General features: G+C 47.2%; 1 protein-coding gene across 1 annotated transcript; it reads left to right on the top strand.

Annotated features, from left to right (window-relative positions):
• The first annotated feature begins 447 nt into the window (after positions 1-447).
• Scpep1 (serine carboxypeptidase 1) lies at positions 448-32,885 on the top strand. The gene is made up of 13 exons (XM_028878209.2): positions 448-579; positions 2,960-3,114; positions 8,514-8,603; positions 11,078-11,233; positions 11,591-11,665; positions 14,157-14,229; positions 16,965-17,002; positions 18,232-18,360; positions 20,163-20,256; positions 21,147-21,260; positions 23,982-24,119; positions 25,527-25,690; positions 32,260-32,885. Exons 1-13 carry the CDS (start codon positions 504-506, stop codon positions 32,320-32,322), a joined length of 1,365 nt encoding a protein of 454 aa, XP_028734042.1. The 5' UTR covers positions 448-503; the 3' UTR covers positions 32,323-32,885.
• The last annotated feature ends 28,063 nt before the right edge of the window (positions 32,886-60,948 follow it).

Raw genomic sequence — 60,948 nt, 5'->3', positions numbered from 1 at the left:
CCAACTCCAGGGAATCCCACTCCTTCTTTTGCATAAGCCCACACGTGTGGTATAAGCACTTACACACACACACACATACACACACACACACACACACACACACACACACACACACACACACACTAATAAGAACAAGTCTTACAAAATAAAATACTAGGCCTTTTTTTTGGAGAGGACAAACACGGGCAGGTCAGGGAGAATGGAGGTCATCCCTCTGTTGTTTCTCAACCCTCCCCTACTTTGTAACCAAATGATACATTAGCTGCCTCCTCCCAACTCCTCCCTAAACGCAGAGACCGAACTCGGCAGAACCATTAGAGAGCCCTGCCCGGAGGTCCTGGGTGGGTCCGACCGGCAGAGGGAGCGCCGAACACTGGGAGCCTCAGGGCCCACTTAGGCCCCGCCCCGACTCCGCTCGGGCCCCGCCCACGGCCCACCCACCGCCGTCACGCGCTGCCCGGCTGGGTCCAGCCTGTTGCTGATGCTGCGGCGCTGTGTGCACCATGGAGCTGGCGTGGCGGATCTGTCCGGCCCGACTGTGGCTGCTGCTGCTGTCGCTTCTACTGGGCCTGAGCGCAGGTAGGTTCCCAAGGAAGGCGTACCAGTGGTGGGTGCCTCCTTCTCGAATTTGCTAGTGGATTCGTGGTTTTTTGTTTTTGTTTTTGTTTAAACACATTCACCCCACCCCCGTCCTTCCCTTGCATAATTTATATCGCTATTGAACCTCTTAATTTTTATTTATGTTTTAGTTCAAAGTTCCTTTTCTGCTCTTTTCTGATTTCCTCTACGCGGAGGTAGAGGTGGTTGTACAAAAACATTCGGTTTCAGGAAACTGCTGATGAGTGAGACTTGCGGTTTAAAAGCCACCTCCCCTTTCTGCTCGGTTAGCTGCCTAGTGACGTTATAGGGTCATTTGGTTAAGCAGAGATCAGAGGCCAAACAGACCCCTGCAAATCCTACCACCCCTGGGGTGTAGCTTTGAAACAACACTTGCCGCCTCTGCTGGGTTAGAACAGACAGATATCAGCTGACTCCACTGGCCTGTTTTGGGGCAAAAGCAAATTTATTTTGTGGAATGATTTGGAAATTGACTCTCATTTTATTACATACCCTCCCCACCTCACCCCCTACCCCCGGACAGGGTTTCTCTGTGTAGCCCTGGCTGTCCTAGAACCAACTCTGTAGACCAGGCTGGCTTTGAAAACACAGAGCTCTACTTGCTTCTGCCTCTCAAGTGCTGGGGTTAAAGGCGAGCACCACCACCGCCCACAAAAACACTTTTAATTTTGTTTTGCCTGTATATATGTTTGTGTACTATGTATATGCCTGGTGCCATCCGGGGTTAGGAGAAAGCTTTTGATGCCCTGGAACTGTAGTTACAGAAGGTTGTGAGCTGCCATGTGGATGCTGGGAATCAAACCCAGGGCCCCTGGAAAAGCAGTCATTGCTCTTACCAGTTGAACCATCTTTCCAGCCTTTTAAATTTTATTTCATTTTTGTTTTCTGAGTGTAGGAAGGGTATGCATGTGCCACCGTGTGTGTGTGTGTGTGTGTGTGTGTGTGTGTGTGACTTATGGAGGTCAGAAGACAATCGCAGGTGTTGTTCCTCAGGGACTATCCACCTTTTTTTGAAGATTAGGACTCTCACGGGTCCAAAACTCTCCAAGTAGGCTAGGCTGGCTGGCCAGCAAGCCGCAGAATTTGCCTGTCTCTAGCCCCGGCCCTGGAATTGTATACAAGCACAAGCCACATTTAGCTGGAGATTGAACTTTAGTCTTTGTGCTTGCTAGGTGAACACTTTACTAACTGACCAAATTTCCTCAGCTCCACTTTTTGGTTTTCTTAATCTTCTTCCTCCTTCTCTATTTCATTGTATTTTATTTTATTCTTTGCTTTTTTTTTTTTTTTTTTTTTTTTTTTTTTTTAAGTTAGGGTTTCTTGTTTCCCCAATTGGCCTCAAACCCAGCATGTGCTTAGGTTGAACACAGACTCCTGATCCTCCTGTCTTCCGTCTCCCCAGTGATAACATTATGGACCTGGGCACAAGACAACATTATCTTTTCATCCACATCCGTCTCTTCCCTGCTGGGCCCAGTCTTTCCTCTTACTTGCTGAAGAGGCTTGAAAGCAGGAAGAAGGCAGCAAAAAGCAGAAGCCACCCAGGGCTTCTTCCCTCCTCCTCTCCCACCCCCACCACCCCCACCCTCCTTGGCTGGGACTTGAACCCAGGGCCTGGCACAGGTCACGCCTGTGTTCCACAACTGATCTTTACTCTCAGCCTTTTTTCTTTACAAATGGTCCCACTGTGTTGCCCAAGAGAGACGTGTTTGATTTCTCTTTTCCAAAGCTGAAGTAGGTGGGCCTTTGTTTATTGGTTTGTGTGTTTTTGAGATAGGGTCTTACTTTGTAGCCCCTGGCTGGCCTGGAACTCACTTCATAGATGGAACTGGCCTTAAATGCACAGAGATCCACCTGTCTCTGCCTCTCAAGTGCTGGATAAAGGGGAACACAAACGAGCCCAACTGACCTTCTTTCTTTCTTTCTTTCTTTCTTTCTTTCTTTCTTTCTTTCTTTCTTTCTTTCTTTCTTTCTATATTTTTTAAGATTTATTTATTTATTATGTATACAGAAGAGGGTGCCAGATCTCATTACAGATGGTTATGAGCCACCATGTGGTTGCTGGGAATTGAACTCAGGACCTCTGGAGGAGCAGTCAGTGCTCTTAACCTCTGAGCCATATCGCCAGCCCTCTTTCTTTCTTTCTTTCTTTCTTTCTTTCTTTCTTTCTTTCTTTCTTTCTTTCTTTTTTTGTCTTTGTTCTTCCTTATGGGCACATATACTGAGGTAGGTGAATTACCAATAGCATACAGCATCATCTCTAGCCCGAATGACCATCTCTCCCAGGCTTGGCACTAACCTGGGTGTTAGATGTTCCTCAGGAAATGACGCTGAGCTTTAGTTTCAGGAGCTGCCATCGACTGGCCCGCACAAGAAGGCAAGGAAGCATGGGATTACGTGACTGTCCGAAAAGATGCCCGCATGTTCTGGTGGCTCTATTATGCGACCAACCCTTGCAAGAACTTTTCAGAACTGCCCCTGGTCATGTGGCTTCAGGTAAAGTAACTTCTTTGCCTTCAGGTCAGGCCTCCTTACACCTCTCCGCTTGTTTCTTAGGAGCATCCAGCTTAGCAAAGATGGACTCTGGTTTGGTCCAGCCAATCCTGGGAGGGGCCTCACATGCTTCTGAGACAACCTCAAGCAAGGGTGTATCAAACGAAGCCCTATTTACTAGTCTTTCATTCATTTATCCTTTTTGGAGACAGGATCTTGCTATGTAGCCTAGTATGGCCTTGAACTTTTTTTTCTTTTTTTTTTTGACTTTGAGATAGGGTTTCTCTGTGTCCTGGAACTCACTCTGTAGCCCAGGCTGGCCTCGAACTCACAGAGATCCACCTGGCTCTGCCTCCCAAGTGCTGGGATTAAAGGTGTGCGGCACCAATGCCCAGCTGGCCTTGAACTCTTGGCAATCCTCCTGCCTCTGCCTGGAAAATGCTGAAGTTATAGGTGTGTACCCCCATGCTTTACTTTCCAAGGTCTTTTTATGTTGAGTCCAGACAGTTTCAAGGGCCTTTACTCAAAGCTGCCAATGATACAGTTGGCTTTTGACAGAAAGTATTTGAAAAGTTCTGAACCAAGGGTTGAGGTACCCCAGTCTTTCTTCCTCTCCACACAGTCCTGGGCCCCAACTTCTTATACCCAGAGAAAGCATCTTCTTTTTTTTTTTTACTTTAAAATTTTGAGATTATAATATAATTACAACATTTCTCCCTTCCCTTTCCTCCCTCATATACCCCTCCTTGGTCTCTTTCAATGCATGGCTTCTCTTTTCATTAATTGTTACTTAATTAATTTCATTAAATGCATATGTATATACATATATATTCCTAAATATAGCATACCAGTCTTTTGTACCTTAGCATGAATGCAAGGTCAAACCCTTTTCCCTAGTGGTTTTTGTTTTTTTTTTTTAACCCTGAGTTCTGCCTCTAGGCTTGAAGGCAAAAACCTTGTGAACTGTTTAGGGATAGGCAGAGATCCTGCTGCATTCTTCTGATAGCCCTGTGGTGGCCTCGCCTACCCGGAAGACTAATCTCAAGGGAGGGACTTGATGTTCTGGGTGTCCCGCCAGGAATTAGGGCACCCTGGTACTCACCTCTGTGAGATATGGGTGAGGCTTCCTTCTCAAAACGCCTGCCAGAGCTGAGGCCTTGCCCCAAGGCCTGTCACTGAAGACTCCATGTTGTAATGAAGTAAAGATAAACAGTTGTGAGGGGAAGTCTGCTGTAGGTGCCTCACAGCTGCCTCTGTGAGGGCTGGATGGCTCAGCCCGGTGGGATAGCTGGAAAACCTTCAGGAGTGGAATCCGTGTGGTCATCCCAGGTCTGGCAGCTGGTGGTGAATGTGTGGCATGGTTTCCCCGGAAGTGGGGACGCCAGGGTTTTCAACACCTACCTTCCACTTTTAGCCATAGTGAGACACTTCCCTTCTCTTGACTTTAGTTTTCTTAGTGGGAGGGATTCTTTGTGAATCAGCAGAACTTCTTGGCTCAGATGAAGTTGGTGGGGGGTGGGGTGGGCGTGGCCCGGTAAGCAGAAGTGCTGAGGCCAAGGGTGGGGCAGCTCTGCTGAGTCCTAGGCACGTGGCTGCCTCTTTGTCCCCAGCTACCCCCAGGGCACTCTCTGTTTTTCTGGGAGCAGTTTGAAAAACCACTGGATTTCTTAGGTGGATTTCGCTCAGTGGTTGAGGGGTTGCTGACCCTGAAGAAGGCCCGGGGTTCTGTCCCCAGCACTACAAAACACAAAACGAAACAGAAACCCAAGTCGCAGGCCGGCCCTTTGTTCGACAGAGTTTTCCTTGTTCTGTCTGCCTGGCTCTGGAGGTGTGGTGTGTGGCTCTGGCTAGGTCAACGCTCCAGCTGAGGTGCTGTGGGAAGGTTAACAGCCGAAGGCACCAAGCTGCTCTTCTCTGTTTTCCCAGAGGCCTAAGGAAGAAGAATACAGTATGATTGAGGTGGAAGTAGTGAATTTAGATGGAAAGATCTAGTTAGCAGCCTTCCGAGGACTCGTGTAGTAACTTCTTTTGAGGGGTGGTGTTCTTCGAGAATTGAGGTCATATCATGAGTGGAATAGTAAGCTATTTTCAGGGATAGGGCTATTTTTCAAGTCTTTCAAGCATTTCAGTTCATTCACTGACACATTTATCATATTTCAGAGGAACCATGTAACCCTGAGTCTCTGCTGAATATACCAGCTGTTTCCAGAGTTTCTGGATAAGATTTGGTGATTATTTATTATTATTATCATCATCATCATTATTACTATTATTATTCAATTAAATAGCAGAGGCTTTGGATATGGCTCAGTCTGTAAAGTGTTTGCTATGCATTCATGAAGACTTGAATTTAGATATCATCACTCATATAAAAACTGGGTCAGTGGAACTAGTTTGTAGCCCCAGAGCTGTGGAGGTGGAAACCAGAGAATCCCTGACTCACTGGCCACCAGGCTAGCAGAACTCAGGAAATCCAGGTTCAGCGACAGACCCTGCCTTAAAATATAAGATGGAGAGCGATTGAGGCAGACACTCAATGGTGACCTCTGGCTTTCAAATGTACACACACACACACACACACACACACACACACACACACACACACACACTAGCAGCTACTGGGAAAGGGAGCAAAAATGGAAAATGGAAATTCTAGCCCCTGGAATTCAGGCTCCTAGATTCTCAGTCTCGTTCCCGTCAACTTTGGTTTTCACCCTGCCCGTACTGAGAAGTCTCCTTGAAAGAAAGGACTCACCTTCCTACGAGGGTGCACACTTCCTCAGTGGACTGTTTATTTAGAAGCCGCACCACTTCTGAGGTTTGTGATTCTAAGTGGCCACATGATTCATCCGGTAGGTGTGGTTCCTCCTCCTCTTCCCTGTGGTAGGACATTGGAGTTGCGCCCTGACTCTTGGTACTATTAGCGGCACTGCGATGAGTATCTCCAACTGGTTTGCAGACTTTTTATCGCCGTGTTAAGAAATCTGAACGTGTAAAGTGCTTATAATCACAGGGCAGTTGAGCCTCTGGCTATTAGCAAGGAGGTCAGTGTCAGTTCAGAACATTGGTATGGGAGACGCTTCGCAGACAGGGCCTGTTGCCTTGCCCTGCCAGCCCCGCTTGCCCTGGTCTGCCTCTTCTTTTTTGGGAGGGGCCGGGTCTTGCCCAGACTAGCCTTGAATTCAATAATCCTCCTGCCCTTGCATGCAGTGCCGGGATAACAGGTGTCTGTTACACCCCAGTCGGTTGCTTTTCTTCCGATTTCCTCAGGCAGATTTCCCTGGCTTCCGCTCTGCCCTGCTGCTCTTCCCTCTAACCTCTCCCCTCTGCATCCGACCTTCCACGCACTGAGAGACTGTATACCCCGGGTGTGTCTCTGAGTGGGCTCTAATGGTTTCCTCATCCCTGCCCCCAGCTCATCTGGATCCATCTAGAGAAACTCCCTCCTTTTCCTTGACCATCTCCCGGAAGACCTCTTCCCATCAGCAAGCCCACCTTACCTGCCCCGTTTTACCTGTTGGCTTCTGCCCACCCCTCCCCCTTTGAGCCCTGCAGAGCACACAGAATTTGCCTTTTGCAGTTTTGGGGCATGCTACGGGCCGCAGGAAAATATTATAAGAACTCAGCTGGTTATGGCAAAGTCACTACCTGAAGGGATCAAGGATTTCCTTCAGAGGAAGCCAAATTCCAAGGAGCTTTTGGTGTTACTTGGCTTGTTATATATCAGCTGTCCTCTGTTATGAAAATCATGTGTGCCTTCATAGTTTTCCCAATTGACTTTTCCCTAAGAAGGGCTAACAGTGTGGACTGATCACTCTCTGGACATACACATTCCAGGTATTTGGAGAACAGCCCCAGGAAAGGCTTCCTTTCCCCCAGCCCATCCATTTCTCCCCTTTCAACACTGGAATCAGATATCTCCCTTAGCCACTTTTAAGGACTAACAGAAACAACAGTCCAGACCACCACATGCAAGTCTCCTGATTTAAGGTAAATTCCACAAGGAGACACTGCCTAGGTCAGGTGGACCTTTAATAGCTTTACACAATTTAGCTCGGACCCTCCTTTCTTACAGTCTTACTAACTTTATAGACCCCTAGCTTCTTACCTAACCACTCCTAGGAATATAGATTGAGCACATAAATTCCCTTTTTGAGATACTAACTGATATTAGCTCCCAGCTGACCTCCTCCCTTAACCACTCCATGTTTCAGGTTGGAAATGAAATCCTGACAATCACTGCCTGAGGAAACTCTTACCTGCCTTTACGACTTGGCAGGAATTCAAGCCTGGTGACCGGGCTGGAGGGGAGGATTGTGATTGTTTGGGTATATAACTGAAAAGCTAGAGACAGAATGGAGAATTAAAGTGAATGGGAATTAAAGTGAATGGACTAAAGAGCTCGGCATGCTGAGATTCTATTTTCCTGAAAATAGTCCTCGCCTCGTAGTTTCTCTCCTGAGCCCCTGGGATGTGTAATATTAAGGCTGGTCCCTCTAACGTTATACAAGAGGCACTGGTACCAGTCTTCAGTTCAGAATCCTGCCTCTCTGCTGCCCATGTAAACAAACCCCTTCATGTCACATGCTCCCACCCTGAGATTTGTGCATTGGTTGTGGTGTACACAGTGGCTGGGCTTATCCGAAGTGCCCCTCCCTGGGTCCCAGAGTAGAGAGAGGTCTCCCAGCTTTGTATTGAGGGGAAGGAAAGAGTAAAAAAGCCCAAGCTAGGGTTGGGGATTTAGCTCAGTGGTAGAGCACTTGCCTAGCAAGCGCAAGGATCTGGGTTCGGTCCTCAGCTCAAAAAAAAAAAAAAAAAAAAAAAAAAAAAAAAAAAAAAAAAAGCTGTAGCTCCAGTGGAGCCTACAGTTGCTGAGGGGCCCAGGGCTAGCTAACCGGTTCTATCCGTCTTTGCGCCTTTAGACTCTTTGAAATGAGAGAGATTTAGAGATGTGTTTTGAAGGTCTCTTAAGGTGCTAGAACCAGTGAGCCCCCAGGGCAGGCCTGTGTTAAAGTCCAGAAAACCAAGAGGCAGGAAAGGTCACCTAGGACCTCTTAAGTCATCTGCATTCTCTCAAAGAGAGACTTGCTTGGTTCCGCGGGAGTTTGCTAGGTGCAGAAGCTCCCGGGAAACATGGAGCTGGAGGAACACATGTCCTTTGCTTTTAAATTTTTGTTTGTAGCTTAGGATGACATGAGCTCCTGATCCTCCTGCCTCATCCCCTCAAGTGCTGGGATTATATGTGTGCACCTCCTCATCCAGCTGAAAATGTGCCCTGTGCACACGGCGATGCAGCCGTCACTAGGTCCTAAGTTGTTTTTCTGGGTGTGCACATCTGTTAGGATAACCAGGGCTCGGCTGCATTTTCTCTGGGTTGATGTCTGTTTCTTTCTCTTGCACAGGGTGGTCCAGGCGGTTCCAGCACTGGATTTGGAAACTTTGAGGAAATCGGGCCTCTTGACACCCATCTCAAGCCTCGGAACACCACCTGGGTACGAGGAGAACAGCCCTCAACCATCCCTGCCCATCCTCCTCTCCGAGGCTGGGCCCCATAACTCCACCCCGGCAGGGTGGGGCCACAGTTGGCGGTCCACCCTGGTGGGCTTTCTTGAGACCCTGGCTACCTGCCTACAGCCTTCTTCCAGCCCAGCTTCTCCCGTGTCTCAGAACAAGTGTCCTACAGTTGTCTCTTGCCTTTTCCAACTTGGTGATCTTCCTCCACTCACCTTCAGAAACTTCTAGCCACAGCTGGGGTACAGTGGGTATTGTGCTTGCCTCGAATGCACAGAGCCTTGGGTTCAAACCTCAGCACGATAAAAACCAGGCTTAAGGATGAACAGCAATAATCTTAGCTTACAGGACACAGAGGCTGGAGGGTGAGAAGTTCAAGATAATCCTTGACTATATAGCAAGTTCAGGGCCAGCCTGGGCTACATGAGACCCTGACTCAAAACAAAACTGGACCAGGCGGCGGTGGCGCCCGCCTTTGATCTCAGCACTCGGGAGGCAGAGGCAGGTAGATCTCTGATTTGAAGGCCAGTCTGGTCTACAGAGCGAGTTCCAGGACAGCCAAGGCTACCCAGAGAGACTTTGTCTCAAAACCAAACAAAACCGAAATTCCCTCCTGCAGCTGATGCTGGCGACTCTGTGCTTCACCACATGGTGGCCATCTGCAACCTCAGACCTGACTCCCACCACCTGCTACAACTTTCATTTCTTTTCTTTCTCTTGCCCCTGGCATCTGGACTTCAAGCTTCCAAGTCCCTTGTCTCTACCCCCCACCCCACCCTACTCCCCGGCCTTTGTTCTTTGTGTCCCTCCAGCCCATCACTTCCTTCTATAAAGCAACCTGATACTCAGTTCACAGCCTGGCCGAGTCCGTCCTGCTGCCTAGCTCGGCCTGGGCCCTCCTGCCCCATGCTCTATGGCTTTCTCCCCTCCTGGTGGCCCTCGGCGCTGAAAATCTTCTCCAGTGTCCTCAGGCTCCTCTGGTCTTCCTCCCATCTGGAGCTAACCCATCCTGTCCTCCCGCAGCTTTTTCTCTTGGCCTGAAATAGTTCTAGTCTTGCTGCTGTGGCACGAGCAAGCCTGTCGTCACTCTGCTCCCTAGCCTTGGTCCCACACCAAAGGCAGGGAGACAGGGGCAGAGAGCCTGGATGAGGAGTGAGGGGCCTGGTTCCCAGTCTCCATGCGGCTGCCCATCCTCTGACTGATTTTGTGACCTTGCACAATCCTGGGTCCTTTCAGAGTTTCTATTTCCTGATCAGCAAAGAACATGGCTAGATACTCATCCCTGAGGATCCTTCCAGATGCATAATTTAGAATTCTCAGCCTCTTTGAAAGACATCATAGAATCATCTGTTCTTGCAGTATACACTGGGCGATGGGCCAATGGGGAAATTAGATTCATCTGGAAGAAAACTGATACGTGATGCCCATATTTCTTTTTAAAATATTTTTGAGACAGGATCTCATGAAGCCCCAGCCAGCCTTCAGTTTACTGGGTAGCCACGATGGTCCTTGAACTTCTGATCCTCCAGCCTCCACTTTCTGATCCACCACCCCAGTTTATGCAGTGCTGGGGGTCAAACCCCCTTCAGGCATGTTAGGCAAACATCCTACCAGCTGAGCTCTGCCCTCAGCCCATGACGTCCGTATTCCGTTTGTGTTCATTCCTTCAGATGACTGCTCAGAGGAATACAGCCTGTGCTCTCTGCACTGTTAACCTGTCGAGCGCTTCTGTGTGTGAGATGTGATGGCTTAGAGTCTTTGGGTTCATCTTGTCTGTCCTTTTTCTGTAACAGTTTATATTCCTGACCCCTTAAATCATTTACACACACACACACACACACACACACACACACGTGTGTGTGTGTGTGTGTGTGTGTATACATATGTGTCCACCTTGGGTTGTTGTCATTTTGAGACAAGGTCTCTTATTGGCCTGAAACTCACTGTTTAGGCTACACTGCTGAGCGAGACCCGGAATATATCTATCTCCACCTCCTCAGCACTGGGGTTACAAGGTTACATTGCTACCTTACCCAGTTTTTTTTTTTTTTGTTTTTTTTTTTAACATGGGTTCTGGGGATCAAACTCAGGGCCTCATGTTCATAAGGCAAGGACTTTACTAACTGGGCATTTCTCCAACCCCCTAAAATCACTTTAAGGAATAAGATAAAATCACCACACTGAGCCGGGCGTTGGTGGCGCACGCCTTTAATCCCAGCACTCGGGAGGCAGAGCCAGGCGGATCTCTGTGAGTTCGAGGCCAGCCTGGGCTACCAAGTGAGCTCCAGGAAAGGCACAAAGCTACACAGAGAAACCCTGTCTCAAAAAAACAAAAACAAAAAAAAAAAAAATCACCACACTGGTGTTATCGTAGATGTGGTTTTGCCAGCTTGCTAGGAAGGTAACTGGTAACTAATCTCTGCTAGCAATGTTTGCTTTTTCTGTGTGGCTACAGCTGCAGTCCGCCAGTCTCTTGTTTGTGGATAATCCTGTGGGCACTGGCTTCAGTTACGTGAACACAACTGATGCCTATGCAAAGGATCTGGACACAGTGGCTTCGGACATGATGGTTCTCCTGAAATCCTTCTTTGATTGCCATAAGGAATTCCAGGTAATTCTTCAGCTTAGACTCAGAAGATGAGCAAGAGGAACAACGGGTTCTTCAGAATATTAAGCTCCCCCAAAAGTTGAGTGCCGTGGGACAGCCTGCCTAGACGGACCCTGTCTCGAAAACAAAAGCAAACAAAAAGTTCCATGGCAGCGGGTTCTCAGAGACTTCCTCTTTTCTTCCTAGGTTGTGGGCTCTGTCTTTCTGTCACCTAGCAAGACACCAATAATCAGACAGAGGGCAAAGACAAGCAGATTGAGTTTACCTACCCTTGTACACTGTAGCGATCTGAAGGTAGTTTATGTGAGTTGAAGGGCGATCAGGGTGTTTTAATTCTTTGTAAATTTCTTTCCTTGCTAGACGGTTCCATTCTACATTTTCTCAGAATCCTATGGAGGAAAAATGGCTGCTGGCATCAGTCTGGAACTTCACAAGGTAAATGGGAGGGCGACTTCTTTGTGATGGTTTTGAACAAAAAAATAGAGTGTTGCTTTCATACACCTACCTGATATTGAACAGACTTTATTGTTGTTGTTTTAATTCTTGTGTGTGTTTGCACGTGCCATAGTATGTGTGGAGGTGGAGGCCAGAGGGTCACTCTCCTGAGCTCTCTCCTTCTACTGTGGGTTCTGGGGATCAAATTAGGTTGTCAGGAATGGAATCTTGTGCACATACATACCTGCAGGCAAACACTCACCATAGAAAATAAAAATAAATACATTTTAAAAAGATTCCCTTTGTTTTTTAATATGTTATGTGTATGTTTTTAAATATGTTATGTGTATGAGTGTTTTGCCTGCATGTACGTCTGTGTAGCACAGACATGTATTTGTCTATGCATGTATGTGCATGCCTGGTACCTGCAGAGGCCAGAAGAGGGCACTGGATCCCCTGGAACTGGAGATGTAGCCAGTTGTGAGCTGCCATGTGGGTGCTGGGAATCGAACCCAGGTCCTCTGAGAGAGTAGCTAGTGTTCTTAACTGCTGAGCCATCTCTCTAACCTCTACGTCTTTTTTTTTTTTTTTTTTTTTTTTTTTTTTTTTTTCATGTCAGAAAATAAACTAGCTAGGTGTGGTGGCACACACTTGTAGTCCAAACACTAGGAGGCTGGGGAAGGAGGTTATGAGTTTGAAGCCAGCCTGGCCTATACACCCTGTCTCAAAGACAGAAAAAAACTCGTCTACCAGGTAGCGCTCACCACTGTTTAGCACTTTGGAATACTTTCTGCTCACATACTGAAATGCGGTCACACACTGTGACCTGTCTCCGTCAGTGGGTCTCCTCCTTTTTCCTGCAGCATGTTTCACGCCCTGTCTTCAGACTTCTTTAAACGGTCCCAACATGTCTTTTAAGCCAGCTCGGCCAAGCTAATACACAGTCCAGATGAGTGACATCTGGTTTTGCTGTCCCTAAGGGCTCTTCATCTAGCATGGTCTCCTTTCTATGACGTTTATTTACTTGGAAATAATTTCCTTCTGTGTGGCCCTAGCTGGCCTGGTACTAGCCACTAGCCCAGCCTGGCCTTGAACTTGTTGCAGGCTACCTGCTTCAGCCTTCTGATTTCTTTCCCCTCCCTCCCTCTGTTCCTCCTTCAGACTCCCTCCCTTCCTTCTGTAGATTGAGTTCATGGCCTCATGTATGCTGAGTACATGCTCTCCCATTGAGCCACACCCAGTCCCCGACCTGGCTTTATTCTTCTCTTGCTCTCTCCTCTCCTCCCTCTGCTCTCCTTTGCCCTCCCCTTCTCTTCAATTTCTCCCTCTTCCTCTTGTTCCCCTTTGTTCTAAGGATTAAACAACCCAGGCCCTCATGTATGCTAGGCACGCACTCCCCTGCTGAATTAATTTTACCCCCTGTCCCCTTTACTTCTGGTTTGAGACCATATCTCACTGAGTTGCCCAGGCTAGCCTTGAGTTCCTCCTGTGGCCCAAGCAAGCTATGAAAATCCAGAAAATCCTTCTGCCTCAGCCTCCTGACTAGCTGGGGTTACTACCTGTTCCATCAAGGCCAAGCCCAGTCTGTTCTCTTGTTTTAGGTCTCTGAATAGCTCATCTATTCCCATCGTTTAGCTTTTGCCCTACTCCCCTGGACAGCCTCCTAGTCTCTATTTCACCAGATACACATAACTGGGTAACCGATACACACGATAGCATATATGATACCCCAGCTTATGTTCATCTTTTGAGTGTTCAGTACTATGCTGTGGGGATAATTTCACTTTGGTTTTTTTTTTTGTGTTTTTTTTTTTTTTTTGGTTTTTCGAGACAGGGTTTCTCTTGTGTAGCTTTGCGCCTTTCCTGGGACTCACTTGGTAGCCCAGGCTGGCCTCGAACTCACAGAGATCCGCCTGGCTCTGCCTCCCGAGTGCTGGGATTAAAGGCGTGCGCCACCACCGCCCGGCCACTTTGGTTTTTAAGGAGCCTTTCTACTTTGTCTTGAGTTTTATCATGTGGCCCATCTCTCTGGTGCATGTTTAGTTTATGTCCAGCCTTCTGTTTTGGTACTGGTGTAGAGTAGAATGGGCTTCCTGGCCTGTGTATGGTCCTCACCCTCAAGGATGTCCTGCAGAGCCCCAGCCTCAGTGACTGCTGCTTGGCAGTGGTACCTGTACCCTAGGAGCCCCTGAGCACCTTGGAGGCTCCCAGACTTCAGGACATGGAGATCCCTACGCTCCCAAAGAGAGCTAGGGACAGATCCCGTGCTTGTCCCGAGGACACCCATGAATAAGGCAGAGAGAAACTCAGCAGCCCATCCTTTATTTCCCCAGTGGTGGTGGGCAGGGGCTGCCATCCTGTGTGTGGTCTTCTGGTGCCTGGGGACATTTGAACAGTGTGGGGTAGGAGAAGCCGTGAGTATGTGCCTCTGCTGAGGAGGGATGGAGGCCTTGGTGCCCTTGGTCAGAGCATTTCTTGGGTCTTCTTTCAGGCTATTCAGCAAGGGACCATCAAGTGCAACTTTTCTGGGGTTGCTTTGGGTGACTCCTGGATCTCCCCTGTGGGTAAGTATGTGATTTTTAGACATCTCTTTTTTCTCCTATCCCTGTCCCCTTCTGTGACTTTGGACCTATTGTATGACTTCTCTGGGGAAACATTATGAAAGGTCTGTTTGCCTCCAGTACCTCAGACTGAAGGATTCCATCCAAGTCCTGCTTGGTGGGCCAGGGAGTTTATGGGTGTTACTTACAGGGGGCTGGGTGACTCTTGTACAACTGAAAAGTCTTGTCCTTAAGCAATTAAAAAAAGGCTTTTTTTTTTTTTTTTTTTTTGAGACAGGATTTCTCTGTGTAGCTTTGTGCCTTTCCTGGAACTCTGTAGTCCAGGCTGGCCTCGAACTCACAGAGATCCGCCTGGCTCTGCCTCTTGAGTGCTGGGATTAAGGGCGTGCGCCACCACCTCCCGGCCCTATTTTTTATTTTGAGACAGGGTCTTTCTACATAGCTCTGGCTGTCCTGAAGCTCACTACATAGACCAGGCTGGCCTCAAACTAGAGATCTGAGTTTGCCTCTGCCTCAGAAGTGCTGAGGTTAAAGGAGTGTGCCACCATGCCCAGCCTAGGAAATATTTAAAAATTAGATGATAATGGTAATGGGGTGTGTGTGTGTGTGTGTGTGTGTGTGTGTGTGTGTGTGTGTGTGTTTAGATGATAATGATAATGGTGTGTGTGTGTGTGTGTATGTTTAGATGATAATGGTGTGTGTGTGTGTGTGTGTTTAGATGATAATGATAATGGTGTGTGTGTGTGTGTGTGTGTGTGTGTGTGTGTATGGGGGGGGTGCCTTGGTTCATATATGGAGGTCAGAGGACAACTTTGTGGAGTTCTTTTCTTTTGCATTCATGTGGGTTCTTGGAATTTAACTCAGGTCACTAGGCTTGTGCAATAAATGCCTTTACCTTGTGAGCCATCCTGCTGGCCCCCAGGCTATTTTAACCTCAGCTGTTTTAGTATTTCTAAGATTATGTGTAGTGGGGCAGGCAGTAGTGAGCTTGGAATCTGAAGGAAGGGTCTTGTGAAAGTCTTTTCTCCCTTGATTGCTCTGTTATCATGGACTTAGCTATCTGCTGTATAGTTCTGTTTATTTTGTTGCCTTGACTACAGTTCAAGGTCTCTGATAGGTCACCACGGCCCCTCTGCTCTGTGGTGGCAACCATGCCAAGCCCGGCAGAAGCAGCCATCCCGCGGGGCTGTGCTGTCCAGATGAAATAAGAGGACATAAGTTTCTGGGTTCTTGGAGAAGCCATCCCAGAAAGCATTCATTCCCCCCAGGCCATCCAGGATGTGTGGGGACGAGCCTTGTCATTGGCATGGCCTCTGCGACCAAGCTGAGTCCTCTGAAGTGATTTTCCCAGCGAAGGAATCAGAGTTTACAGTGGGAGATGGCTGTAAACACTCGGGGGGGATGTTGAAATGCTCTCTCAGACAGCGTGAGTGGCCTCGAAAAGAGGAGACCCAGTTCTGTGTGACTCAGCAGCACAGGGTGAATCTGTGTCACTGGCCTGTCCCCTCTAGCATCCTGACGCTGGAAGAGCATTTGCTGTGAAGTTTCCATGCGTGACCCGTGGTGGTGGTGGTGAGGCAAGGTTGGTGTCGGGTCTTGCAAGTCTGAGGCCCGCGCTTTTGTAATCCTTTGGGAACACAGACGGGAGCGGTCTATCTCGGATGCAATCAGGGTGTGGCTTCAGGCATCTGAAGTGATCATCTTGGCCAGGTTAACTCTCTTGGGTTTCCTCAACCTCAGCACCACTGCCGTTTGGAATAGTGTAGTGTTGTTGTGGGGAGCTGTTCTGTGTATTAAGGATATTTTTTTGTTGTTGTGGGGGGGGCAGTATGTGTGAGATGTGTGCATGTGGTGTGTTAATACATGTGTGCAAATGCATGTGCCCATGCATGCATGCATAAGCCTGAAGAGGACATCAAGTGTCTTTCTCTATCACTCTCTACCTTTTCTGAGACTTTATTTTTATTTCATGTGTGTGGGTGTTCACCTACATGTATGTCTACGCACTATGTGCATGCCTTGCCTTAGGGGCCAGAAGCAGGCATCAGATCCTCTGGGACTGGAGTTACAGGTGGGTGTGAGCCACCTGATCAACTCAAAGTGGGTCGTCTGGAAGAGCAGAAAGTGGTCTTAACTGCTGAGCTAGCTCTCCGGTCTTCGGCCTTATTTCTTGAGACAGGCCGTCTCCCTGACCCTGGAACTGGACCGGTAGCCTCAGCAATTCTTCCCATCTCTGCCCACACAGTGCTGGGCATGTAGGCACATACAACCAAACCTGGCTTTGTATGTGGGCTTGGGGATTCGAACTCAGGTCCTCAGCCCTGTGCAGCAAGCCCTCTTACCTGCCGAGCCATCTCCCCGGCCCCCAGTTTTGGACATTTGTCTGTAGCATCCTCATCCTCTGGTCATGAGATGGCAGTGGGATCCCTCAGTGTGACAACCAGAAATGTCTTCAGATATTCCTTTGGGCGCTTAAATGGCTCCTACGTTGGGAACCACTGTTCTAACAAAAGGTGACTTTTTGTTGGTTTTTGTTTGTTTGTTTGTTTTGTTTCTTGTTCAGTTGGTTGGTCAAGACAAGCTCTCACGTCATCTAACCTGACTCAGATTTGCTTTATAGCTGATGCCGGCCTTGAACTCCTGGTTTCTTGCTCCTGTCTCTTGGCACTTTGAAGGGAAGCCAGTGGGTGGTCTTTTGGAAAGACATAGCTAATTTGTGCTTATTTGGTTTTCTTTAGATTCAGTGCTGTCCTGGGGCCCTTACCTGTACAGCATGGTAAGTGGGTGGGTCCTCCGCTCTGCAGTCTCCATGGGAAACAGCATCCCTGACTCCCCTGACCTCCGAACTCCTTTGGTCTCCAGAGAGAGTGTATTAGTTATCATCATTGCTACCAGCTGACAGAAAGCCACTGAAGGGAAGAAGGATTTCTTTCAGTTTACAGTTGGAGAGGGTGTGGTCCGTCGTGGCAGAGACAGGAGGATCAGGGAGCAGAGAGAGAGGCATGCAGGTGTTCACTGGGCATTCTTTGCCCCTTTATGTTCAGTCTGGGACCCCAGTCACTGGTTGTCCACATTCACACCTCAGTTAATCTAATATGGAAAAATCCTCACAGACACACGCAGAGTTGTGCCTCACTGACGCCCTAGGGATTTCTTTTGAAAAATTGTGTGTCACGTGTGTTTGTTGCTGGGAATTGAGTCCTCATACATGCAAAGCTACAACTGAACTTAGCCCCAAGCATTGTCATGTCATGCCCCCTCCTCCCCATCCCCACCTTCTTCTTCTTTTTTTTTTTTTTTTTTTGGTTTTTCGAGACAGGGTTTCTCTGTGTAGCTTTGCGCCTTTCCTGGAACTCACTTGGTAGCCCAGGCTGGCCTCGAACTCACAGAGATTCGCCTGCCTCTGCCTCCCGAGTGCTGGGATTAAAGGCGTGCGCCACCACCGCCCGGCTTCCATCCCCACCTTCTTAAGGCAGGGTCTCATGTGTCCCATAGCTTCTTGTCTAGTCTGCCAATTGAGCTACGTCCCCAGCCCCCCAACCTATGTAGACCAGGATAACTTAAAACTCACAGAGATCCACCTGCCTCTGTCTCCATTCCAGCCCAATACACAATCTTGAATCTCTTGTTCTTATGCGACTTTTCAGATACCCCCTCCCCCAAAGTTGAAAGGTCATGGTAAACCTAAACCCTCATGGGCCTACTATCTTGATTCATTTAACAGTCTGCGCTGTTTCTTCCGTCAATAAGTATGCGACTTGGGGCTGGGGGTGTAACTCAGGGGTAGAACACGGCCTAGAACGCACACGGTCCTGGGTTCGATCCCCGGCCCCTCTCTGACTCTTCTGACTATGCCCTCTTTAGGCTAGCTCCCATTTTCCCTCTCTCTCTTGCTCATCCCCAGCTGCAGCAGGACCGGATGCACACTCACTCCCTAATCGAGTGGACCGGATGCACACTCACTCCCTAATCGAGCGGGCTTTTTGTTCTCCGTTTGTCTTCCAGTCTCTCCTGGACGACAAAGGCCTGGCTGAGGTGTCCGACATTGCAGAGCAAGTCCTGGACGCTCTCAACAGGGGTTTCTACAAGAAGGCCACTGAGCTGTGGGGGAAAGCAGAGACAGTCATTGAAAAGGTAAAGAGCCGAGCATGACATGGCTTTGCGGCTGGGGGATGGGACCCATGGCTGGTGTTGTCAGGATGAGTCTTATCCTGGGCCTCCCACAGTCTTAGAAATGCTTGCATGTCGAATGATGATCTAGATGGCCTTAGCAAATGACATCGTAGCCTTTAGAGGGTCAGCAAGCCTCCTAGGCTTGAAAGACCTCCTTGTTCCCGACTGAATGTTCGGATTCTATAAGAAAAACTGTTGGGGCTGGCAAGATGGCTCAGAGGTTAAGAGCACTAACTGCTCTTCCAGAGGTCCTGAGTTCAATTCCAGCAACCACATGGTGGCTCACAACCATCTGTAATGAGATCTGGCTCCCTCTTCTGGCCTGTAGTCATACATGCTGTATACATAATAAATAAATAAATCTTTAAAAAAAAAAAAAAAAGAAAATCTGTCTTAGCCAGGCAGTGGTGGCACACAGCTTTAATCCCAGTACTTTCGAGGCAGAGGCAGGTGGATCTCTGTGAGTTCCAGGACAGCCAGGTCTATGCAGAGAAACCCTGTCTGATTAAAAAAAAAAAAAAAAAAAAAAATTAAAAAAAGAAGGAAGACTGTCTGGTAGCCAAGCAAAGTAGTACATTCATGTAATGTCCCAGCACTTGGGAGGTAGGGTCAGGAGGATCAGAATTTCAGGGTCACTTCAGCTACATAAGTTTAAGGTCAGCTTAGGCTACATGAGACCCTGACTCAGAAACGAAACAACAACAAAAACCCAACAAACAAACAAAAAATATGATTCAGTAGCTTAGTATGTGTCTTAGTTAGGGTTTCTATTGCTGTGAAGAGACACCATGACCATGGCAACTCTTACAAAGGAAAACATTTAATGGGGTGGCGTACAGTTTCAGAGGTTTAGTCTATTATCATCGTGGTGGAACATGGCGGCATGCAGGCAGACATGGTGCTGGAGAAGGAGCTGAGAGTTCTACATCTTGTGCAAGGAACAAGAAGTAGTCTTTCCCACTGAGTGTGGTTTGAGCATACATGAGACCTCAAAGCCGCCTCCACACTCCGCACAGTGACACACTTCCTCCAACAAGGCCACACCTCCTAATAGTGCCACTCCCTTTGGGGACCTTTTTTTTTTTTTTAGTTTTTGAAACAGGGTTTTTCTGTGTAGCCCTAGCCATCCTGGAACTCACTCTGTGGACCAGGCTGGCCTCGAACTCACCAAGGTCTGCCTGCCTCTGCCTTCTGAGTACTGGGACTAAAGGCGTGCACCACCCCTGCCTGGCCCATTTTCTTTCAAAACACCACAGCTGGTAGTGCACATCTGTAAGCCAGCACTTCTGAGGTAGAAGAAGCAGGAGGATCAGGGGTTCCAGGTCATCCTCAGCTACACAGCAAGTTTGAGGACCACCAGTACAACGTAAGCTAACATCTCTAAATACCCGAGAAAAGAGACCGCGGTGCTCAGGGGAATGTGTACTTTCAAGACAATGGATTTTCTTATTTGGATCCTTGGCAAGTAGTATTCTGCCTTGAGTCAGGTCAAAAAAAGAACTCGATGGCCACTCGGCCACTCAGCTCCCTGCACACTGACGCACAGGCCCTTGTGTTCCAGTGGTGCCTGGGCTCCCATGAGCTATGTGCTGTAGGCACACGGGCGGGCACAGCTGCCATCTAAGCCTTTAGAGAGGCTTTCTTACTAGTCCAGTAAATTTATAAGCTTACGGTCATCCTTGGAAAGCCAAGCACTTTTCTGTTTGTCAAACTTGGACAGCGGACAGAAAAAGAAACCACCCGAAATGTGCTCTCTATTTCAGAACACAGACGGGGTAAACTTCTATAACATCCTAACTAAAAGCACTCCGGAAGCCTCTATGGAAGCGAGCCTTGAATTCCCCCGGAGCCCCTTAGGTGAGCATACCCTGCCCCTACCCCGCCTCTGTGCAGGAAGACCTGTCCTGTTACCAACATGCAGTTTATATAACAGAAAAGTAGCTTTCAGTGGTTCTAAGTCTATTCACAGAGTTGCCCACTCTTCACCTCAATCCAGTTTTAGAATATTCCCATCACCCCAGAAAGAGCCCACACATGCATTTGCAGCCTCTTCTTCCCACTCCCAGCCCCAGGCAATCACTTCAGTCGCTTTCTGTGTCTCTGGGTTTTGGCTTTTCTCAACATTCTATATAAATGGAATCATACAGTGGTTTCTTGGTTTTTTTATTTTTTATTTTTTGATTGGTGTTCCTTAGCATACTGTATTTGGGAAGCAACTTGATCTTCGAGCCAAAGGGCCAGGGAGCAATGGGAACCAATGCCTTTGGATGAGGGAGGGTTGAGAATGATACCCAGGACCGAGTGCATGCTCAGCACATGCTCTACCAGTGAGCTGCATCACGGGGCAGCAGTCTCTGCTCACTGAACTGCAGGGTCAGGTCCCTGCAGGGCTGACTGTAGTGGTCTCTCAGCTGGCCCGGCTTGGCTTTGATTGCAGAATGCCCGAAACCCTCCCCCAGCAAGCTGAATGCGCCTTGATTCCTCTTCTCAGCTGACTTCCTTGGTCTGTTCAGGGTAATCCCAGTGGCCCTACAGTGCCCACAGACTACAGTTACCAATACCAACCTATCCGATTTCAACCTGCTTCTGGCCCCCTTTCTCCCCTCCGCATGGATCAAAGTGACCCTTTTTCCTTTTCCAGGGAAAGGCCTCCCTCCACCGTGCCGACTCCCCCGGGAGCTTGGGAAAGGTGTCTGTGGGGTCCTGGCGCCGGGTCTTTGACTCACTGTGTACCAGTTTGCTTTCAGTTCGCCTGTGCCAGCGTCACGTGAGACACCTACAGGGAGACACCTTGAGTCAACTCATGAATGGCCCCATCAGAAAGAAGCTCAAAATTATCCCTGAGGATTGCTCCTGGGGAGGTACTTAAATGACCTAATCAAGTGCCGTTGTAAGGGGGATGTGTGCCATTTGAGAGGCCTTCCTTCGTAGACTGGGTTTCCTTGGTGATGTCGGTCTGTGGGAAGTAAAGTAACATTGCCGTCTGCAGCAGATGGAGAATCAGTCAGCGACTTGACACAGTGAATCAGAATAAGGAGCTGGCAGAGAAATGGCTGGGAAGTGGCCTATGATTGGCTGTGCGTCGATCAGTGTTGAAGCCTAGTATGGATGCATGGGGACTACTACACCCTTTACCTTGTAACACAGTGAAAACACAGGCGTGGGGCATGGTAGTGCTCGCCTGAAATTCCCAGTACTTAGAGGCTGACAGAGGAGCATCACAAGTTTGAGGCCAGCCTGGGCAATTTAGCGGAACACTGCCTCTAAAAACAATAAAGGGCCGGGGAGATGGCCCCGTGGTTAAAGGCACTTGTCATCAAACCTGTTGACCTGACTTCAGTCTTCCGGACTCACGTGCTGGAAGGAGAGACCTGACTCCCAGAAGCTTTCCGTTGGCCTCTGCATGTGCCCATGGCATGTATCTGTCTCCACCCCTACCCACCCATCAGAACATAAACAGAATTGAAAAAAAAAATATGATAAAATGCTACATGTAAAGCCACAGCTGGTCACATGTGAGATTTCCAGCCAAAGGTCCTTTGAAGGGTATTAGACAACCCACGTGCACTGGCAAGTTCTGACCCGTTCCCGTGCTGGCCCTTCAGACATGCTGGTTGGTGCTAGATACGGTCTGCCATGCCTGTCTTCTGCTCTGGAGGTCACAGTGTGGAAATACTTGAGTCTTTAGAGACCAAGGCCAGATAGAAATCTTGGGTAAGGTCCTACATAGTCCTATGGGGGCCTTTGGGACAAGCAGAGAGGCATTTCTTTGGTTTGCATCCAAGATACCCCAAGACTACAAGGTCAGGGGGCCCTTTTCTCTTTTCTCAGGTCACCCCCCTTGGAGCTGCTGAGAACTATGTTTTTTCTGTTTTTTTTTTTTTTTTTTTTTTTTGTTTTTGGTTTTTGCAGACAGGATTTCTGTGTAGTCCTGGCTGTCCTGGCATCTGCTCTGTAGACTAGGCTGGCCTCAAACTCAAAGAGATCCACTTGCTTCTGCCTCCTGAGTGCTGGGATTAAAGGTGTGCACCACCGCTGCCTGATGAGAGCTATGTTTTGACCCTGGTCCTGACTTCATTAGCTTTCATGGCTTGCCCTATCACAATCTACATCACTGGAGCTCATTTCTGACTTAGTATCTTCATATCTCTGAGTCAAATAAAAAAGCCAGACTATGGCATTAGACGCTGCAGAGGGTTTGGTATAGTGGCAGACCCCTGCAGTCCCCAGTACTCAGCAGTCTGAGGCAGGAGGATTGAGAGTTCAAGGCCTGCATGGGCTACATCGTAAGATCCTGTCTTTATATAAATAGCCAGGCGTAGTGGCTCACACGTGTGAACCCAGCACTTGGGATGCTAAGGTCTGTATCACAGTGAGTTCCAGGTCAGCCTAGGTTAATGTCCTTGCTGCTCTTGCAGAGGACCCGAGTTTGGTTCCTAGCACCCACCCTGGATAGATAGCTTACAATCTCTAACTCCAGTTCCAGGGGATCCAGTGCCCTCTTCTGGCCTCCACGGGCACTGCATGCATGTGGTGCACCTGACTGTACACAGGCACACACACACACATACACATAAACAGAAAATAAATCTTCTTAAACATCCAAATAAATGAAAAGGACAGGCTTTCCTTGGCTCTGAGTTGCAGTGGGTCGGTCAGGTCTGAATTCAAGTCTTAGCTCACTCACTGGGGGCTGGCAGTTTCACCCTGGCTGTGTTCCTCAGCCTCTCTGAGCCTCCTTTACTTGGACATGGTCCAGGCTGCCTGTCTTCCAGCACAGTGAGGAAGAACTGGAAATCGCCTCTGTAATATTTACGTAGCCTCGTGCCCGTCAGATAAATGGCGGTGGCTGTAATGTCACCAGCTATGATGGCGGGGCAGGTGGTCGGGCATCAGGAGTCTGTGCTGGCTGCTGGCTGCGGGCACTTCTTAGCCATTTGCCTTTCCTGAAGGCCTGCTTTGAAGTAGCTTAGATCTGGTTTGGTCTGTGGTAAGATAGCCCTGCTTAGGCTCAGTACTTGGAACACGGCCCTGAGATGACTTAGCACCGAAATAACTTTGGCCCAAAGCACAATTTATTCCCAAGTGGACTAGCTAAAAGGATTTCTGGGCCTCTGCCTCCCGGTTTCTTTCTGCAGATTCCGGCTCCTTGTTGCACACGGCAAGCTCCCCAAGCAAAGGGACCATGGGCACAATTTGTATTTCCTTTCTACCCAGCTATTGCTGGCCACTCGGTCCCTCTGTGGAGCACCTGTTTGTCATTCAGCCTTCGCTATCTAGGGACCTTTGGGTACCATAGTTTAGGATGCTTGGGCTCAAAGATAGTTCTTTCTTTATTTATTCATTTATTCATTCATTCATTTGTTTATTTATTTATTTTTTGAGACGGGGTTTCTCTGTATAGTTTTGGTGCTTGTCCTGGATCTCGCTCTGTAGACCAGGCTGGCCTCGAACTCATAGAGATCCACCTGGCTCTGCCTCCCGAGTGCTGGGATTAAAGGCAAGCGCCACCGCTGCCTGGCAAAAAATACTTCTTAATCCGGCCCATTCTAACCTGCTACCTTTCTCTCCTCCTTCTGTAGCCCAGTCATCTTACGTCTTCATAAGCATGGAGGAAGACTTCATGAAGCCTGTCGTCCATATTGTGGATGAGTTGCTGGAAGCTGGGGTCAATGTGACTGTGTATAATGGACAGCTGGATCTCATTGTGGACACTATGGGTAGGAACCAACTCTCGGGGACACATGGAAGCAATCATGGGTCAAGCTAGAAAGAAATGGCCTTGGATACATTAGCCTTGGGGTCAGTGGCATTAATGTCAGGAGGAATACCATTTCCTGCTATATCCGTCATCAACTCCTGGGTCTTTCCAATTCTGGGGTCCCCGGGTATGAATAAAAAAATGAATATCTGCCCACCTCTTGTCTTCCTGGCTCTTGGCCATATTCACTACTTAATTGAGGGAAAGCTTTTTTATTTTTGTGGTGTGTTACAGAAGGTGTTAAACACTAACCATCAACAACTCTATTTCCAAGGCCCCAGGAGAATTGGTCTCTCAGGCAGGATCCCATTGCCTTGTTTGAGAGCCACGGAGTCCTGTGGGTGCTTAGAGACCAGATCTTAGAACCCACAGGGAAAGCTGTGCCTAGTGACCCAGCCTGGGACTGGAAGGAAAAGTCACAGCTCAGGACCCCCAAGGCCAAGTTCTCAGCACAGAGGAGATTTATTTGTCCCAGATGGACAGAGGGCGGGAATAAGAGACAAAGGAGGGAACCAGGGAAAGGGGGCGGGGTATTTGTCCCAGAGGACAAAGGATTGCCTCTGGATAGAGAGGAGGCAGACGTGGACACAGGAAAATGGCGGTTTATAAAGGTACACGGGGAAACCTCATGTTAGGATGAGGTGCTTGACCTTAATTGGGCATGTTAATTAGGTGAGCCAAACGGGGGCTTCAGATTGCTGGGCTTCAATACCTTGATAGCTGGACCATAGTAGTCAGCCTCAGGAGGAGGAGATGGCCAAATAAGGGAATAGACCCTGGGGGCTAGCGTTAGGAATGTAACCCAGTGGCTGTTAGCAAGGCAGGGGGAACTGGGGAGAAGGGCAAGGCCTGCCAGAGCCACGTGCTCCGAGTGGGTTAATGTCCCTTCAGTGATTATAGCTACTGAAGCCAAGACAGAATGATTAAAATCTCAAGGCCTGGGGGCCGGAGAGATGGCCCAGTGGTTAAGAGCACTGACTCCTCTGCCAGAGGACCCAGGTTCAATTCCCAGCACCCACATGGCAACTCACAGCTGTCTGTAACTCTAGTTCCAGGGGATCCAATGCTCTCATACAGACACACATGCAGGCAAAACACCAATGCAAATAAAACTTTAAAAATAAATGTTAAAAAAAAAAAAAATCCCAAGGCCTAGATGAGTAATAGAGTGAGTTCAAGGCCAGCCTGAAATACTTGAAATTTAGCAAGACATTCTCTTAAAAAAAAAAAAAAAAGACTGAGACATTTAAAAGTTAAAAAAAAAAAAAAAAGCCAGCCTCTAAGTTATAGGACCTAGATTATTTTCTCTGTCTCTGACTCCACCAAGCTCTTAGTACTGATCCTGTTCCTTGGCCCCTCTCACTAGGTCAGGAGGCCTGGTTGCGGAAGCTGAAGTGGCCACATCTGTCCAAATTCAACCAGCTGAAATGGAAGGCTCTGTACAGCAATCCTAAGTCTGTGGAAACATCTGCCTTCGCCAAGTCCTATGAGAACCTAGCCTTCTACTGGATCCTAAAGGCGGGTCACATGGTGAGTGATCCCAAGAAAAGCTTCAGACTTGGGAATATTTGGGGTCCCTACCCCTCAGTCCCACTCACTCCCCGCCCCGTGTGTGTGTGTGTGTGTGTGTGTGTGTGTGTGTGTGTGTGTGTGTGTGTGTATCTTGCATTCTTGCATGCGTGTGAAAGCCAGAGTTATGCTGGTTATTGTCTTCCTTGATCACCCTGTTTGTTTGTAGGCTGGGTTTCACCACATAGCCTTGGCTAGCCTGGGGTTGACTATGTAGACCATAGACCAGGCTGACCTTGAACTCACAAAGATTCGCCTGCCTCTACTGGGATTAAAGGCACATGTCACCACACCTGGCTCAACCTTATTTTTTGAGACAGAGTCTCCCTGAATTTGGAGCTCAGCAATTGAGCTAGGCTGGCTGGCCAGTGAGCTTGGGGTCTGCCAATCTCTGCCTCTCCAGTGCTGAGGTTACAGGCCTGGGCTGCCATGACTGCTTTTCACGCATGCTAAGGGTCTGAACTCAGGTCCTCAAGCTTTCAGGGCAACTTCACCAGCTGATTTATCTCCCCAATCTGTGTTTTGAGTTTTTTATAATGAAATTCTACTAAGGTTGAGCCTTGCTGATCCAAAAATCTCAACTCCAAAACTTTTTAAACATTAACATGACTTTGCAAGGAGAAATATCATTGCCAGACCTCAGGTCATCTAACATAGTCGAGACACCATGTGCTAAAATCATTGCACAAAATTACCTTCATCCCATAAGGGTGAGTGACAGTCATCTTGAGTCCCAGCCTCAAGATTCCTTGTTGTGAATATGCAAGAATTTCAAAGTCTGAAAAAAAAATCTCAAGCACTCTGGTGTCATGTCCTTCATCTAAGGGTTATTCCGCCTCTCTTAGCATTTCTTTGAGGCTGAACGTAAACTCATTTTAAAGTTGAAATCTCCCTGAGCGAGGTATGCTGGGCTCCTCTTCGTTCTCTGTTTTAAATGAATTCATAGGATGCATTGCTCTTAACAGTTCACCCTGGGAGAAGAAGAGAGAATTACCTTTCCATGATCACACATAAAACTTAAAGCTGAGGGGCTGGAGAGATGGCTCAAAGGTTAAGAGCACTGGCTGCTCTTCCAGAGGACCTGGGTTCAATTCCCAGCAACTACATGGTGGCTCACAACCATCTAGAGTGAGATCTGGTGCCCTCTTCTGGCCTGCAGGTATACATGTAGGCAGAACATTGTATACATAATAAATAAATTTTTAAAACAAAGCTTAAAGCTGAGCTGAGCACAGTGACATCCTCATACAATCCCAGCACTCAGGAGACAGCCAGGAGGATCAGGAATTCAAGTCTGGCCTTGGCTACATAGTAAATTCCAGAGCCTGGACTACCTAAGACCCTGTCTCAAAACAAAACAAAAATGCTGGCCGCTTTGTGAAGTCTAGTCACAGTACGCATGGCACAAGGTGGGGAGTGTCTCCAAGCAGTGGTGGCCCAGGGACATGTTTGGAAGAGGCTGTGGTATAAAGAGGGACTCAAGGCTGTGGGCACTTCCATGCCCGTGGAGGGAATGTACACTATTTCCTTTTTAGGTTATGTGTTGATTACGTAGCTTTCTTTGAGAGATTGTTAATCCCAAGTGTCCCCAAGTCCCACAACAGACACACATTGATGAAGGAATTGGGAATAGCAGAAGCAGAAGGTCCCCCAAAACCTCATTAAACAAACACCCATATGTCTCCTAAGTACTAATTGTGGATACTACTGGCAGGTGCCTGGAGCCTAGAGGTGGGGAACCTGTGCTAAGTTCCTGGCCTCGTGGAACTGCAGGCCTCAGAGGGCCTAGGTTTACAGAAATATGATAGGATTACAAATCAAACATTTACTAATAGTGAATCATAAATTTATTTAAAGACAATTTTTGGTATACATATAATTTTACTATTTATTAGAGACTAAATTTTCATAGTAGTGAGACACATAGGCCTGTTTATTTTTATGTAAAGAAATATATCTTGGCTGAATATTTGATACTCCAGACAAAGAGGATCTTCAGTAATTTTCAGAACTTACCTCTGTTTTAGTTTTGGGGGGTTTATTTTATTTTTCTTTCTTTTAAATGATTTATTTTTATTTTATGTGCATTGGTATTTTGCAGACATGTACGTCTGTATGAGGGTGTCAGATCCCTCTGTGAACTGCCGTGCGGGTGCTGGGATTGAACCCGGCTCCTCTGGAAGAGCAGCCAAGTGCTCTTAACCATTGAACCATCTCTCCAGACCATTATTTTATTTTCAGATGTATGTGTCTATACGAGTACATGCCACACGCCTGTGGGTCCCCATGGATACCAAAAGAGGGTGTCAAGCTTGAGTTACAGGTGATCCGCCCAACACGGATCCTGGAAACTGAACTCAGGTCCTCTGGAAGAACAGCAAGTGCTCTTAACCACTGAGCCACCTCTCTAGCCCTGCTATTTTGACTTGAAAATATTTTTAATTACGTTATTTTTGCAGAGGGTTGGGGGGTGACGGACATGTAGAGGTGAAAAGACAGCTCAGGGCCGTCCCTTCTCTCCCTCAGCCTCGTGGGTCCAGAGGACCAAATTCAGGTTGTCTGGCTTAGCAACAACTGCCTTTCCCTGCTGCGCCATCTTGCTGGCCCATTAGTTTGATTTTATAATGGTCACTGCTGAGAATGCTACTTCATAGAAATAAGAAAAAGAAAGTAGTAGAAGGAATTAGGGTCATTTAAAAAAAAATCATTGGAAATTATGTCCTACATTCATTTGGCTTTGGCTTTTTTTTTTTTTTTAATAGTATCTCACTGTGTAGCCCTGGCTAGCCCAAAACTCACTATATAGACTAGATCGGTCTGCCTCTGCTGTCTGAGTCCTGGAATTAAAGGTCTGAGCCACTGCATCCAGCCAGAAAAAAGTTTTTTAATTTTTTTTTTTTTTAATGCATTGGTGTTTGACCTGCATGTCTTTGTGAGGGAGTCAGATCCACTGGAACTTGAATTACAGACAGTTGTGAGCTGCCATGCGGGTGCTGGGAATTGAACCTGGGTCCTCTAGAAGAGCAGCCAGTGCTCTTAACTCCTAAGCCATCTCTTCAGCTCCCGGAAAGAAGTTTTTAATGTGTGTGTGTGTGTGTGTGTGTGTGTGTGTGTACACATACATGTGTCTGTGCAGGTGCACATGTTCAGGATGGTACACATGGGTGTATATGCAAGTACCTGTTTATAGAGGCCAGAGGATAGATAACCTGTAACACTGTCCTCAGGAATGCCGACTACCTCCCTTGAGACACGGTCTCTCGTTGGTCCTAGAACTTACCAGTTAGGCAAGGCCAGCCGGCCAGCCTGCCTCAGGGATGCTTCAGTCCTTGCCTCCCCAGGACTAGGAATTAAAGCACATGCCATCATACCCAGCATTTTTTTTTTTAAAGACAAGGTCTCTCTACATAGCCCTGGCTGTCCTGGAACTCACTTTATAAGACCAGGCTAGCCACAAACTCAGAAATCCACCTGCCTCTGCCTCCTAAGTGCTGGGATTAAAGGCGTGCACCACCACTGCCCAGCTTAGGGCAAGTTTTTAATGATAGGCTATCTCCCCAGCACCATATGACAATTTTTCACTAAACCCAGGTCAACAACTCAGAATTTTTTTTTTTTTTTTTTTGAGACAAAGCTGGTTTAGCTTAGGCTAGTCTGAAATATACTATGTAGTAAAGATGATCTTGACCTCCTGGTTCCCATGCCTCCACCTCCTAATTGCTATGATTACAGGCATCACTACCACAGCCTGCTAGAGCAGCGGTTCTCAACCTGTGGGTCTCAACCCACTTTGGGGGTCAAATGAATCTTTCACAGGGGTCACCTGAGACCATCAGAAAACGCAGATATTTACATTATGATTCATAACAGTGATGAAGTAGCATCAAAAATAATTTTAGGAGCCGGGCAGCGGTGGCGCACGCCTTTAATCCCAGCACTCGGGAGGCAGAGCCAGGCGGATCTCTGTGAGTTGGAGGCCAGCCTGGGCCACAGAGTGAGTTCCAGGAAAGGCACAAAGCCACAGACAAACCCTGCCTCGAAAACCAAAAAAATAATAATAATAATTTTATGTTGGGCGTCACCACAACATGAGGAACATAAAGGGTCCCACTGTTAGGAAGGTTGAGACCGATGTGGTAGAGAGTCCCGAAGCTACAGAGTGAATTTAAGGCCATCCTGAGATACAGGAACATCTCAGAAAGGGGAGGAGCACCCCGCCCTTTGAAGGACGGACAGATACATGAAGCGGTGGGGGCCAGGGTTAAGGTAGCTTTAGTTGCGGATCTGTGGAATGTGGGTACCTTCACTGCTGACCTGGGCAAAGCTGTTAGAGAATCTTCAAGTGACACGCTGTGTGGGCCCCCACTCCATCGTGGGTTTCAGACCCCTTCTCCTTGGTTTGTCACTTACAGAACAGAACAGCATGTTCAAGCTAAAGTAGCCCTTGGCAACTGTCATTAAGACATTCCCTTCAGTTGGCCAGGTGTCATTTTAGGAAGCCCTGGTTAGGAGAGTCCAGGACAGTCGCTCAGACAGGATCAGAGGGTGGGGATATCAGAGCCAGTGTCTCAGACAGGGCTTCTATTGCTGTCAGGAGACACCATGACCACAGCAACTCTTATAAAGGAAAACATTTAATTGGGCCTGGCTTACAGTTCAGAGGTTCAGTCCATTGTCGTTGATGGAAAACATGGCGGCATGCAGGTAGACATGGTGCTGGAGAAGGAACTGAGAGTTAGTTGTGCATCTCGATCTGCAGACAGCAGAAAGTGAACAGAGCCCATGCTTCTAAGACCTCAAAGCCCGCCCCCACAGTGACACACTTCCCCCAACAAAGCCACACCCACTCCAACAAGGCCACACCTTCCAATAGTGCCACTCCCTATGGACCAAGCGTTCACACACCTGAGTCTAAGGGGGCCGTTCCTATTCAGACCAGCACTCCTGGAGACCACGGTTCAGCCTTTTCCAGTAAAGGAGAAAAACCAAGGCCTTCCTTCAACCTTCCCTCTTTTAATGGTGTATGAAAGATTTTTTACTTATATATTTTCTCAGTGCATTCTCAGCTTATGTTTTATTACTAAAAATATATACAGATAGGTGTAGTTTCCAACTCTTATACCAGTTTCTTTTCCAAAGAGTCAGATTTCTTCAAAACTTCCATATATGGAAGATTTTTTTAAAATTTATTCTAAAAATCTGAGATCCAAGAAACAGTGGAAGGCTCAGGACCCATGCCAAGCAATGGTTCATTACTATTGGTTTTTAGCTCTTCAGTTAGACTGTCTCCTCTTCCTCTCTACTCCATCCCCAGCCTGGGCAAAGACCTTCCTCCTCCAAAAGGAACACTTTCAAATGCTTAACATCTCCTTCCTTCTCTGTTATTATTTAGTGTGTGTGTGTGTGTGTGTGTGTGTGTGTGTACATGCCTTGAAGTGCATATGGACATGAGAGAATGTCCTTCAGTTGGCTCTCCTTCCACCTTGTTGAGGCAGGGTCTCTCTGTGTCTGCTGTTCCAGCCCACGAATTTCTGGGTGATTCTCCGTCTCTGCCTTTCGTCCGGCCACAGGAGTGCTGAGTGCACACCACCACATCTGGCTTTTTAAAATAAATTTTTTAAATTTATTTTTATTTCCTGTGCTTTTGTGTTTTTCCTGCATGTGTGTCTGTGTGAGGGTGTCGGATCCCCTAGAACTGGAGTTAGAAAAAGTTGTGAGCCACCGTGTGCTTGCTGGGACTTGGACCCAGGTCCTCTCTGGAAGAGCAGCCAGTGCTCTTAACTGCTGAGCCATCTCTCTAGCCACCCCAAAATTTTTTAAACGTACTGATGTTTTTTTGTTTTGCTTTTCTTTTTTGAGGCAGAATCTGACAACTTAGCCTAAGCTGCCTTCTGTCTTTCTATATTGCTAAGTCTGGTTTTGAATTCATGATCCTCCTGCCTCCACTCTCAAGGGCCGGTCTTACAGGCATGCCCGCTCTCAGCCTGTTTCCCATGTTACTGGGGATGGAACGCGGGACTTGATGCATGCCAGGCAATGACGCTAGCAGCTGAGCTACATCCTCAGCCCTTCTTTCTGCACTGTCTTCCTTCTTTCTTAAATAGGCTGCGTCCCAGGACCATAAACACAGCCCCCATAAGGAAGTCACCAAGGGCTAGGGGTATGCGACTCGGTAGTAAAACCTTTACCTAGCATGTGTGAGGCTCTATCTAGGGTTGGTGTCATGCTCTGCTAAAAAGAGATAGAGGAAGGAAGCAAGGAGGGGGGAGGAGAGGCGGGAGGGGACATGGGAAAAGAGGGGAGGGAGAAGTCAACAGATCATCCTCGAGGAATAGCAGGCTCCCTAAATGCCAACTTCTTCAGGCCCCAACGCACTGGGAGCCCAGAACTTTGGTCCAGCAAGGAGGCCCTTTCTTTACAGCTATCACAAATCTTCCTAGATCTCTCCTAGAAAGGAGGATGTCAGTCACCCTTGTCCTTGACCCAGTACTTACGTCAGGAACACTAATTTAGATGCTTCTTGGTTCTAGGTTCCTGCTGACCAAGGGGACATGGCTCTGAAGATGATGAGGCTGGTGACTCAACAGGAGTAGAATGCCTGAGCTGAGCTGAGCTGAGGAGCTGGCTGGGCCTGGAGACCCTGGAGCAGAGCCTAGGATGTGGGTGCTAATGTCACAGGCTCTTCCCTGACTCCCATGTGGGACGTGACTATGGCAGCTCCTGCCAGCTCCTGTACATTGGAAGACTGTGGCTTCTGTGTCAACTTAGAAATCAGTTCTACTTTGTGAAGAGGATGAAAAAACCAGACTCATTTAATCAAAATGAAGGATTGGCCTCTCATTACACAAGCGAACACATAAATTTCAGCACTTGAGAGGTAGAAGCAAGAAGATCAGAAGTTCAAGATCACCCTCAGCTACATTGCAAGTTCAAAGGCAGCCTGCACCAGATGGGAGAGACACAAAGAAAATAATAAACACCCACTGAGCCGCCAACTCAATGTCTATTCCTATAGGTCTTTTATTTGCTACATATGCCTATATATTTTTACAAAAATGGAGTCCATACAGTATGCTATTTTGCCTTCTATTTTGTTCACATGTCAACATGACCTGCACTTCTTCTTCTGTCAATAAATGTGCTGTGATATTTTTAATGACTGCTGAAAAGTCTATTTTGTGATCATTCCTTCCTAATCGTTTCCCTCGAGTGTTTCTAGTTTTGTCGACGGCACTCTGGTGAGTCACCCGAATAGCTAATAGTTGTATGCACACTTCATTTCCTTCTGGAAAACTTGTGGAGGGTAAGTGTTTAGTCAAAAGATTTCCACGTGCCTTTAAAATTAAGATGATAAGCGCAGGATTTAATGTTTAAACCACAAGCTGAGTTCTGAATAAGTGATCAGGTAGCTTCCAAGACAGTCTTGGACAGCAAACCTCAGCTCTGCCTGGAGAACATGAGGGCTTCCTCACAGATTCCAGCAACATTATCAGAGTCCTGTGGCCAGAGACTCCTCTCCCCGGGCTTACTGTTCTCAAGTCTCTTGTGCCCCTTAGAGAGACCATTAGAAGCCTGTGCTGGATCCAACCTGTACATGCCTTTTCTCCTTCTGCCTTCACTTTCTACTTGTTGCTGAAGGAGAGGGCCTATCCTGTGCTTAAATCTACGTTAAAAACCTCCTTAGGCTGGTTTAGCAGTAAAGAGCATGTGTTACTCTTCCGGAAGGACCAGATTTCAATTCTCAGCATCCATGTCAGGATACTGCCGGTAACTCCAGGGGATCCACCACCTCTGGCCTCTTTGGGTACCTGCACACATGTGGCACATACACATGAGTAATCCCTCTGAAGGTCTTGGGAGGTAGGGCCTTTAGAGGTGGGGCATAAGAATGCTTCCAACGTGAATGTATCAGTGCCATTCATGGCTTGGTTATCAGGAGTGTCTTTGTTGTGAATTACAGACAGATTTTTCTTTTGGCCGCCAGCTCACAAATAACAACATGGAGACTTATTAATAATTATGAAAGCACACTCTTAGCTTAGGCTTGTTCTTAACTAGTTCTTATACCTTTCTTTTTTTAAAGATTTATTTATTATGTATACATTGTTCTGTCTGTACATATCCCCACAGGCCAGAAGAGGGCACCAGATCTCATTACAGATGTGGTTGCTGGGAATTGAACTCAGGACCTTTGGAAGAGCAAGCAGTGCTCTTAACCTCTGAGCCATCTCTCCAGCCCTCTTATGCCTTAAATTAACCTATATCTTTTAATCTATGTTATTTTACATGGCTTGGTTACTTTTACTCTCTACTGCCCATCCTGCTTCCTCTGTGTCTGGCTGGTGACCTCACGTTTCTACTTCCCTGAAGCCTCTCTGTCCCTGGAAGTCCCATCTAACTTCTTCCTGCCTAGCTATTGGCCATTCAGCTCTTTATTAAACCAATCAGAAGGCACCTTCTTCACAGCGTAAACAAATATTCTGCAACAGTGAATACAAGAAGAAACTCGTTTATAAACTCCCCAATTGACTCCTATTCCAAAGCATGCCTTCATAGGGAGTTCCCTGAGATCCATTGACTGGAGAAGGTAACTCTCAGGCTTGGTTTACACATTCCTGACTCTGACTCTGGGCAGGCATCCATCACCTGAAGATGCACAGCCTAGCCTCACTCTGTAGCAGCCCTAAAAGATGGCCATTCTCCCGGAGGGGCGGGGGCCAGAACCTGGAACCACACACATGCCAGCTTCACCTCACTGGAAAGCAATGTATAGAAAAATGGACCATTGTCGCTGGGTGGTGGTGGCTCACGCCTTTAATCCCAGCACTTTGGAGGCAGAGCCAGGTGGATCTCTGTAAGTTCAAGGCCAGCCTGGGCTACAGAGTGAGTTCCAGGACAGCCAGGGATACACAGAGAGATCCTGTCTGGAAAAACAACAAAATAAAACAAAACAAAAAGACCGTTATCAAATCCTCCTTTGACTGGCTAGCCACACTAATGACAAAAGCTGAGGAAAATGTAGCAAGCTAGCAAGAGTGTGAATGTCCTGGGCTCCATGTGAACTCCCACACAAGCATAAAGGAAGAGTGTAATAATGTGTAGTGTGTAGCATGACTTCTGCTCTGTGCACACCCATGCCGTGTGCAGCAGACAGCCTCCTGCAGGCACTCCCGCAGGCAGATGGCTCATGAACTAAGTGGCTGTGTCGACAATGGAGGTTATTCACAGACTTGCCACTCGGCAAGGCTGACCTGACGACAGCCACTGCTGGGGACCTCATCTGCCAGCAGAAGTCTCTCTCATATTCCACCATTGCCTGGGGTTCGGCCAGCTACCTAGTGTGAGGTTGATTACCTTGGACCACTTCCATTATGGAAGGGGCGGTGCCTCATTCTTTCTGGAGTTAACACTTGCTCTGGAGGTGCATTTGCCTTCCCTGCTCACACCACTTCTCCCAGAACTACCATCTGTGGACTTAGTGAATGCTCGTGCACAGCCCTGCCATGCACAGCAGAAGAAATGCAGTAGTGTATTCTGGCAGCATTAGTTGTTTTCCTTGGCTGTGATAAAATGCCCAGCAAAAGCCACTGAAGGAAGGAATTGTCTGCTTTGGCTGACAGCTTGAGGGTACAGCCTGTCTTAAGTGAGGGTTTTCATTGCGTGAAGAGACACCATGACCTCGGCAACTCTTACAAAGAAAATGTTTCATTGGGGTGGCAGCTTACAGTTTCAGAGGGTCAGTCCGTTATCATCATCATGACGGGGAGCATGGCGGCGTGCAGGCAGACGTGATGCTGGAGCTGAGAGTGCTACATCTTGCAGGCGACAGGAAGTTGACTGACTGTCATGTGGAGGGAAGCTTGAGCAAAAGAGACCTCAAAGACTCCCACAGTGACACACTTCCTCCAACAAGGCCACACCTCCTAATAGTGCCATTTCTTTTGGGGGCCATTTGTTGTTGTTTTGTTTTTTGAGACAGGGTTTCTCTGTGTAGTTTTGGTGCATGTCCTGGATCTCGCTCTGTAGACCAGGCTGGCCTTAAACTCACAGAGATCCGCCTGGCTCTGCCTCTGCAAGTGCTGGGATTAAAGGCGTGCGCCACCGCCCCAGCTGGCCATTTTCTTTCAAACCACCACACAGTCTGTCATGTTGGGGAAAGCATGATAGGAGCATGAGGCACCTGGTCATACTGCATCTGCAGTTGGGAAGCAGAGAGATGCATGTTGGTGCTCATCTGGCTTACTTTTTTTTGTTTGTTTGTTTGTTTTTTTCGAGACAGGGTTTCTCTTGTGTAGTTTTGCGCCTTTCCTGTAACTTGCTTTGGAGACCAGGCTGGCCTCGAACTCACACCACCTGCCTCTGCCTCCCAGAGTGCTGGGATTAAAGGCGAGTGCCACCACCGCCTGGCTGGCTTACTTCTTTTTATTCAGTCCCAGGACCTCAACCTATAGAAGGTGGCATTCACATTCAGAGTGGGTCTTACCTCCTCTCTGGAAATACCCTCATACCATACCCAGAGTGAGTGTGTTTCCATGGTGACTCTTAATCCTGTCAATCAAGATTAAACACCAGGTCATTCACATGGAACTCATTCTCACCACGTTCTTTATCATCCAGAAAGGACTGCCTTGGCAGATGGCTGAATGGGTCTTTGAACATTTGGTCCCAGCACCAGCTAGGTGGGGATAGTTGTCAGAGCTAGGGTGTTATCCTCCAGTATGCTATATGTGCTCTTGTGAGTGAGCATCCATGGTTCTCTCACAGCCAGGATACAGGAGGCTAGCCATCCAAGGATCAAAACAGAAATGTCTTCCCTCCTTATGAGCCCTGCTTAGTAGTGAGCTGCTCACTTCCCATCTCTGCAGCTGGAGCTGTCTGAACTGGCCTGGAAGTCTTGGTTACAGTGGCAGAAATGTCTGCACCGTTGAACTGGTACTTGCAGCTGCCATCTGGCCTCTTTGGACTTTGCACCAGCAGGCAAAGTTCTAGCCGAGGTGGCTGATCTGACGGTCCTGACCATCACCGGTAAATTGGGCTACTATTATACAATGCAGGTGGGGAGGAAGAATGCAGGAAAGCCTCCGGGTCATATTGTCTGAGTAAGGTCAACAAGGTATGTGCATAAAGGTGATGTGTGTGTGTTGACTTGTAGTCTGTGGCTTCTTTCCATGCACAGAACTTATGGATTCTACTTCATGCTTAGATTCACATTTCCCTTGCTTTTCCTTCTTTTTATCCATTGTTCTTTCCTGATTACTTACTCTGCATACTGCAGTCTCCAAGACTGGGTCTGAGACAGTGGCCTTATCAAGATTGACTGGCCATCCAGTTAATCTTCCATACTGCCTAGGTCAAGTCCTGTAGTGGTCACATGAACACACACACACACACACACACACACACACACACACACACACACACAAAGAGTTACACTTCTCTGTTTCAATCCTGATTATATATTTATTTAAATTTAATCATTTTAATATATCCCAAATCCCTTATCATTGGAATCTGAATATTTGATATGTCTTAAGCAACAACTTGATTAGATACAGGGTCTTCTTTCTCTTCTTTTGGGGGGTGCTGAGGCATCACACATGGGTGGCAAACACTCTCATCTCTGAATTGCATTCCTAAGTCCACATTTCTCTTCTTATTGGCATTTGATGTTGACATCAAATTTGAAAACAATAAATGTATGTCCTGGAACTAGCTCTGTGGACCAGGCTGGCCTTGAACTCATAGAGATCTGCCTGCCTCTGCCTCCCAAGTGCTGGGATCAAAGGCATGTGCCACCACTGCCTGGTTGGTTTTTTGGTTTTTTGTTTGTTTATTGTTGTTGTTGTTGTTTTCAAGACAAGGTTTCTCTGTGTAGCGTTGGAGCCTGTCCTGGAACTCACTCTGTAGACCAGGCTGGCCTTAAACTCAGAGATCTGCCTGCCTCTGCCTCCCCTGTGTTGGGATTAAAGGCATGTGCCACCATTGCCCAGCTTTGGTTTGTTTTTTTGAGACAGGATTTCTCTGGATAGCCCTAACTGTCCTGGAACTTACTTTGTAGACCAGGTTGGCCTTGAACTCACAGAAATCTGCCTGCCTCTGCTTCCTGAGTGTATGGATTAAAGACATGGCATTTGGATTTATTTTTAAGACCATGTCTCATGCTTCCCTGGCCTTCAAGGCATCAGGAGCAAAGCTTGGATCTCCAGAAACCACAGAAAAAGCTGGACCATGGGCCAGCAAGAGGGCTCAGTGGTAAAGGTCCTTGCCACATGTACCTAACAGCATGGGTTCAATTACTGGGACCCACATAAAGGTGGGAGGAGAAAACTGACTCCAGTGTGAGATGCTGAGGAAGCCTTGAGCTGAATGAGGAAGGAGCAGTTGAAATCCTGAGTGAATGTGTGTCACTGACTGAGGCGCAGGCATATGAGACCTCAGTGCCTCAGACCTGTTGGGTGGCAAAGCGTTCTTGAGGTGAGGCTCAGAGGGACGAGAAGGCTTTCTTCTTGCCTGAGTGTTAGTGATGTATGCAAAAACTAGCAACTGCAGCTTCCTCCTCCCAGATGACCGCAGCCCGAGACTGCTCCCCACAGAGACTCCTACCGAGAAGAGCTAACACCTCCTCTGGATGTACATAATAAATGTACTGAGGTTTCGCAATGTGATCAAGTTGGTGCTGCTCAAACAGAGGAAGCAGGGCCCACCTGATTCCAGCCTTTTTGTACATGCTACATGCCTGTGTGGCTGGCTGTCCTTCTTCATTCATTGCCCTAGTTAGGTTACCAGTACCAAGCTATTCAGGCAATGGTACCACAGGATTGTCCTGTAACCTCCACATGTGCACTGTGTACATGTGCTCACATACACACACACACACACACACACACACACACACACACACACTGATGATGATGATGATAAAAATAAAGTGGGCAGTATGTGTCTGTAATTCCATTACTAGGGTGGTAGAGACAGGAAGAGTCCTGGGGCCACTCTCGCTGAATCTGTGACCTCTATGTCCAGTGCAAGACCCTGCTCACAAAAAATGAGGTCGGTAAAGAGTCAGGTGACATGGCTCGGTGTGTGCCACCAAGACTGACGACCCAAGTTCAGTCCCCAGAACCTGCGTGGTGGAAACAGAGAACTGACTCCTGCCAGTCATCCAGTGTCCTTCACGTGCACGCGGTGGCACAAATGCTTCCCTCTCGATTAAGTTCATCAGAAAAAAAATTCCTAAGTGAGACGGAACACAATCAGGGATCACACCCAAGGTCAGCCTGTCGTCTCCATGTGCACACAGGTGCAGGTGCAACCACACCCACACATACAAACACACACAGCCGTGGCGGGGGGGATTGCACAATTCTTCCCAGAGCCGGCATGCCGAGAAGGAAGCATGCCAGTGTCTCCAGCCACTCTGCTATTGTCATAAGTAAGACCCCTGGGGTGGTCACCACATTCGCTTGTGTGGAGGCTAAGGAAACGTCTGGGGTTCTAATTCCTGTCCCTGTTAGAGAGTCCCTGCTAGGGCGATGCTCAGAGAATATGGCAATGAAATCCACACACTCTTTCAGGGGAAGAGAAGTCATGAATGCCCCTTTAATCAGGTGGCTCTTCCTCAAGCCCATGCATCATTATATCCCGTTTTGTTCTACCGAGTTAATGGCTCTGTGTCACCTTGTGTTCTTCCTTTAAAAGCCACCAGCCTGTTGCCGTGGCCCCCAGGAAGTACCTTTATTCCTGGCTCCCTTCCCCTTTAAGGGTTGGAGCATTTCGGTTGGCTAAGACTCAAGTGCCCTCTGGACTAATTGGCACAAGGTGAGGCCCTTCCAACTTGGGAGAGAAAGAATGTTTGCCAGTGAAGGCTCTTCAAGGTAATCGTTCTCTCAGAGCTCCTGCCGCTCGCTGCCTTCTGCAGCCTTCAGGGACAAATCCTTCTTGCTGCTGGAGGGGAGAAACGCACAGATGGGTAAACACAGCTCAGGGATGAGACCTTTGAAACTAGTGACCTCTGGAGAGGAGGATGTGGGGGAAAGGCCAGCGTGGCAAAGGCAGCTGAACCTCTGTTTCCCTCCTCGGCGCCACTGGACCTCTGTTTCCCTCCTCAGCACCACGGGGCTGTGCTAGTCCCATCACCACAAGAGTCCCGAGGAAGGATATTGTAGCAAGAGACCCACACTTCTGTGGAGGAAATGCATGGCCTAAACACCCCACCCTGGCCCAGTGGTCGTGGCGCACACCTTTAGTCCCAGCACTGGGGAGGCAGAGGCAGATGGATCTCTGTGAGTTTGATGCCAGCCTGGTCTATAGAGCAAGTTCCAAGATAGCCAGGGCTACACAGGAAACCCTATCTTGAAAAAACAAAAACCAACAAAACCCACCCTAGGCCTCCACGGGAAAACCAGGGAACTACTGGATGAGAAAAGATGGCCATACCAGGCTAAGGCACCCAAAGGAGGGTGTGTGTGCGTGTGCGTGCGTGCGTGCGTGCGTGCGTGCGTGCGTGCGTGCGTGCGTGCGTGTGTGTGTGTGTGTGTGGCGGATGGGGTGGGGTGGATAAGAACAAGGAGACAGAAGTCATGTCTGAGCCACTCCCTCCCAAACCAGATGTGTGTGGAGGGGGTAAGGTAAGAGGGAGCTGGGGAGACAGCTTAATCAGTAAAATGCTTGCTAGTCAAGCGTAAGGACCTGAGTTCAACCCAGGACCATTAAAAAAAAAAAAAAGCCGGGCGGTGGTGGCGCATGCCTTTAATCCCAGCACTCATGAGGCAGAGTCAGGCAGATCTCTATGAGTTCGAGACCAGCCTGGTCTGCAGAGCGAGTTCTGGGACAGCCAAGGATACACAGAGAAACCCTGTCTCAAAAAAAAAAAAAAAAGCCAGACCAGTGTCACACAGTTATAATCCCAACTCTGGGAGGCAGCAGTAGGCAGCTCCCTGGGGCTTTCTGGCCCGCCAGCCTAGCCTACTTGGTGCACTCTAGACCAATGAGAAACCCCATGTCAGCAAACAGGGTTTGGAATGGAGAGATTACTCCAGAGTTAAGAGCACTTACTGTTCTTCCAGAGACCCAGAGTTTAGCTCCCAGTGGCTTCTGATGCCTGTGCTCCAGCTCAAGGGGATCTGATGCCCTCTTCTGGCATCCACAGGTACCCACATGCATGTGCACATACATACATACATACATACATACATACATACATACACACTAGAGAGAGAGAGAGAGAAAGAGAGAGAGAGAGAACAAGGTGACAAGTCCTGAAGAATGACATTCGATATCTTCTTAGCTCCACCTGTATGTGCACCTGCACATACACCCATATAAACACACACACACACACACACACACACACACACACACACACACACACATGCACAAATGGGAAAAAGACCAAGAGAGAGGATGCCAAACAGACCTGGGTAGCTAGCGAGCCGGAGAGATGGCTCAGCAATTAAGAACATGCACTGTTCTTCAAGGGGACCTGAGTTATACTCCTAGTACCCACACTGGGTAGCTTACCAATGCCTGCAACTCCAGTTCGAGGGAATCCAATGCCCTCTTCTGGCCTCTGTGGGCACTGCACTCACATGCACCTAACCATACACAAACACATACATAATTTTTAAATTAAAAAAAAAAACCTCTTTTAATGGGGGGAGGGGTGTATTGAAAAGACGTGTGCAAACATGATATTGAAGTATTTTCTTATTTGTTTGTTTATTATGTTGAGGATCAAACCTAGGGCCTGGGGTACATTGGGCAAGTTCTCTAACATTGAGCTTTCTTTTCCTTTTCTTTTTCTCTTTCTTTCTCTCTTTCTTTCTCTCTTTCTTTATTTCTTCCTTCCTTCCTTCTTTTCTTTCTTCTTTTCTTTTTTTCTTTTGAGATTTATAGCCCAGGCTGGCCTTGAACCTACTATGAAGACAATGATGACCTTGAACTCCTGATCAAGTGCTGGGGACAGAGGCAGGCAACATCATTCTAGGGTTCAGCCCTTCCCCAGCTCTGCTTTGGATGCCTCAACACAGTTTTCCGTGTTTCCAATTGCTGTGGCATTGATGAGTGCATTCTTTCCAGGAAACAGAGCCCCTGCGCTGGCTTCTGTCACCTGTTGATGTGGCGTGGGAAACAGGAGGAAGCCCAGCATCACACAGCACAGAGGAGCACTTCAGTAGGGTGGCAGGTCCCCAGGAGAAGACAGTCACAGTTGTTTGGGGTGATGTGGAGGCTTGGAGATGAACTGAGAGGTAGCCCTTGAGGGAAGGTCCTAGGTCAGGCATGAGTGTATGACTGTTTGGCTCCAAAGCTCAGGGTTTTGTTTGTTTTTTTGCTTTTCAAGACAGGGTTTCTCTGTGTAACAGCTCTGGTTGCCCTGGAACTTGCTCTGTAAACCAGGCTGGTCTCCAATTTACAGAGATCTGCCTGCCTCTGCCTCCCGAGGGCTGGGATTAAATCATGCACCACCACTGCCCAGCAGCCAAAGCTCAGGTTTTTAAAGAAATTTTTAATTTAATTTACCATTAATGTAGGGGTGATATGGGGGTATGTGCATGTGTCACAGTGTGCATGTGAAGATCAGAAGACAACTTGAAGTAGTTAGTGTTGTAGCATATTATTTTAAGATGTGTTACATTTGTTTGTGCTATGGAACATTTGTTTAATGATGCAAAGATGTGTTGCATTCTTTTGTGTTTAACTCTGTGAAGCTGTGTTACTATGTCTAAAACACCTGATGGTCTAATAAAGAACTGAACAGCCAATAGCAAGGCAGGAGAAAGGATAGGTGGGGCTGGAAGGCAGACAGAATAAATAGAAGGAAAAATCTGGGAGGAAAAGAAGAAAGGCAAGAGAACAAAGAGAGGAGGACACTAGGGGCTAGCCACCCTGCCACACAACCAGCCACGGAGTAAGAGTTAAAGTAAGATATACAGAAGAAAAGGAAAAAGCCCAGAGACAAAAAGTAGATGGGATATTTTAAAGTTAGGAAAAGCTGGCAAGAAACAAGCCAAGCTAAGGCCAGGCATTTATAATTTAGAATATGCCTCAGTGTGTGATGTGTTTGGGAGTTGGGTGGCAGGGCCCTCAAAAGAGTAAAAACAACAACAATAAAAACCAACCAACAACAAGTTAGTTCTCTCCTTTCACCACATAGATTCCCAGGATCAAATTCAGATCCTTGGGTTTGCATGGCAATTGCTCTTCCTACAGAGCCATCTTGTCAGCCCCTCAGCAGTTCTTAATTATCTGCCCTTCCTCCTGCTCTGGGTTCTGGAATGCCTTGTTAACACCCAATGGCAGCTAGCTCCTGGTTCTGAAAGGAAGAACTGAGAATGGGAGATAAAGACCCCGGGTTTGAGTAGATTCTGGGTCACTATGGTACCTTTTGGAGAAGTGGCCTTGGTGACAGATGATGAGACCATAGGAGCGAGGCTTAGGTAAAGGTTACAGGCTGGTTCCACTTCTATCTGGACTCTCTGTATTCCTCATCTGTGAGATGTAAGTTGGTCCTGAAGCTCCAGCCATCATTCTTTCCCTGCCAAGATGGCCTGTACTCTCAAACTGTGTTCTTCTCAAACTGTGCACCCTCAAACCCTGAGCCAAAACAAATCCTTCCTTGCCTTTGCCTCTTGTCAAGGTATTTGGTCTCAGTGACAGGGAAAGTATCGAGTCCAGACGTTCAGACCACAGCGTAGAATGTCATGTCAGAGATTAAGGGAGACAGTGGTCTTCTGTGCCCGCTCTTGTACTGCTCACTCTGGAGGAGTTCATGTCACCAGGCAACCTCGTGGAGAGGCCCAAGGGATGAGGATGCCGAGCCAACGGCCACCAGATGTGAGCTTCGAAGCAGATTCTCCTCTGAGTTCTCAGGGGAGACTCAAGGCTCAGCTGACAGCTTGACCATGACATCATGAAAAGCCAGAGGCACCTTGCTAGCCACACCAGGACTCCTGACCTACAAAAACCATTAGGTAACAATCGGTCTGTTGCTTTAAGCCACGGCCTTTGGGCGCAAATTGTGGCACAGCAGGAGGCAACCAACGCAGTCCAGCCTTTTCTCAGCATAAAAGATTAATGGCTGGTGTTAAACTGGATGTTGTGATGCAAGACTGTCATCCCAGATGTGGAGGCAGGAGGATCAGGAGTTCAAGGCTAGCCTCAGCTACACACCCCAGGCTACATGAGACTGTATCTCAAACAGTAATGAAGTGTTGGTGTTGAGAGAGCCTGAGGTAGACAAGAAATGTTAATGACAAGCCTCCAGGGCTTCAGCTTAGCTCTTATTATATTAGTGCATGCGTTCATGCGTGTGTACACTTGTACTCCGTGAGATGCCATCAGAAGGACAAATGAGGCAACTTCTTGTTCATGGGGTATGTGTGTCCAGGGGTATAATTTGTTCTTATTCTATAAGGGAAAAAGAAAGGTCATATGGTACCTACGTAGCTTAGCTAAGACACCAAAAGTGGTCAGTGTGACTTTGCCTATCATTTTAAAGACCATGACTTACTTTCTGAGCCCCCAGCTCTGAACACCCCATTTGGCACCAAAGGGGGCAGGCAGTCTTCAGTGCTTTAATCAAGGACAATGGGAGCAGAAACAAGTCACAAAGAGTGTGTTCCATGGGGCAGGATGGCACAGGCCTGTCCCTTCAGCTGCTTGGGAAGCTGAGGCAAGACACTCATAATTTCAAGGGCTCTCTGGGCTATGGGGTAAGGTCAAGGCCAGCCTGGGCAGCTGAGGCCCTGTCTCAAAGAGTAGAAGGCAGGTTGGAGGGGCTGGCTCAGCAGTTAAGAGCATGGGTTGCTCTTCCAGAGGACCCAGGTTTGATTCCCAGCATCCACAGGGCAGCTCAAAACTGTAACTCCAGTCTTAGGGGATCCAATGCCTTCTTCTGGCCTCCAAGGGCATCAGGCACACAGGTGGTGCAGATGTAAAAATAAATAAATCTTTAAAAAGAAACAAACAAAGAAGCAAACAAAAAAGAATAAACCAAAGAAGGAAAAAAAATAAGCAAATCCCCATTCAGTGCCACATAAAGGATGAAAGGAGGATCAAGAAAGCCATTTCATCCTTTATCCTTGGTGGGGAAGGATGTGCGGAGGTCCTTGGGATTCTTAGGAGCTGGATTTTATTTTAGAGCTGGTGGGTACATAGGTATCCCTCTGTGTGTGTGTGACATGTCTTATAATAAATTACATAGCGACAAGAACTGTTCTGTTGAACGGGAAACGTTCGCGGACCTTCCATGCAGATGGAGCCCCGCCTCTCACTGGGTGTGTGGGTTGATGTTGACATTGGGGTAAACCCGGGTCCTGGTCCCCCTGTGTGTGCACCCAGGACTTTATCCATTGAACCCCAGCTCCCCTGGCCCAGAAACTGGGATCTTCTGTACCACAGGATGGCTTGGAGCTCACCAAGTAACCAGGTAACCTTGACCTTCTCATCCTCCTGATTCCACCTCCCGAGTGCCGGGTTTTCTGGTGTGCACCACCACACCTCGTTTATGCCGTCCTGGGGATCGAACACAGGCTTCATGCCGGCTAGGCAAGCACTCTGGTGTTTGCAAGTTACCTCCCCAGCCCAAGGGCTCTCTTTTCCAGAGAAACGGACCACAAAGTGTTCACAGTTCACCGAATCTCCCACACAGGTGGATCCGCAGCCTGGCTTACCATCATGTCCTTGATGTGAGTCACACCTAAAATAGACTCTTGAGTTGGACGGAGTTTGATCATCTTGACACAGCCAGCACCAGCAGGTGGAATCTGGCTCTTCCTGAAAGAGCTGCTGAAGAATGAAATCTAATTCCCATTGTAGCAGCAGCTGCCCTTGGGATCTCCACAGAGCAAGGAACAGCGTGTACTGAAGGCTGAGGGAAGCTCCTTCCCAGGATAACGTGATGAATTAGACCACCACAGATTCCCTTGCAAGACCCTACCCAAAATAAAACAAAACAAAAAAACCCAGAGCAGGCTGGAGAGTGGAGGGATGGCTCAGTGGTTAAGAACACATACTAGCCGGGCAGTGGTGGCACACGCCTTTAATCCCAGCACTCGGGAGACAGAGCCAGGCGGATCTCTGTGAGTTTGAGGCCAGCCTGGGCTACAGAGTGAGTTCCAGGACAGGCTCCAAAGCTACACAGAGAAACCCTGTCTCGAAAAACAAAACAAAACAAACAAACAAAAAAGAACACATACTGCTCTTCCAGATGACCTGAGTTTAGGCTCCCTGTTAGGAGGCTCACAGCTGCCTGTAACTCCAGCTCTTAGGGACCTGGTGCCCTCTTCTGGCCTCTGTTGGTACCTGTACTCGTGTGCACATAGCCACACCCACATACACATAATTAAAAGAAATAATTTTCTTTCTTTCTCTCTCTCCTTCCTTCCTTCCTTTTTTCTTTTCTTCCTTCCCTCCTTTCTTCCTTCTGTTTTGATTTTTTAAGACAGGGTTTCTCCATGTAGCCCTGGCTGTCCTGGAACTAGCTCTATAGACCAGGCCAGCCTTGAACTCACAAAGATCTGCCTGCCTCTGCCTCCTGAGTGCTGGGATTAAAGATGTGCACCACCACTGCCCAGCAAGAAATACATTTTTTAAAGGCAGTTAAGGTAGGGCTCTGTTTGGGACTGTAAGCCAACCTTAGAGGTAGTGGGAGGGACTTGAAGCTGGACTTTGTCCTTGGCGAGGTGTGAGGGTAGGTAGGGTAGCTGGCCCAGGAGGTGGCTACTGACATTGCTCTTTTAGCGTGCCAGGCTCTTCTACTCAGCCACACTCTGGTCAAGAGGGAGCTTTTTATTTCTTTTCCTGAGACAAGACTCCTTATATATAATCTTGGCCGTCCTGGAACTCATTGTGTGACTAAGGCTGGCCTTGAAGTTGCAGCAACCCTCCTGCCTCTGTCTGAGGGTGCTACAGATGGCAGAACCACTCTTCCCCAAGTTCCCTCCAACCCCAACCGCTGCAGAAGTCTTAGTTCTTGAACTTCAGTGGGGAAAGTGTTCACCGCAGTGGGACATAGGCAGAGCAAGCAGCCAAAGTTTATTTTTAGCAGGAGAAAAAGCGAAAGCGCTGTTCACCCTCCAGAGTGGAGAGGGGGCAGAGCTGAGCAGCAGCGAGAGGAGCTGCCTCTAGTATCTGGACTTAGTCAGTGGCCCATCATGTCCCCTCCCCTTGCCCACCCCCGGGGGCAGACTGGGGTCACCTTCTTGGAATATGTGAAATGTGGAAACTTTCTTAGAAGCCATTCTTACCCACAGTTCAGTCTGTTATATTTAAATGCAAGAGTGTGTATAAAATGTAACTCTCCATAAAGTTGCGACCTTTTCTAGGGGGAAGGGCAACAGTCCCTGGCGGTGCTTCTCAGGAGCCAGAAGGAACCTGCCAGCCTGCCAAGACTAGTTTTGCTGCCCACCCCCACCCGCACCCTGGGGCCCTATCTTTCCTCTTATCTAGTTAGTGTAGCTGTTTTATATCATACACCAGCTCCAAAGCCCTCTTATTTATCTTCCCCAATGTTCCTGACCACGCCGTTTTCTTGGGAGCCCCCCTCAACTCCTTTCTTCCTTTCTGTATGAGGCCATTGGTGTTCTCTATCACTCTCTGCCTTATTCCTTTGAATAAGGTCCCTGAAGAGACCTGCAGCTCACACTTTTGGGCTAGCCTGGCAGCCTGCAACCCCAGTGATCCTATTGTCTCTGCCCACCTCAGTGCTGGGGTTACAGGTATCCTGACCGTGTCTGACTTTTTGCATGGGTCCTGGGATCCGAACTGCAGTCCCCGTGAGGGCTTTTGTGGCAATTGCTCTTCACCTTTGAGCCATCTCTCCAGACCACAGTGTATGCCACCATGCCCCACTGATTTGGCTTGCTGAATAACCAGCCTTCTAGATGTCCCAGACCCATGATAATGTTTTGTATTCTCCATTTGACAAGTGGTTACTTGGGTGCCAGACAAGGTTGTGTGTGGCTGAGGGGTGTTTTAGGGTCCAGGAAAGCATCCTTCTGCTATGAATAGAGGTGGAGTTGAACTAATAAAATATGGGACTCCTGTGTGATTTTCCTTTTTTGATGGTAATGGTAATTGAACCCAGGATCTGCTTCTCCTAAGCATCGTTCTGCTGTTGAGATGTACCTCCATTCCTATTAAATTTGATTTTAATGCAATGAATAATTACTTAGTAAGTATGTCCCAGACAGACACACTGTATCATTTTCTGTCTGCGTGAGCAAAAAGCCCAAACCTGCCATGCACCTTGCTGGCGGAGCTTGCACTGGCCGCTCAAGCCCACAGCTGGAAGAAGCCTCTCTGTACCATGCGAGAGACTGCTGGAACCACCATGCGGCTTAGCTCATGGCATACTGGCAGCTTCCAGGAGACGTGTCTTGTACTGTGGCTGGAATGAGAGACATAAGACTAGGAAGCCAATTTTAGCTCTGTTTTTGTGTGTTTAGAACCTTCTTGAAGATTTTTCAGGTCTTATGTGAATCTACACTGGATGCTGGGCATCATTTGTAGGCGGAAGTTTCTGTCCCACTGGTAGTTCCCAAATAAACATGCCGAGGCTTATATTAATTACAAATGCTTGGCTGATAGCTCAGGCTTCTTACTAACTAGGTCTTATAACAACCCATTTCTGGTAATCTATGTGTTGTCCCAAGGCTGGTGACTTTTACCTCTATCCTATTTTGTGTGTCCGACTCCTTCTCCATCTAGCTGGTGACTCCTCTGACTCTACCTTTCCTCATCCCATCATTCTCAGTTTGGCTTTCCCGCCTACCTTTATCTTGTTCAGCTATTGGCCAGTCAGCTTGTTTATTAAACCAATCATAGCGATATGTATTCACACAGTGTCCAGAAGGACTATTCCACAGCAACAGTCCTGAAACACAATTGGCAATGAGAACAACAAATAACCTAACTAAAAAAAAAAAAAAAAAAAAATAGACATAGATTTAGAACAGACGTTTCTCCAAACAAGGCATCTAAATGGAGCTGGTGAGGTCACTTGGGGTTAAGGTGCTTGCAGCCAAGCCTGATGGACCTGAGTTCAAATCCCAGAACCCGTATGGTAGAAGAAGAAAACCAACTCCCACAAGTTGTCCTCTGATACAAGTATTCACTCAAGGGCACACACACACACAAAAGAAATAAATGTAATTTTAAAATCCTAAAAACAAAACAAATATACACATAAGTGGGCAACAAGCACAGGAAGAAGCTCAGCACAGTCCCTGGGAAGTGTGTGTGTGTGTGTGTGTGTGTGTGTGTGTGTGTGTGTGTGTGTGTGTGTGTGTAATAGTGCCACACAGCCATTAAGACAGACAACAAACAGAAAAACACAAACAGGAAATCAGCAGCTGTTCACCAGAGTGGGGAAGGAAACGGGATCAGCGTAGCTGTTGTGAAACAGAATAACAGTTTCCCAAAACATTAAACTCAAATAGAAACATATACACAAGTAAGTAAGAAAACAAACCTTCAAAGACAAAGAAAATAGGCTGATGGTTGTCGAGGCCAGGGAAAATGGATTGTATCATCGAATGGCTTCAGCTTCTGCTTTGTAAGATGACAAAGAGTTCTTAAGACGGATACTGGTGGTGGTACCTTAACTTCACAAGTGTATTTAACACCGCTAAACCATACACTTATAAATGACTAAGATGGCTGGGTATGGTGGTACACCACAGCCTTTAATCTTTGTGAGGTTTAGGCAAGCCTGGTGTACGTAGGTACATAATGAGTTTCAGGCCAGCCAGGGTTACATAGTGTGACCTTGTTTCAAAATAAAATTAAAAAAAAAACAACAAACAAAATAAAAACCACACCCAAAAGACAAAATGGTTAAGATAGTAAATTTCAGGTTTCATGTTATGTTCTGGTGGAAGCGCTTCACCTCAGCAGCGCCCCGCACCCTCCGTCCATATGCCCAAAGAGTCTGGAATGTCCTGATGGAGCCTCCACCTCAATCCCCCTCCCCCATCTCTCTGTCCTCCAACCCCGCTCAAGACCACTCCCACAGGGTATTTAAACTGCCCCCCAGAGAAGACACTTGGTTTTTTCAGTCTCTCTTCCCTGTCTTCTCTCTGGGTGGGGGGTGGGGGATGGAAAAATCATCCCGGAGCATTTTACCCATTAAATCTGTTTTTTTTTTTTTTCTTAATTTGGTCTGATTTGGATTGTTGTGTTGGCAGAGAGGCTTATCAGGGTGCAGAAACTTTTCAGTATATTTTATAATGAAAAAAAAAAATGGAAGCCAGGTGTCAAGAAGTATTCTTTCAGTTCCAGCTCTCAGGAGGCAGAGGCAGGAGGACCCTGTGTTTGAAAGCTAGCCCAGGTTGCTTGGATCCTGTTTCAGAGAGAGAAAGGGGAGGGGAGGGGGAGAGAGAGCAGGTAACAAAAGGAAAAGGGAAAGGGAGGATATGGTGATATTTTATTTGTGCTGAAATGTGATTTTATTTGTATGTTAATAAAGTTGCCTGGGGGTCAGAGCTAATAGCAAGCCATTTAGCAGAAGTCTGGCAGTGGTGGCACACGCCCTTAATCCCCGATCACATGACAGGCAGAATCTCTGTGTGTTCAAGGACACAGCCAGCATGGAGACACATGCCTTTAACCTCAATACCAACCATAGGGAGGTCTGCATAGACAGGCAGTGACGAGGTGGTCATGTGGTTGGGTTTACAACCAATGAGAAGGTAGAACAGAAAGTCAATAAAATGACAGACACAGGAAGTAGGTCTCTTTCTCAGAGGAAGAAGGGCAGCGGCAGGGAGGGTTAAGAAGGTGGTCTTGGTCTTAGCTCTTTGGCTGCTGCTCTGACCTCTTGGGCTTTTAACTCTGCATTTGGCTCTATGTTTCTTATTTAATAAAACCGTTTAGAATTACCTCTACAGGAGGGAGAAATTTTAGTTCAAACTGCTGAGGGAGGTCAGTCAAATGATAATATCGTAAGATTCTGATTCTCACTATACAACAACTATAACAAGGACCAGAGCAGGAGGCTTGGGAATTCAAGGCTATTATTGGCTACATAGTGAATTCAGAGACAGTGTAGTTAAATGAGACCCTGTCTAACAACAACAACAATCAAATAAAACAACAAAAACCAGAAAACAGGTGCTGGGGACTTAGCTCAGTGAGTGGGGTGCTTGCTCAGCGTGCATAAAGAACGGGGCTCTGCACCCAGAACTGCATATATTGGTGGCACAAGCCTTTAATGCCAGCTCTCAGGAGTTGGAGGTAGGAGGATTTGAAGTTCACAGGCATTCTCAGCCGCAGGAGGAGTTTGGGACAGCCTAGGCAAAAGAAGTGTCTTAGAACAAAAACAGAAATAACTTCCCTCTGCCGAAGCGCCTTTCAGTCGAGCTATTGGAGCGTTTGCCTGTTACAGTATCCCTATTCCGGTTTCTGCAGGGGACTGCGGTCTAAAAGGGTGTGCAGAGCGGCCCTCGAGATACAAGGATGAGAATGAAAACGGACCGAGCTCTGGGAATTGCCTGCACAGGGCTGGAAACGGAGCTGCTGGAAGCGTCGGTGCCCTCCCCCCTCTCCACAGAATGGCAGGGGTTTGTGCTAAATCCCCGGGAGCCTGCTTCCGGTCAAGTGTGTAGGAAGACACACCCAGTTCCTGGTCCCGCGGAGATGTGAAAGTGAAAGGTTGTGTTGAATCTAAGGACAAACAAGTGGACATTCCCGAGAGGCTACAGACCCGCAAAGGTCCCTGGGGCAGAGGCAGTGTGTGAGTTAAGTAACAGGAACCTACGGAACCAAGACAAGTCCATTATCCCCAATCCCCCCCTTTCTCTTTTAGTTTCCTGAGAGAGGTGGGGCGGTGTGTGTGTGTGTGTGTGTGTGTGTGTGTGTGTGTGTGTGATGGGGTGGGAACTGCCTCAAAGGCTCAGCAGATAAAGGCACATTGCCGAGGCTGATGACCCAAGTTTGGTCCCTTGGAAAGAGAACCAATTTCCCCGATAGTCCTGACTTAACACACAAGGACACAGACAACACGTTGAATAAAATCTAGTAAAAGAGTTAACCAATGAAATCAGCATATATTCAATTCGTACACATTTTTTTTTTTTTAAAGATGGTGAGGGTTTTGAGACATGTAGCCCAGGCTGGCTTCAAACACATTATAGAAGATCACCTTGGAAAAAAAAAAGATCACCTTGAACTCCGGATCCTCCTGCCTCCGACCATGTTTGAATCATCTTGCCTGGTTGCCAACAGTTGTTTGTTTATTTTTTTTCACATACACATTGTATCATGAGGGTTGGGGATTTAGCTCAGTGGTAGAGCGCTTGCCTAGCAAGCACAAGGTCCTGGGTTTGGTCCTCAGCTTTGAAAAAAAAAATACATTGTATCATGAATCACACCACCAAATTATAAGCATCAGTCAAATCAATAATACACTCAACATCACCCATAGGTACCTTCCTGTGAGTGTATATACGCATGTGGATGGTGAAGACCCTTAACTCTCTCCTCTCCGAGTGTGGTGGCACATATCTATAATCCCAGCTCTTGGGAAGCTGAGACAGGAGGGTCTTGAGTTCAAGGCTCCATGGGGAAACCCTGTCTCAAGAAAACAACACAAAATTCAAGAAAAGAATGCAGTATTCTTTACTGCAGTCATCACGTTACATTCCAGCCCAGAACTGGCTCATTTTATGACTGAAACTTTCTACCCTTTGAACAACCAGTGCCTCCCAGTTTCCACCCACCATCCTAGTCCTGGGAAACCAGTCTTCCACTCCTGCTTCTGTGAATATGAGTTTCTTAGCCTCCACGTAAGAGTAGAATCTACACTGTCCCAACATCAAGACCTTTTTGTTTTATTTATTTAAGCTATGGTGGGAGTTAAGCCCAGGGCTTATATCCCCAGCCAGTACTCTCTTTTTTTTTAGATTTATTTCAGCACTTGGGAGGCAGAGGCAGGAGGATCTCTGTGAGTTTGAGGCCAGTCTGATCCAAATAGTTCCAGGACAGCCAGAGCTGTTATACAGAGAAATCTGGTTTCAAAAAAAAAAACAAAGAAAAATGATTTATTTATTTTATTTTATGTGTCTCGAAAATTATTATGGTCCAGCCTTACTAATCTTCTTCCCAGGGTCCCAGGAGAGAAGCTACAAACTGTGCGAATTATTTTCGGGAAATGAATCTAAGTACACAGAACTCTTAGTCTGTCTACTTTTTCCTCTGTCCTGGAACTCACTTTGTATGTAGACCAGGCTGGTCTCAAACTCAGATATCTGTCTGCCTCTTCTTCCTGAGAGCTGGGATTAAAGTGTGTCCCACCACAGCCCGGTTTTTCCCCCACCATACACCCTGAATTTTCTATGGTGCTAGAGAGGGAAGCCAGGACTTGGCCCATGCTAGGCAAGCACTCTACCAACTGTGCTTCATCTCCAACCTAGCACTTAGTTTTTGAGCAACCATATGATTACTTGCAACTACCCATAGGCACTCAATCGGATCTCTGGGCTCAATGCCATAGGCACTCAGTCGGATCTCTGGGTTCAATGCCATAGGCACTCAATCGGATCTCTGGGTTCAATGCCATAGGCACTCAGTCGGATCTCTGGGTTCATCAATGCCATAGGCACTCAGTCGGATCTCTGGGTTCAATGCCAGCTTGGTCTACGTCGCAAGTTCCAGGCCAGCCAGTGTTACCTAGTAAAACCCTGTCTCAAGACAATGAAACCAACAAAAGAAAAACCTGTATTATGAGTTGAACATCTTTGCATCATATAATTTCTATGAAAAATAGGCCTTTTTCTTTGTTTTCTATAAATACTGAGTTGTCGTTGATACCAAAAGCATCACTGTCCTTAATATGGGTCATTAATAACTATTTTATTGTAGCGGTAACGCCCGCATTACCGATAACCGTTCACCATGTCCGAGCGAAGGGCTGCGGATTAAAAAATAGAGACAAAAGACAGCGGGTCATCCGTACGATTGGATGTCGAATGCCGTTTATTGAAAGAGGGAAGAAACCTTAAATACGTACAGGCTTACAGCACAAATGGAGGAACCCCCGGAGGGCAGAAGTTCGCTGTCAATGGTCCACATTCCAGACCCAATGTTCTATATTCTTGCATCTAAGTAGTTAACGCCCAAAATGCAGGATACACAAGGAACTTCCCTTAAGCATTCAGAAGGGTGGATACCGGCAGGGAATCTGAATAGGGAGGACATCTGATCAAGGTCAAGCAAGCAAGGCTGCAGCCACTCCCAGTCGGGGGCCAGGGCCCATGGCGCCCACAGTTTCCCACTTTTTATTAAATGAGCTTCTGACTTAGGTTGCGTGGGACCAGCAGACCACCTTACCCGTCATAGAGACACTTGCCCAGGCCACACAAGTGCTCTGTCTTAGGTTGATGGCAGCCCCCCAAGCATTACCCGTCTCTGAATACTCATTATCATACAGACTCAACCATGTGAGCTGTAGAGTGACTGCTGCCAAAGATCTCAAAGTGGCACTGGGCTTGCAATCTGTGCGACACAGAAAAGACCAACAGAAGTCCAAACCCACCCATAGCCAGGAGGCTAAAGGCAATTGAACCATTCCCTTCTTAAACGAGCCTTACTGCAAATTGGAGTCCTTGTAAGGTGGTATCCCATAAGCAAATGGAACTTGAGTTTTAATAATTTTACAACTTTCAAAGCCAATTATAATGTATAAAAGTGGAATTAAATTTGTCATGCCCAATAAGAAGAAAGATTAACTAACTGTGGTAGCTACTTTTGCTGCCAGGGTCTCCATTGTGCTAGCTGTAGTAGCCAAATATGAAATAGCAATCCCAGAAACAATAGCAGCAGTGGCCACCACTGCTATAACAGCAACAACGGCAACAGCGATGTCAGAGTCTCTTCTGGAGCGTGTGAGCATCATCTGTGTCTAGCTGCCACGGTCCACTGGCATGGACACGGCTCCAGGAACACGAACCACCAAGGCCCATTTTTCTTGATCCCAGCACTACTTAGGCTGGCAGGTCTGCAAGAGAACAACTGAGAAACAAAGAAAACAGAAAACAAAAACAGCAAACAAGGAGCAGAACTAATGGCCTCAATAATGGCTATATTCAGGCTCACAAATTTTGAGGTATCTTCAAAAAGGCTAGATGAATTTCAGGAGGCAAATAAATGTTGCACAGAGCCATTCCTGAAAAGTAGGTACTACACCAGCTTGAGGGGGGTTGCAAAATGCGAAAAAGGCTTAGCTGGTATGCTACTGTTTACAACTGAAGTTCATTGACCTTCAGAGTTATCCTTAATCTCCAAGGTGTGGTACATTCTCAATGTTTTTTGAAAAAAGTTACCATACATTACCTTCTGAGGAATCCAACCACATGGCTACAGTTCCTAGGCTAGAATAATGTTTGCCAAGGCTGGCCGTATTGGGCTCTCAATCCCCATTGGCATCAGAAGGGGAGAGTTTTTTACGAAGGCCCAATAGGTCTCTGCCATGTTGGGATTCAGCAGCAGCCACAGGGTGCACACAGCGTTCAGGAACCCAGAGAGGAACTTCATTGTCCTGTGGAAAGACACAAACAGATCCCCGGGCCCACACCAACACCGGATCGGGTCCCCTCCAAGTGCCAGTAGAAAGATCTCTCCATCACACCAGAGGATGATTTGCAACAGGAGCCCTCCAATGCTTATCTGCAGCAGATACTCCAGCAGAATCCACCGATAAAAAATTTAAAATATATAAAACAAGGGAAAGAATAGAATGTGGAGAGGAAAGATGAGCCCCTAACTCCCCCTTTTTTACTTTAGCAATATAAGTTTTTAAGGTACGATGGCAGCGTTCTACTATAGCCTGCCCTTGAGGATTATAAGGAATACCAGTCTTATTAACAATAGAAAAATCTTGGCAGAATTTTGAAAATCTCGTACTACTGTAGGCGGGACCATTATCAGTTCTTTATGTATTTTGGCACTCCCATGTAAGCAAAAGCATGAAGACAATGATTCTTTACACAAATACAATAAGGGAGAATTAAGATCTATATACTGTATGTGAGCCTGTTCCAGGGTCTCTTGCATACGTTGTAGGGCTACACGTCCTTCAGCTGTTAATTTACGGGGAGATGAAGAGTCAGGGTCGCCCTTTAAGACATCATACAAGGGGCGAAGCTGACCTGTTGGAATTTTTAAAGTGGGCCGAAGCCATTGAATATCTCCCAGAAAGGTTTGGAAATCATTAAGTGTGCGTAGCTGATCCATACGCAGAGTAATCTTTTGTGGGCGTATGCCCGTGCGTAACAATTCATGAGCTAAATAATGATAGGGAAAAGATACCTGTACCTTTTCTGGGGCTATCTGTAAGTTAGCCAAGCTAAGAACCTCTTGTAAATAAGAAAAGGCATCAAAAACAAGTTTTTTATCTTTAGCAGCCATTAATATATCATCCATATAGTGAATTATATAAACACCTGGAAAAGCTTTTCGAACTGGAGCTAGGGCCAAAGACACATAAATTTGACATATAGCAGGGCTATTGGCCATTCCTTGAGGCAATACCACCCACTGATATCTCTGATAAGGTTCCTTAAGATTTTCTGAAGGAACACTGAAAGCAAAGCGAGGACTGTCCTCAGGATGTAAAGGTATGGTGAAGAAACAATCCTCAAGTCAACCACAATTAAATGCCAATGTTTAGGAATTGCCACAGGGGCAGGCAAGCCAGGCTGTGTTGCTCCCATGAGAAGCATGGTTTTATTTACAGCTCTAAGATCCTGTAACAGCCTCCATTTTCCTGATTTCTTTTTAATAACAAATATAGGTGAGTTCCAAGGTGAAGTGGAAGGAATGATATGTCCAGCATCTAACTGCTCCTTAACCAATGCATACGCAGCCTCCAATTTTTCCTTAGCAAGGGGCCACTGCTCCACCCATACAGGGTCATCACTCTTCCAAGTGATTTTTATCGGTTGTATTATTGAAGGCTGCTGTGCAGTGACCCCTATGGAAAAGAACCTAATCCTCTAGTATCGCCAGGACCCCTAGTGACATAGTTTTTGTCTGCCACAGGGAGCGGGTCTCCTTGCAACATTTTCCCTAAGCCTTTGCCCGGGCAGTAGCCCTGACTCTTTAGCATCTGTTGTACAGGCTGTGTAGTAAGCACTGCTCCCATGCCATCCAACACATCCCGTCCCCACAAGTTCACTGGAATGTCAGGTAGCACAAATGGTTGAAAAGTTCCTGCATGACCTTCCTCATCCTTCCAATTTAAAAGTAGCTTGCTCTGTAATGGCGTCTGGGCAGTGCCGATACCTTGTAGGTGAGAGGTAGAATCTTTAAGGGGCCAAGCTTCGGGCCAATGTTTTAAAGAAATAACTGAAGTGTCAGCGCCAGTATCTAAAAGACCCCGAAAACTGTGATCATTAACTTTTAAATTTAGCATGGGTCTTTGTTCTAAGGTGGAAACCCAGCATGCTAGAGGGCCCGTAGAGCCAAATCCACCCTCACCTCTGTGTGGTTTAAGAAAAGGATTATTAGTATGAAAGCGGGGCATCAAAAGCAGTTGTGCTATGCGAGCACCCTGGGGAATAATTGTCACCCCTTTACCAGCCTCAACCATGATTCTAATTTCCCCATTAGAGTCTTCATCTATCACTTCTGGAATTACTCTAATACCTTGCATAAGAGCGCTACTCCTGCCCAGAATCAGTCCTAAAGACCCTGCAGGTAGTGGACCCATAACTCCAGTACCGAGAGCCTGGGGACCCATCTGAGGTGTTAATACTGTTCTGGTGGCGGAGCAGAGGTCCAGTCCTGCGCTTCCAGGGGTGCCTCTGATAAGGTCTTGGACAAAAAGGGGTTCCTTCGAGGAACAAACTGGATGGGATGGTGGGAAACTGGAGATGGGGCAGGTGTATCCAGGGCTCCGTACACCTGGCTTCGGGGGGTCCGGAGCGGACCCCGCTGCCCGTTTCCCGACGGTGGTAACATATTTCCCTGAGCATAAACCTTAGATCGGCACTCATTACTCCAGTGATGTCCCTTTTTACATCGCGGGCAAAGTCCCGGTGTCTTTGCCGTTGCTTGGGCTCCAGGACAATTATTCTTAATATGACCTTGCTTGCCGCATCCAAAACAGGTTTTTGGGCGGTTTCCTCCAGAATTAATCCCCCTCATGGCTGAGGCCATTACCTGTCCCATGATGTGATGCCCATCTATATCTCTACATAGTTTAAGATAATCATTTAAGCTCTTATTTTAATGAGGCCTAATGGCCTCCTTGCAATATTTATTGGCATTTTCAAAGGCCAGTTGCTTTACTATGGGCATGGCTTGATCAACATCCCCAAACACTCTCCCTGCTAGTTGAAGCAGGCGATCTACAAATTCTGCAAATGGTTCTGACGGCCCTTGAATGACTTTAGATAGTTGTTCACCAGCAGCTTTATTAGGTAGCCCTTTCCACGCTCTGGTAGCGGCCACACTAATCTGTGCATAAACTGCAGGATCATACAAAATCTGTGCTTGTAAAGTGGCATACTGCCCTGTACCCGTGAGCATCTCAAGATTACGAGCCGGGAAACCTGCAGCAGCATTTCTATTAGCTGTAGTTTGACAATGTTCTTGAAACTCACTCCTCCAAATTAAATAATCCCCCCCAGAGAGAGCAGCGCGACACAGCTGTATCCAATCGCTAGGGGTGCAATTTAAGGCAGAAAAAGATTCAAGTATAGCGATGGTAAAAGGAGCATGGGGCCCATATGACATCACAGCTTCCTTGAGCTGTTTGATGCTTTTAAAATCTAGAGGATTGTGCTCCCTTTGTCTCTGCCCTTGAGCATTTTGAGTCTCTATAACCGGGTAAGCAACTCCCCCCGTCAATTCCTCCATGGGTGCGGAAGGAAGGACCTCCGTGTTGCAAAAGTCAAGGTTATGGGCTGGTGGTCTATCCTTGCGAGAAATCTGTGATTTCCCTCTTAGGCATCTAGCATCCTTTTTTGATCTGATTTCTACATCATCACCCTCTGAAGATGACTCTGCAGAATCGGAAGACGACTCTGCCGAATCAGAAACATCAGAAGTTTTAAGGGTTCTGAGAGCCTCCTCTATCTGAGACTCCTCCAACACAGTTTTAGCTTCATTTAAGTGTTCTTGGACTTCAATATCTTCACTAAGCAATGCATCCTTAACCAAGCGCCACAAAGAAAAAGTGGCTAAGGATATGGAATCAGGCCCTTCTTTATGCATATATTTTTGTAAGTCAACCTTGACCTGTTCCCAATCTGGTATATTAAATCCTCCGGAGACCAGAAACCAAGGACTAGCATTCTGGAGGATTTGAACAAAATCTTTAGCTGTCTTGCTCTTAATAATAGTGCCTTGCCGCCTCAACAGTCCAATTAATTGTTCCTCGAGGAGTGACTGTGAGCTAGCGGCACCCATTCCAATCCACTCTTACCTTAAAATGCCGGCCGGCCTTCCAAGAGTGTCCGTCAGCTGGTCCTTCTTTCTCGGATCTCGGTGGGACCTCCATTTGTAGCGGTAACGCCCGCATTACCGATAACCGTTCACCATGTCCGAGCGAAGGGCTGCGGATTAAAAAATAGAGACAAAAGACAGCGGGTCATCCGTACGATTGGATGTCGAATGCCGTTTATTGAAAGAGGGAAGAAACCTTAAATACGTACAGGCTTACAGCACAAATGGAGGAACCCCTGGAGGGCAGAAGTTCGCTGTCAATGGTTCACATTCCAGACCCAATGTTCTATATTCTTGCATCTAAGTAGTTAACGCCCAAAATGCAGGATACACAAGGAACTTCCCTTAAGCATTCAGAAGGGTGGATACCGGCAGGGAATCTGAATAGGGAGGACATCTGATCAAGGTCAAGCAAGCAAGGCTGCAGCCACTCCCAGTCGGGGGCCAGGGCCCATGGCGCCCACATTTTATGAAAACATCATAATAAGAACGTCATTGTCTTTATTCGGTACTATTCTGATTTGCTGCTTTTTCCGTCTTTTATGAGTCTGACCTGCTGCCTTGTGAACTAAGAAGCCACCAACACTCCGTCTGTAAAAAAAAATAAGAAATAACTTCCGGGGCTGGGGACATGGCTCAGTGGCTTGCTTCCAAGCATAAGGACCTAAGGTCAAATCAACACTCAGGTGAGAAGCTGGGTGTGGCCACCCAGGTGCCTGTAACACCAGCACTGGGAGTGGGGTGGAGACAGGAGGATCACTGGGGCTGGCCAGCTGCCAGCCTAGATCCAGGTGCAGTGAGAGACCCTGCCTCAAGGGGATAAGGCACAGAACAGGACATCTAATGTCTTCTGCCTTCCATAGGAGCTCACAGGTACATACACTCACGCACCAGCTCTATACACCACACAAATAAGACAATTAAAAATTCTAATTATAAAAGTTGCACAAGTGTTATTTGTACGCAAATGATGCTTTACTTAAAATACATATATAGGTCAGGCCAGCAGGAAAGAGTGTTTTGCCTGGCAAAACTGATGACCTGAGGTGGCTCACTGGGCACCATGGTGGAAGGTGAGAACCAACTTCCACGTGTGTGGTGTGGCACACACCACCCCTTAATAATAATTGTAAAAAAGTTTTTAAATACAAAAAAAAAAAAATCCACCTTTCCAGACACACATCACTTGGTCAAGGCCAATCTTGAAACCTGGTTGTAAAATTTTCATTATGGTAAAAAAAAATGCATACTTTACTCTCAGGATATGCAAGCATAAAATCTATTTTTAAAAAATAATTTCTTTCTCCTTCCAAAATAATTTCAGTGTAAAATTAAGTGCTAAATTTTCTGCCATGTTGATGCAATGGAAAATTGCAATCGTTAATTTGAATTGGATTGCATTTTTCGAGAAATGCATTTATTCTGTCGGAAGACTGTGATAACCGTTTTTCAGGCTCACTATCTAATAAGCATCATAAACTCGATTTTCACATTCAGCCGCAGCTTTTATTAATATAATTTTGTTCATATGCTAATGGACAGGTCGGGGCTGCATTTGGCTCTCTGAGTTATGAATTTCTTATGAATATTTCTTTTTTATCATTCTCATTCTTTTGTTCAATATTTAAGTCTCCATTTAATGAAGCATGTAGGAGTCCGCTTAGACGTCCTCTGATCTTTTTAAACTGCAGGGTAGAAGATTTTGTTGTTGTTAATTTTTATAGGACAGTAAATAAAACTTTATTATTAAAGAATTTAGACGACCCTGTTGGCGA

Source organism: Peromyscus leucopus, chromosome 8b, assembly GCF_004664715.2.
Source record: "Peromyscus leucopus breed LL Stock chromosome 8b, UCI_PerLeu_2.1, whole genome shotgun sequence".
Taxonomy (NCBI): domain Eukaryota; kingdom Metazoa; phylum Chordata; class Mammalia; order Rodentia; family Cricetidae; genus Peromyscus; species Peromyscus leucopus.
Note: the sequence above shows the minus strand (reverse complement) of the source record. Positions and strands in the feature narration are given on the sequence as shown.

Coding starts and splice junctions, on each gene's coding strand:
- Scpep1 (XM_028878209.2), top strand. CDS start 504: ATGGAGCTGGCGTGGCGGATCTGTCCGGCCCGACTGTGGCTGCTGCTG. Junction 580..2,959: donor TCTACTGGGCCTGAGCGCAG/GTAGGTTCCCAA, acceptor GCTGAGCTTTAG/TTTCAGGAGCTGCCATCGAC. Junction 8,604..11,077: donor AGCCTCGGAACACCACCTGG/GTACGAGGAGAA, acceptor GTGTGGCTACAG/CTGCAGTCCGCCAGTCTCTT.